Raw genomic sequence first — 71,823 nt, forward strand, 5'->3', positions numbered from 1 at the left:
TAAGGAGAAGAAAATAATTCTGAATCTACCGAGGTGTGGATTCCTGAGTCTTGCCCGATCGGGGGCTAACCGGGTATCACCTGGTGGTTCTGTATTTTTGAATGGGCATTCAAAGCGGTCGTAAGTTACCTTTTACTCCCTTGATGATTGATACCATTCGTGCTATGGAGGTATCACCTTTTCAGATTATGCCAATGGTTTGGAAGCTTGTCCACTCTATTGAAAATTTATGTGCTAAACATAATCTCGTAATTACTATTAACGATATCAAGGCGGTTTATCATATGAAAAATCCTGTTGATGGTCGTTTTAATTTGAGAATAAAATCGAAAATGTCTCCATTAATTACTAACCTTGATTCTGGAGATGATAAGAATTGGGCAAAGACTTTCCTGTTTGTCCGGACTGAGACTTTGGGATCGGGCTTTGATTACGAGATATCCTCCTTGGAGAGTGGTAGGTTCCTTGTACCTTTTTATTTTGCAATACATTATATGAAATTAATGGGTTCGATTCTTACCCGTGTAATTTTGGTGGTTTTTGTAGCTCCCGATTGGAGTTGTGATCCTCTGGATGAGGAGGCTATTTCCAGGATAGATGCTTTCCTTGCTATTCCTGAGGAGGAGAGAACCTGGCCAGCCAGTTTGGGTAGGGAGTTGTTGCCCCGGTATATGAAGACCAGGCTGACTGGGGTCAGAGTACCCAAAGGCAAGCCTAGTTCTACTGCTCTTTCCTGTACGTCTTCTGCTTGCTTTTAGGTTGGCTATTGTCTTCCTGTTGCTTTTTGGTTTGATATTTACGTACATTTTTTATATATCCAGTGTTTAGGTCTTCTGCTAGGCTGGCTAGCTTTTTTGCAAAGGATTTGAAGGCTGGGGTGGCTAGGATTGCTGAACAGTCCAAGAGCCAGGAAACTAGTGGGAGTGACAAGACTTTGGATATCCTGATTTCTGATGTCCACCTCCTCAAGATCCGCCCGGGATAGTGTCACCGGAGGTCGTCCGGGCTCAAAAAAGAAAGAGAGAGGATGATATTCGGAAGAGGAGGAAGGAGGGAAACAGACCTATCCCGGCTCGGCCACTCGGGAGTGTAAGGCAAGTGACTGCTAGGATTGATGACATGGATCTTTGCCCGGGCACGTATAAACGAGTTTTACGCTAAAATGAGCGGTCGGCTCTTGTCTGCTAATACTCTTGAGTCATCTACCGGGGTGGTCTCTATTCGACTTCTCTTGTAACAAAGGTCACTGAACTCGCCTCCCGTGGCTAAGGAGGTTAGTTGTACAGGAATATTTTTAATTTGTTGATGTGTTTTTTGTTTTGTCTCGTATTAGGTTGATTGATTTTGTATATGTGTAGGGATTGGATGCGGGTTGGCTCGCTTGTCGGCTCGGGGACGCCCGGAGACGGGGTTTCTAGTTTGGAGGAAAAACTGGATAAACTTAACCGTGACCTGCACACATCCAGGGGTAATGAAGTAGTGCTCCAATCTCGATTTGGCAACTAAAGGAGTCAACCAGGGCTGCTATAGTTTGTGAGGTGGCTGCGAAAAATGCTGAGAAGGCTGTCAGGTTGGAGTTGGAGGCTGAGAAGCAGGCAATGCAGGATCAGTTGAGAAAGAATGAGGAGCTTGCTGCTGAAAAGGAGTTAGTGGAGGCAAGGTTGGCTGATGTTGCTTAGTATTTCTTCGGGAAAGGTCGGGTTGATGCTATGAGGGATCCAGAATCTGACCGGGCTGATTGGAATCCGGACCGAGATGAGGCGGCTACGGACGCTCGCATCCGATTTGGCCAACATGGGTCAAGAAGAAGAAGTGGATTCTCCTCCTTCCAAGGCAAAGTCTGGTGATCAGGAGATGGCGGATGGTTGTGAGTCGGTTACTGGCTCAAAGATAGTTTAGTTTTTTCTTTTGGGTTTTGGTCTATCCAGGGGGAATGTCCCTGGAATGAATTTTTAGAGTTTTAAGGAATTTTTTGGCCCATCCAGGGGGAATGTCCCTGGAATGGATGGTTATTAGGTGGGACCAGTATTTTGGGTGAATAAATATTTGGTCTTTGTTTTGTTTCTTTTTGCGTTTTGATAAGGTACTGATGTTGGACATGTCTTGGATCTCGCGATTGTTCGATCGATCAGGCGATTATTTGACTCGATCAAAGCGATTATTCGACGATCGAGGCCATTTAATGTGTTATGGGTGGGGTTGTTGCACATGCGGAGAGGGCTTACGTCCTTTGCACATGCGGAGGGCTTATGACCCATCTATGTCATACAGATTTAGGAATAGATTTTCCAGGTTTGTATGTTGAGCTCAGTATTTAAAGGCCTGTTTTGCAACTGAATTTTGGATATCAGTTGGATATTTGGTGGGGGTGGCCCCCAATCTTTGAGATTTGTTTTAACTAAGATGCAATATGTAAAACAAGTGTTGAAGATTTCGCTAAGTGAATATGAGAATATAAATAAGTATTTGGACATATAAATTGAAGAAATCATATACGGCATTTATTCATGTAATTGCAAGTATCATACATGTAGGTTCCAGGCAAGAAGTATTTGAAGTAAAAAGTTATACCTGGATTGTGCGATATATTCTATATGTGAAATAGTTTTAAATGTGTAATATTCCAGGCTCTTGGGATCATTTCGCCGTCCAGGGTTTGTAGTCTATAAGCTCCCTGGCCAGCTATTGAATCAATCAGATAGGGGCCTTCCCAGGTTGGGGCCAATTTGCCAGCATTCTTTTCTTTTGTGTTTTGGAATACTTTCCTGAGAACGAGATCTCCTACCCTGAATACCCTGGCTTTGACAGTCTTGTTGTAGCTTCTCGCAACTCTTTGCTGGTATGCTGCTAATCTGATGCTTGCTGCATCTCTTAGCTCCTCTGTTAAGTCCAGGCTATCCTCCATTAGAGGTATATTGTTTGTTGTTGTGTTTAGGCTACATCTGGCTGATGGAATGTCCACCTTAGCCGGAATTACTGCTTCACATCCATAGACCAAGGAATAGGGGTTTGGCGTGGATGTTTTAGGCGTGGTTCTGTCGGCCCCGGAGGACCAGGGGGAGTTCTTCACCCATCCGCCCTTTTTTTTTCTTTCCGATTTTTCTTTATGCGGTGATCACCACTTTATTACTTGGATTACTGCCTGACCGTTGGCTTTTGGATATCCTGGTGTGGATGTTACCAGTTGATGTTCCATTGAGCACGGAAGGTCACATTCTTTTTCCCACAAATTGTATGCCATTGTCGCATACTATTTCGGAGGGGATGCCATATCTACATATGATGTTATGTTTGATGAATGCTATGACATCCTTCTCCTTGACTTGCCTGTATGATTCAGCTTCTATCCACTTGGAAAAGTAATCAGTCATTGCTAACATGAAAACTTTCTGTCCGGGTGCTTGAGGTAGTTTTCCTACTATATCCATCCCCCATTTCATAAATGGCCAGGTGCGGATATGGAGTGTAGTTCCTCGATGGTGATGGATATATGGTCCGTGGATCGACGGGCTTTGCATTTAGAGCTAAAATCTAGGCGATCGGCTCTCAAGGTGGGCCAATAATATCCTGTTACGAGTATCTTGCTCGCCAGGCTTCTTCCACCTTTGTGATTTCCACAAGTATCCTTCATGGATTTCGATAATATCTGCTCGACTTCCCGTGGTTCCAGGCATCCGAGGTATGGTCCGACTGCGATTTCTTAAAAAGCACGTTGTCAATAATAGTATATGAAGCGACTTTTATTTTCGGTGCTCGGCATCTTGCTTATTTAAGGGAAGGATTCCCTGTTGTAGCCAGTCATAGTAAGGTTTCGTCCAAGAATTAGCAATGTAGATTGGGAAACTTTCATCTTGTTTATTTATTGCGGGTTCTAATAAATGCACAATGGGTATTTTGTCAAAATCAAGGGGACTAAAGTTGGACCCTAGGCCGGCTAAGGCATCGGCCTGGGTATTTAAGTCCCTGGAAATTTGGTCAATATTAAAGTTTTTAAATTTTGATTTTAGCATTTGAACAACATCTAGATAAAGCATCATTTTGGGGTCTTTTGCAGTATATATACCATTTACCTGGTTGGAGATGAGAAGGGAATCAGTGCGTACCTTTAAATTTTGCACACCAAGATCAATACATACCTTTAATCCGGCTATCAGGGCTTCATATTCTGCCTCATTGTTGGTGGCCTCAAATGCACAGCTTATAGCCTGTACTATTTTATCCCCCTGTGGTGATTTTAGTACTACTCCTAGGCCTGTGCCCCTTGTGTTGGCTGCTCCATCGACAAATAGGGTCCATTCTAGGTCTGTTTGGTCGCTGGTTAGTTTATTTACTTCTTTTATTAGGTCAGGTTCTAGGGTTGGACTAAAATCAGCCACAAAATCTGCTAGTGCTTGTGACTTAATTGCTGTCCTTGGTTCAAACGTTATATTGTATGTGCTTAGCCGGGGGTGACCATTTGCACATTCGTCCGGACAATTCTGGTCTCCTAAGTACAGACTTAATAGGAAGATTTGTTCTAACTATTATAGGGTGACTTTCAAAATATGGTCTTAATTTTGTGCAACTCATTATTAAAGCTAAAACATATTTTTCTAGTAGGCCATACCGATCTCCGTATCAATGCAGACTTTTACTTACGTAATAGACAGTCTTGTTGTCCGTCTGCTTCTTTGACCAGGATTGCACCGACAAAGAAGTGGACTGATCAATTATCTTGTCGGGGTTCATCTTTGACTGGTTTTGCCAGCAAGGGTGGAGAGGATAGGTATATTTTCAGGTCTTCAAAGGCAGCCTGATGATCAGGGGTCCATTGAAAGTCCTTGTTCTTCCTTAGCAGGTTATAAAATGATTTGCATCTTTCTGATGATCTTGAAATGAATCTATTCAGGGCTGCTATTCTTCCAGTCAGCTTTTGTATGTCTTTGACTGTCTTTGGTGGTTCTAGTTCCAGGATAGCTTTAATCTGCTCAGGGCTGGCTTCTATTCCTCTTTTTGTCACCATGTAGCCCAAGAATTTGCCTGCTGAGACTACGAAGTGGCATTTTTGTGGGTTGAGCTTCATATTGAATTTTTCCAATATTTGAAAGGCTACTTCCAGGTCTTTGACGTGGTCTTCTGCCTTTTTTGATTTGACTACCATGTCATCTATATAGACTTCCATGGTGTCCCCTATCTGATCTTTGAACATCATGTTGACTAGCCTTTGGTAGGTTGCACCTGCATTTTTCAATCCAAAGGGCATAGCAGTATAACAGTATATACCTCTTTCGGTGATGAAAGCTGTGCTTTCCTGGTCTGCTGGATGCATTTTTATCTGATTAAATCCGCTGGAGGCATCCATGAATGTCAACATTTCGTGGCCTGCAGTGGCATCTACCATTGCATCGATGTGTGGCGGGGAAATGGATCTTTTGGGCGGCTTTGTTCAAGTCGGTGTAGTCTACACGGACTCTCCATTTGCCGTTTTTCTTCGGACGACTACTACGTTTGCAAGCCAGTCAGGGTACATTACTTCCCTGATCATTCCCATGTCTAGTAGCTTGTCAACCTCTTGGTTGATGATTTCATTCCTCTCTGCAGCGAATTTTCTTCTCTTTTGCTGTACAGGCTTAAAGGATTTGTCAATATTCAGCTTATGAGTAATAACATCAGCATCTATACCAGTCATATCAAAATGTGACCAAGCAAAGCAAGACATTTTAGTTTTAAGAAAGCTGACCAGATTTGGTCTGATTGAGTCGGGTGCATCTGACCCTACAAGTACTTTCCTGTCAGGGAATTCTGGGTCTAATATGACTTCTCCTGTTTCCATCTGTGTTTGTGCTATGTATTCTTCCCTGACAGGTGACTTTAATTGCTATGCAAGGGACTTACCTGACTTTGAGGGTTTCAAAGCCTGAGTGTAACATTCCTGAGCAGTCCTTTGTTCTCCTCTGATGGTGGTTATCCCCCATTCTGTTGGAATTTTCACGCATTGATGGTATGTTGATGGGATTGCCTTGACATTGTGGATCCATGGTCTGCCCAGGATTACATTATACGAGGATAAGCAATCCATTACTCCAAATCTCTCATATGAAGCCACGCCCTCCACATAGGTAGGCAAGCTGATTTCTCCCAAGGTGTTTTTTGTTTCCCCACTGAATCCAACCAGGACGCTGGATTTCTTTATGATCTTGCCTTCGTCTATCTTCATAGCTTTAAGGACGTCAAGCATCACCAGGTTGATTGAGCTTCCTCCGTCTATCGAGATTCTTGATACTTTGGTCATTGCCGATTTGCATTGTGATTACCAGTGTCATGGTGTAGACTGATATTCCTTGCGGTCCGAGTCATCAAAGGTAATAGCAGGCAATGACTCGGGCCTGGAAGGAGGTTGAAGTCTGGATTCCCTGGATATTCTCTTGGGCAGAGCTGGTCGGACCACGATTTCGATCCTCCATTTATGAATTTGACTTCATAGATGGGAGGAGAAGGAGGAGGATCTCTGCCGCTTCCGGGTCTCTCTTATTTTGTCCTTCATCTTTATTCTTTGGTCTTGGATTATATCTTTCAAGTAGCCTTTCTTTAGAAGATATGCCACTTGTTTCCCGAGCTTTGTATGCATTCTTCTCGTGGTGTGTCCGATGTCCTGATGGAAGTCACACCATCTTGTTGGATCTTTCCTGGGGTTGTCGGATTTCTTTGGCCATCTGACTGTATCTCCCAAGTTTTCCAGGCGTTTGATTAATCCTGCAGTATTAATAGAGAAGTTATATTCAGGAATAGTTGGGAGGCTAGAGAGGTTACCTTTATGTTCTTGTGCCATATTGACTTCAGATCGTTCAGGCCTGGAATAGGGTGCTGATCTGGGATTGCCTCCTTTCTGGTAGGAGCTTTTCCTGTTAGTATGTCCATAGCCCTGCTTTCCTCCGGATGAGTTCGTCCTGAAGTTGAGGTCTTCTTCTAATCTGACATGTTCTAAGGCGATGGATTGAACAGTGGCAAAGGTTGGACATGCTTTCTTGGTCAGATCTGCATAAATGTCACTGTCAAGCAGGACTCCTTGTCTGAATGCTTCTACTGCTGTCTCTTCATCGCATCTGGGAATGGCCACCTTTTCTTTGACAAATCTGGCCAGGAATTCCTTGAGAGATTCCTCAGGAAGTTGCTTTATCCTGAACAGTTCTTTGGGTCTCTTGGCCATATCTCTCGCTACTCGCGAATTGTTGATTGAAGGCATTGATCAATTCTGCAAAATTCTTGATACTCCCATTTGGGAGATTGATGAACCATTGTAATGCTGCTCCGGTTAGGGTTGTACCAAAGCCTTTGCACATGCATACTTGCCTGAGTTCACTGGGTATTGAGGCAGCCAACATTTTTTGTTTGAATATGGCAACATGATTTTGCGAATCAGAGGTTCCATCATAAGTTCTCATGGATGGGACAGTAAATTTCTTGGGTAGATCAATCTTTGCAATTTCATCTGCAAAGGGTGAATCCGCAAAGCTGTCAATTTCTACTTCACCACGAGTCTGTACTCCGGGTATATTTTCTATTTTGTTGTGGAGTTTTTGGATTTCCTGAAGCATAGCCATCATTATTGCGGCTTCAGTTTTGTTTGTCTCATCATTGGGAATGGTTGGAGTGCCGGATAATGTATCCTTCTCCGGGGTTCCAAAATTAGAGAAGTCTATGTTTTTGATGATGGATGAGAATGGGGTTCCTGGTTCGAATCGGTCTTGGAGCCCGAAGCCCGATTTTCCAATTTCTTCTTCGAGGCTAGACTCGATTCCTTCACCTATTGGTTTCTGCTCACTGAGCTTTCTCTTGGATTGTTTCCAATTCCTTGATTTTGGCCAGAGCAGCCGCTAATTGTTGTTCAGCGGTGAGTTCCACCATTTTTGTGTGTGAATATTAAATGAAAGATAATAAGGAGAATTTTATTGGTTGAAGAACTAGATGCCCCACGGTGGGCGCCAATTGTTTTAGAAGGATTTTCCTGAAAGGATCCGGCTTGGTTATATAGTGATCAGGGTATCTAGTTCTATAAGATTAGAATGGTATGAACAAATAACAAAGAAAGAAATAAGTATAAGGAATAACGTTTTTATTGTATTGATCAGCTGGGCACAATATTGTACGTATATTTGTATGTTCAAGAGTGAAAAAAGATAAAGTATAGATCAATTAATTAATCACCCCCTTTACAATTGTTAAATTCTACTATTTATAGTCCTACAAATGATCTCCCCAACGTTACAATGAGTAACGTTATAATGAGCGACTTCCTCCCTAATTGTAGGAGTCATTGCTTAAATAATAGGGCATGCTTCCTATTAGCTCGCTTGACCCGTTCTCAACTCAACCAATCCTTAGCTTTTTCTCTTCTTTCCGTCCAGATTCATAGATTAAATAGTTTTAGGTTTGGACTTGGTCTTCCTTGAGAATAGGGCACGGTTATTTGGCTTATACAATCGTATTTCTTGTCCATCTTCTTAATCCACTGTTTTAGTAATCCGCCAAGCTATGATATACTGACTAAAAGGTTTCTCTTCCAGGATTTAGTAGTCTTCTTGCCATAATATTCTTCAGCAGCTAGATAGTAGTTAGTCTTGTCCGGTCTTCGTCTCAATCAATCAGCTTTGTTGAGTCGGGCCAGGTTATGGTCAGACCAGGCTAAACTGGGCCTAACATTATCACAGACATTTTTCTCAATGTGCATGAAATCGAGGCAATGCCTGACCTCCAGGTCAGGCCAATATGGAAGTTTATCAAAAAATATGGATCTTTTCTTATACCCACGAGTAGACAATTTAGAGCCGCTCTTCTTCCCATAATCTATCTCAATATGCTTTACTTTCTGATAAACTTCATGCCCACTCAAAATTCTAGGAGGTTGACGAAGTTCTTGTCTTCCATTGAATGCTTTATGCATCTTGCGATAACAATGGTCATGATACAAGAACCTCCTATTTCCCATATACACAGACTTACGAGAAGACTTCGAGTATTCAGACTCGATATCCTCTCCACACAATGGACAAGCCTCTTTCCCATGAACTGTGTGCCCAGAAAGGTCGTCATAAGCCGGATAGTCAGATATTGTACACAATAACATCGCTCTCAAATTGAAAGTTTCGTTCTTATATGCATCAAATACTTCTATCCCACTATCCCACAACAATCGCAAATCATCTAGAAGAGTTTCCAAATATACATCTATATCATTTCCAGGTTGTTTAGGGCCGGAAATTAACAACGACAACATCAAATACTTTCTTTTCATGCACACATATGAAGGTAAGTTATAAATAGCCAAAACTACTGGCCAAGTACTATGTTGGCTACTCATGTTTCCGTGTGGGTTCATTCCATCAGTGGACAGCGCTAGACGTAAGTTTCTAGGTTCATTGCCGAACTCGGGATACTTAGCGTCGAACGATTTCCATTGCATACCATCTGCCGGGTGTCTTAGCTTTCCATCATTTATTCTTCCTGTTTCATGCCAAGTTAACATTTTTGAATCATCGGGATTCGCATAAATCCTTATGACTCTTGGTATCAATGGAAAATACCACAACACCTTAGCTGGGATCCCTTCCTTATCCTTATAACGCCACTCCAAACATTTAGGGCAATTGGTTAAGTTTTGATATAATTTCCGATACAATATGCAATCATTTGGACATGCATGTATTTTCTCATATTTCATACCCACTCCTCTTATTAGTTTTTTCGCCTCATATGTCTTAACAGGTAGAACATTACCATCAGGAAGCAACTCCTTTATCAAGGCTAAAAAACTAGTGAAACACGTGTCACTCACCCCATTTGCACCCTTTATATTATACAACTTCACCACAGCCGACATTTTTGTGAACTTACAACCAGGATACAGAGGTGCTTCAGACTCACACAACTTCTCATACATGTTGTTAAGGTCATCCCAATTACTAGTGTCATCACCTACATCTTCAAAAGCAATCGACTCATCATCATTCTCTTCATTATCTATAGACCCAACATTCAACTTCTCTACTTCCAACTCTTCCAACTCAAAAAACTCGGCAAACTCAGGATCATCAGTTAGCCTTTCGTGTACCTCAACATCATCTTCTTCAGAGTTATTCTCTTCCTCTTAATGATTCCCCATGAAAAATCCAACGTGTATAGGATCGACTAAATCTCCACTTTTCTAGGTGTATTTTAACGTCCGGAAAAGCCATATAGCTAATATTACCACATCTTTCACAAGGACATGCAATACTAGAAGAACCTTTCAAATTGTTCGAAACGAATTCATAAAATTCATCTAAACCATCCTTGTAGGTGCGGTCACTCATATTTGCATCAATCATCCAAGTTCGAGTCATTATTCTACATTCGTAATAATAGGCAACTAATTCAGAAAATACAATAATAGGCAAACAAATAAACGAAATTCAGGAAAGCAATTAAGCTAAATTATCAACAAATTAGATAATAACCCAAAAAATCTTATATCTATAAGCGTTGCTAAGAAACATATATATACCTGATTGATAAACACGATGAGGGAGAGAAGACGGTGACAACAGTGACGGAGATGAAGACAGAGAGACGATCAGGGAGGAATGGAGGATGATATAGTAGCAGTATTAGCTTGTGTTTGTGTTTTGTAGCGTATAGCAGAATAAAGCAATCTGTTGTTTTTAAGATTTTCATAACATTAATAACAACGGTTATTGAGTCTACAACCGTTGTTAAAAAGTATTAAAAACGGGTTCTAATATAACCGTTGTGATTACTTTTCACTAATTTTGCGCCAAATTATTAACAACGGTTAAAATGTATTACAGGTTCAACCGTTGTTATTAGTTTTTATATTAACAACGGTTTTTCAAGTATGACCCGTTGTTAAAACCAATAACAATGGTTAACAACACAGAACCGTTGTAATTAAGTTTGGTAAAATTCGCGGCATCAATTCTACAACGTGTTTTGATGATTTTCGTGAATAAGCGTTGTTAAAGGGCCGTTGTAGTTGCCTGTATTTGTAGTAGTGTAAGTAGACAACAACGTCTCGTGAATTTCACGGGCATCAAAACTAGTTAAGTTTCAAAACTTTTGTATTGTTGATTTTATATCAATAATATTATTGTATTTGGTACATATTTCTTAATCATCGTACCTATTTTATCGTAAATTGTAACCATTTTATTAATGCATTATTCTGTATGTTTTAATTATTCTATTGTTTTTTTTAACATTTTATAAATTAGCTTGTATTACGTCTCTCAATAAACTTATTAAGAGACCGTCTCTCTATATATTTACTGCTTAAGTTTTCAGGGGTATTTATTTAGTAATACTCAAATTTTGTATAGTAATAATGTGGTGAAAATATTATTATTTTGCCTTTAAATTTATGTACTTCTACTAACACTATTTCCTTCATCTCTATCATATTTAATTTAACTCAATATTATAATATTTTAATCCAAAATATTATTGTAAAATACTATATTTTGGCAAGTTATTAGCTTAAATCTTTAAATACAATCATATATTTTACTTTTATATGTTTTTTCCCCAATAAATACCTAATATCTGAGCTCGTCCACACCAAGGGCGTGCTTGGTAAACAGCATATTGAAATAGTCGATTAGGGTCGAATATACTATTTTACAATATGTTGTTCCACCAGCATATTCTATCATTAGATTGGAAAAAAAATATATTCACCCTTTTACCTCTTAAAAAATATTAACCCTACTTTCATTCATTCTAGAGTCCCTCATACATTCTCCTCTCTGAAAAAGGTACGTTCTTATTTTTTTCCTCTTATTTTCAATTCTTCTATGTACTGCATGCGACTTGGATCTATTATTTACATATGTTTTGCCTGGATGGGAAGGTTCGGCACATGACTCTTGTATATTTCTCGATGCAGTTGGTAATCCGAGTGTAAAATTTTCTTACCCACCACAAGGTAAATACTTTGATTTTATTAAAATTGTTTTTTTTCCACTCAAAACAATTTAAAGTTGATAATTATTAACATTTCAATTTCTTGTATTAGGCAAATATTATTTGGCTGATAAAGGTTATCCAGAAAGAGTAGGATACTTGACATCGTACCCAAAAGTAAAGTATCATGAAAATTTCCTTACCCACCACAAGGTAAATACTTTGATTTTATTAAAATTGTTTTTTTTTTCAGTCAAAACAATTTAAAGTTGATAATTATTAACATTTCAATTTCTTGTATTAGGCAAATATTATTTGGCTGATAAAGATTATCCAGAAAGAGTAGGGTACTTGACATCGTACCCAAAAGTAAAGTATCATGAAAATGAGTTTAGAGGAGCTTATTCGAGGGGTTCTAAGGAAATTTTTAACATGGCTTATTCTTCATTAAGATATTGTATTGAGAGGGCATTTGGAGTTTTCAAAGCGCGATGGAAAATCTTAGGAAAGATGCCTCAGTGCTCCCTACAAGATCAAAATAGGATTATTTGTGAAACTTTTTACATTACATAATTATATAAGAAGAAACACCATTAGAGATGAAACTTTTAGAATTATTGAGGAACACCCATATTTTATATCTCTAGGTGTATTGACGTGCCTAATCATTGCTCGCAACCTGCAGCTAGAGTTGAGCGAAAATTATCCGATCCGATTTTTTTTCCAAATCCGATCCGAATTCCGAAAAAAATAATCCAAATATATGGATACCATTTAAATTGGATATCCGATCCGTTTTTTTCCGAATAAACTGGATCGGATGTGGATTGTGATTTTGTAAAAACCGGATATCCGAATCCGATCAGAATTTTAAAAATTTATATAAAAAAAAAAAAAAAGGAAAACTTTATGTTTAGTTTATGCGGTTTTTAGACTAGTTTTGAAATTTCTAATAAAGACTTGTAATTTATGCAACTAAGACTTGTAATTTATGCGATCAAGACTTGTAATTTATAGAATCAAGACTTGTAATTTATGCGAGAAGACGTTACATTTTTTAGTGTTTTGAAAAATGCGAAATGGACTGAAATTGCCTTTAGTTTTAGTCTGCCAATAGCACAATACCATTGGCTTCGGTGAAACTTTTACTGTATATTTAAATCCGGATCGAATCCGGTTTCCAAAATCTGGATTTCTGAATTTTTGGATTCCAGATTTTCGGATATCCGAATTATTCGGATCGGATGTGGATCAATAAAAATGATAATTTTAAATTCGGATATCCGATCCGGTTTTGAAATCCGGATCGAATATCCAGTTTTGCTCAGCCCTACCTGCAGGCTGCAGCCGAGTCTTCGGGAACTAAAGAAATGTCAACTATTTGCGATAACATTACTTCTAACTTGATGGCTAGTAGAAGAAATCGACGTCATTAGTTATTAATTAAATTGTTTGTGTGATGTATGCTGGCAAATATTAGTCAGTAAATTATCCATGTTCTTTTTTGTCATTTTACAATGGATTGAGATAATCTACTAGTTTGAATATGCTAGTCAAATTAGTCAACAAATTCTACTAATTTTAATCTGTTTTTACAATCTGCTTCTACCAATATCAATCCGCTGTTTACCAAACAGGACCCAAAACATTTGACATTTTTGTTCTTTTGCCCAATAAACCGACGATTTCCATAAAGGAAAGGATTAGATTTGACAAAAACATGACTTAACCCTAATTATTCTTATTTCCTCCTTTAATCATAGAACCTTCAACAACCCTAAGAGCTTACTTTCTCCTTGTTACAGTATTAATCTAGCTCCTTCAACCAAATCCCTTTTCCTCCACTTTAACCACAAATAATCTCTGTTTTTTTAAAGGCTGAAATAAATGAAGTTGAAGTAAAAGTTAATTTTGTAAAATAATAAGCTGAACAGAACTGACTAAACAAAATTGAATAGAGTTGGACTAAGCTAAAATAAGTTAAAATTAAACAAAAAAAAACATGACAATTGACATAGTTGTACCATCTTTCTTTCAGTTACTGTTCCATTACCATCGTAACTTCTTAATCCAACCAATTTATCTCTCGTCATTCTTTCTAAATTCTAACACTTAGCCACCGTTTATTCATGCCTCTCTATTTTCTTCTCCACAATCCCATTCCTAAAAGAAAATTCTCCCCTCACACACACACATGATTCACTAAATTTCTTTTATACTGCCATTTTCAGTTTAATGATAGCTTAATTGTGGTAATAGGATACTGACATTATTGACTGGAAGGAGTTGTTAATGATTGCGGATATAGTGAATTGAGGGTGTAAGGAGGGAGGTTATAATTACAAGGTAGGATATAATTTTGTGATAGTAAGAAAGAGGAATCCTCGCAAGGGTGGAGTTTAGGGGTTAAAAACTTGGATGGAATTCCCAGGAGATCCAGGTTCAAGCCTCCTAAAGTGCAATTTTGTGGAGTATTTATGGCCTGAGTTCATGCCTAATAGACTTCGAGTCTGTCACTCTCAGGTGGCTTACTTGGTTTACGGAGTTTGCTATCTCGTATACCCGAGGGTTTGAGTTTGTCACTCTCAGGTGGCTTACCTGGTTTACGGAGTTTGCTATCTCGTATACCCGAGGGTTTACCTAGTGCGCACAAAAGATAGTGGTTGCGGGTTCCCTCGTCACCGAAAAAAAAAAAGAGGGATGATATTAAATACTCTATCCGTTCAGTCATTTGTTTGCCTGTTATATTTTTGGGTGTATCTGTTTACATTTGGTTACTGAAAATATTTTTTCTTAGTAATTTGATCATCCATTTATATTAATTAGTGTTCACTTGTTATTTATTAACAAGAACCACGGTTCTCTCTCTCTCAAAAAAAAACTCTCTCTAAAAAACTCTAGCCTCCATCAAATTAGACAAGGGGCTTCCATCGATTATCAATCGATCGATGGTAAGCCCCAAAATTGTTTCAAATTTTAATCAATAGTATGCATATCTATCTTCTTTTCAATAAAAGTCTCCCTTTTGGTGAGAATCGTTTTTCCGTCCCTTATTTCAGGGGTTTTCCATTTATTCGTGGGTTTAGTTTCTTCAGTAATATAGTCAAGAGTAGTTCGTTGGTGGTCTGCAGCGTGTTCTTTCAAAGGGTAAAAGTGATTTGTCAACGATCTTTGGAACCAGTCAGAGGTAAATTTTATCTCATAAATCAAACGAAGGATCCCCTCAAAAGCTACATGAAGATAGCGATAATAGGACGAGCCGAATTGTCAGATGCTGTTTTGAGATCCCTAGTTTTTAAGAAAAATATTTTTTTTTGGTTTCCATTAGATTTGTTTTCGATTATACTTATTCTTTGTAAGTGTCGTATGACGTTCTATTAATGAATTGTTCTTTTCTTTCAAAAAAAAAAAAAAAAAAAGACAAGAACCACGGTTAATCTTTTGGTCTCTTTTCTTTATCTTTATGCAAAATGAATTTAACAATTGATCGCAATTGATCGGGACTAAGGGGTAATATTAGGGAAATGATATTAAGGAAGTCAAAAAGGAAATAAATACTTATTACATGCATTAATTACATGGATTCATGTGTATTTTATTCTCTAATTTTTAAATTAATATCAAATTTAAAAGAGTATTAAATACTTAAGGGTTTTTTGATAAAAATAATCCAACCTATTGCTGACCTGCTCAAATTAATCCAAGCTAAACATAATCCCAAATTAATCTAACAATTTCCTTAATTTAACTTTTATTGACTTAATTAAAGGGCAACCTGTTTAACAGGTCACCCTTGAACTGAGTTCATTACAAATCACCAGTTTCTCTTTAATCTTTCATCTTCCTTCATACTCCACCATTCACTGTCTTCATCATCTACCCTTTTTCATCATCATCCGTCACTTTCCTTCATCATCCTTCAATTTTTCCATCGTCTTTCTCACTTATCTTCATCGCCATTGTTACAATGTCAATGAATAAGGTAAATTTCAATTTACAGATTTAATTTTTTCAATTCATATTGTATATTCTCTAGTATTAATTCGTCAATTAGTTTTGATTTGGAGTGAATTTGATTATATATATTTGCTATATTTGTTATTTTTGTTAATTAGAGACCGACAATTAAATTGTTATGCTTTCCTTCTTTTACCCTAATTATTTCATCATTTTTATTGAATAATTGTCATCTCATTTGTTTAGGGTAATATGTGGGAAAGTGTTACCTTGAAAATGTGGTATGGAGGGTCTTTTACCAGAAATGAATTAGGGTTTGTTTATACGGGTACATTATATAGGACTACTTCTGTTGAGTGTGATGAATTCTGTTGGTTTACTTTATTGGAGGAGTGTGAGAAATGTGGGTCATTCAAGAGAAATGTTGATGCCATCTTCTTCATGAATCCTGGTGTTGGGTTGGAAAGAGTGATAGATGACAGTGGTGCCCAGGTTATGTGTAACCTTGATGTGAAAGAGAGAGTAGTTGAGTGCTTTATTGTGTTTGCTGGTGATGTTGCACATTTAATGCATTTGATAAACTTTGGTGAGGGTAATGGGTCAACAATTGTCAAAAGCTCTAGGAAGTTGACTCCTAGAAGAAAAGCAGACAGTAGAAAACAAACCCAAAAGATTCTTCCCCAAAAGCAGGGACCACTACCAAGTGAACCAATTAATTATTCAATCAATACTACTACAAAAGAAAAGAAAAAAAATGCCTCTCACAGCACTACCACACAAACCCTAAAAGAATCATCTCCTAAAGCCACTGAACATGAGAGCCAAGTTACCACAGTTGACCAAATAACATCAAAAAAAGCTGTCCAAACAACCTCACCAAATAACCTCAATCACACCACTGTTGAATCATCTTATGATGTTAATGATATAAGAGTTGCAGATCTATTTGAGGAATATGAGGAACAGGCAGACTTGGCATGTTTGAATGCTAATGATGAAGAATGGGAGGATTTAAGTGAGGGAGAGGACCCTGGTTATAACCCTGATGATGAGTCTTTAAGTGATAATGAAGATAGTGAGGTAGAGTTAGTGGATGAGGCAGAAATTGAGACTGAGGATCTGAATGAAGAGAATTTTATTGAAGAACAATATGAGTTAGATGGGTTGTCAGGGGATGAGGAGACTAAAGCAGCAAGGCAGAAAGTGAGGGAATGAAATGCAAAAGCTCTTGAAACAGCAAAACAACTTCAACTACAAGCCTCTTCAACACAATTGCCTGGTCAAGAAACTGATTGCACTGTTGTTGAAGAAGTGAATGGAAATTTGAGTGATTATGACAGGAGTGGGGATGATATAGATACCCCTTGTGAGAGTGATGAGGACCTTATACCTGGTAAGAGGAGGAGATCTTCAGTCCCAGAAGTTAATGAAAAAACAGATTTCTCAAAGTTCAAATGGTCAGTAGGGATTAGATTTCCTACAAGAGAGGTTTTTAGGGATTGTGTGGCAAGGTATGCCATAACACAGGGTAGAAATCTGACATTTGTGGTCAGTGATAAGAATAGAGGTAGAAGACTTGGTGTGAGGTGTAAACAAGGCTGCCCATTCAAGTTATATGGTAGTTGGGACAATAAATTGGCTTGTTTTATGGTGAAGACTGTCAAAGCAGCACATAACTGTCAGAGGACCATGGAGAGCAATACACAGTTGAAGTCAAGCTGGGTTGCCAAGCAATTACTTGAAGTTTTCAAAGCAAGACCTCACTGGCCTGCTGCTGATATAATAGACACAGTTAGGAGGGCATATAAGGTCATAATTAAGAAAGACTTTGCATACAAGGTTAAGTACACTGCTCATAAGCTTTTGCATGGGTCTATGAGAGACCACTATAGCAAAGTTGGAAGTTATTTAAAGGCTCTTGAGCAAGAGTATCCTAGGAGTGTCTTCACTTTGAAAACAAACCCTAATGTCATAAGTTCAGTACCAGTTTTCCATAGACTATTTATCTGTTTTGAGGCACTGAAACAAGGTTGGGTTGAAGGATGTAGGAAGATTTTGTGTGTAGATGCTTGTTTCTTGAAGACATTTCTTGGGGGTCAGTTGATAAGTGCAGTGGGCAGGGATGGTAATGATCAGATGTTCCCATTAGCATGGGGGGTTGTGGAAGGGGAGAACAATGAGAGTTATGAGTGGTTCTTCAAAGAGTTGAAGAATGCAGTGGGAGAAGAAGATGGTGCTGGTTGGACCATCATTTCTGATGAACATCAGGTACTTAAATGCTCTTTATTAACTTATGCTTTATTAAGTTATTCTTTATTAAGTTATTCTTGTTTCTTGATTCTTAAATGCTCTTTATTAACTGTAGAGTATCATTACAATGGTGGCAAAAGAGTTTCCAAAGGCAGAACACAGGAGATATGCCAGACACATCTTTGCTAATTGGCACAAATCTTACAAGGGAGAGGAGATGAAGATGTTGTTTTGAAACTGTGCCAAAGCCTATAATCAGGCTGATTTTGATGAAGCAATAGCAGCATTGAGAGAAGTAGATCCAAGAGCAGCAGAATCATTCCTAGCATGTAATCCTACCCTTTTTTGCAGAGCCTTCATCAGCACAAGCACAACAAATGATGTGATTGTGAACAACATGGCTGAGACCTTCAACGCTTTTATCATTAATGCTAGATCAAAGCATTTGCTATACATGCTTGAGGATATTAGGACTATGTTGATGCAAAGATTGGTGAAGAAAAGAATGGAGATGGAGGCATCAACATCAATAATATGCCCTAATATTCAGGCAAAGCTAGAGAAAGAGAAAGAAAAGGCTGCATATTGCACACCTCTGTTGTCAAATGTAAATCAGTACCAGGTAAAGGATGGTCTAGATGAAGTAAAAGTAGACCTGGCAAAGAGAACCTGTACATGCAGGAAATGGGATGCCACTGGAATCCCTTGCTACCATGTTGTGGCTGTCATATTTGACATCCATGCATTGGCAGAGGATTATGTACACCCCATGTATAGGAGGGAAGCTTACCTTAGATCATACCACTACTCCATAGCTCCATGTCCTGGAGAAAGACACTGGCCAAAAGTTGAGCGACCTATGATCCCTCCACCTATCAAGATTGGACTGGCACCCGGAGGAAGAGAAGAAGAGATCCACATGAGGATCCAAAAAGGAGTGGAAAACTAACCAGACATGGGCTTGAGATGACATGTTCTATTTGCAAATCAAAAGCTCACAACAAGAGGAAATGTCCTCAAAAAGACCAAGTTCTTCCACCACCACCTAAAAGAGGAAGAGGCAGACCTAGGCTTACTAATGTGGGAAATAGAGAAGAACAAGCCTCAACCTCCCAGCTCCATCATGATGTAACGCACAACCCAAAGAGGGACGAAAAAGGGTGGACGGGTAATTAGAGGAGGTAGGGGTGCTGCAAGAGGGGATAACAGAGGAGGTGGAACAAGAGGTAGAAGAGGCAGAGGTGGTTGGAGAGGCAGTGGTGGAATGGTAAGGTTATTCTGAAGTTATTTTGTTTATGCTATTGTTATAGTGTACACCAATATTGATGCTACTGTTTCACTTGCAGGCACCTCAAGGCCTTGGTGTCCTTATTGATGATCATGGATATGCTTTCACAAATCTGCCAGGAAGTCAGAGGGGACCAAGAAGCATTTTGTCACCAGTTGGATCAACCAGTCACCCTTCCACCCAAGTTTCAACAAACCTACAGCCAACATAGGAGCCACTCTTGCTCTTGATGTTGTTATTTTGAAGCAGGAGCCATTTTGAAGTGCAATCAGAGTGTTTGAATGTTTAGTTTGAATGACTGTTGTTGTCGTTATGAATTGCAGGCACTTGCAGTATTTTATGGTTTATTTTGATTAACTTAGCTATGTCTTTCAATATTGTCAAACTTATAATGTTATGTAATGGCAAATTTGGATAAACAGTGACTGTTTTAAATGGTAATCTCATGGCAAATTTGGAACAAATGCTCAGTTTATTGCAATTTCTCATATAAATCAAGCACTTTCTACATAGCATTCTCCAATACTTCATTACATTTGCTGGGATTACATATGTTCTATCAACCAACACAAAGCAAAGAAAACCCAGGAACATATCAAACACCTCATAGCTAATTTCTCGCCACTACAATGTTTCCTTACTTCATGCCTTAATTCCATCAACTCTCCCTTCAATTTTTTATTCTTCATCTTCAGTGTACTGATTTTCTCTTCATACAAATTCTTGTCCATTGAATTCATTCGTATATCCATCTCCTCTTCAAATACAAAAAACACACAACCTTGCTACACAGACCAAATACAGAGAAATCACCATCAAAATTATTATGTGTTATTGTTGTGTATAAATCTAATAATCAAATCAGGAAAAAAAAAATTCAGAAACTTACAAGCCACAAAGAACACCCGTAAAACATTTTTCCAACATTAGCCCCATTATTCACGCGCTTCAAAACCGCTGGTAATTGGTGTTTGCATAACACCTCTTTTCTGACATTTGTGCTCCTTGAGTATGAAGAAGATGAAGAAGACATCAGATTAGATAATGATATTTGGTTGAAGAAATGAATTTGGGGAAAGAGTAAAAATAAAGAAGATGAAATTTTTTGAAGAAATTTTTTGGGGAAATCTGGGAAGCTATGAAGAGTATATAAAGTGAATTGGAGGAAGAAGAAGGTAACCTAGAACTAATGGCATAATACCGGTTACAACAGGTAAGTTAATGAGGGAGAGCAAAAAAAATTAAATTAAGGAAAACGTTGGATTAATTTGGGATTATGTTTAGGTTGGATTATTTTTATCAAAAAACCCAATACTTAAATACAACGTCTTATTTTTGTTGGTCAAAAGACTCAAAACCAAAGGAATGGCCTTGTTATTCAACAATAAAGGATCTTTTTTTTTGTTGTTCAAAGCCCAAAGACATAACGGACCAGTGATTTAGAAGTTTATTGAAAACACATAATTTGAATTGCATATACTAATCATACAATTAGGGTGGAATTCATCCAAACTAACCTTATTACTCCTTAATCAAATATAAAAACTCAATATGTTGTGGTAATTACAACCACAAATAACATTATACCTCCAGTGGTATAATAGCATCATACAACCAAGTTATATCTTATCGAGCTTATGTGTAATTTTGTTGAGCTTTCTTAAAGTTAATTTTTTTTATGTTTAAGTGAGTAGCTCAGAAATTTTAGGGTATAGCTCGACTTTTTTAAAACAAAACTCGAAAACTTTATTATATAGCTCGGGTTCTAGAGCATACAACTGGGTACAACTGGTTGTAGGATCTATTAACTGAATTACAACAACACAATAACAAAAACTCAAAACAAAAACACAAACTCTACAACAACAAAAACCGAACTAAACTTATAGAACCGAACTTGTTCTGGGTATACACTTAAGAATTAAAGCTTGTTAGTGTACCAAAACACACCAATATTCTTCTCAGCCTCATCATTTGTCACATAAACACATTCCTTGTATTCCCTCCACAAAGCCTTGTACCATGAAGTCCCATCAAATTGGTAATACTTCCCTAAAATCGGCTTAATCGCCTTTGTAGCCTCCTCGGCATGATAATGTGGTAACGTAGAGAACAAATGGTGCGTAACATGAGTGTCCGTGATGTGATGAAAAACCCGGTTCAGTACCCCATAATCTCGGTCAACAGTCGCCAATGCGCCTCTTAACCAATCCCACTCGGACGATTCATAATGAGGTAGTGAAGGGTGTGTATGGTGAAGCAATGTGATCACCACAATTAACCCATTCATTACAAGTAATGGGCCTCCATATACACAAATCAACCAAACAAGGCCTTTGGTGGCCCAAAGGCGGAACAGCCCATAAACCACGGCTATAACTCCGGCATCAGAAATGAAAATTTGTAGCCTCTCGTTATTCGAGTATATTGGTGCATATGGGTCATAATGGCTAGTAAATGTAGCATAATTCCTCCCACAAAAATTGAATAGTAAATACATATGTAACCCTAAGGTTAATGAGATAAAAAGTGTAATAACTCGTCCAATCGGGTTTTGGTAATATTTTGTGTACCAAGGAATGTGTTCTTTAGTATTAGGGACGAAAACTTCGTCTTTTTCTAACGAGTTATGGTTTGCATGGTGTCGTTTGTGACTTAATTTCCATGAAAAATAGGGTGTTAGGAGTAATGAATGAAGGATTAACCCGACTGTGTCATCAAGCCAGCGGTAGTTACTAAAGGCGTGGTGACCGCACTCGTGGGCTAGGACCCAAACTCCGGTCATGATACAACCTTGAGCTATTGCATAGATGGTCCAAGCAATGTAGGTTAAGGGTTTTGGTAGATGGTCTATGTATTTATTGGAAATATTATATAGGATGAATATAGCAATTAAATCGTAGATAACATAGGAAAAAGAGAGTAATATGGACCGATTGAAACAATGTGGTGGGATTGCTCTTTTTAATTGACCAAGTGTAAATGTTGGTTTTTGAGTTGGTGCTCTTGGTGGAATTGTTTTTGCACTTGCTTCCATTGTTTCCTCTTGCTAACTGAAATATAGAATGGAAAAAATGGTCAATGTCACAAAAAAATGTTAATTGGATATGATAATTAAGTACAAGAAATAAAGTGAATCGGTCATATTTTGTTCATTTTTACAAATAGAAAATACGGTTAGAGTTCAGATTATTTATTATTCACAACCGTGTTAAAGTTACACATTATTTTAAGAAAATGATCAACAATTGCTAGTTCTTATTCCTGTAGTTCATTTTCAGGTAGCTCAACTTTAAGAAGTGAATTTGAATAGACAAACGAATGACTAAGAATAATATTTCGTTTTTGATAAAACAAACGAAGTAAGCTGTATTTATTAATATTGTTCCGGGTGTAATTCCAGAGCAAGTATTGTTACCACCCGTGACTTGTAGAATGATGTCTTGAGTTGGATCTCTCGTCTCTATCGTTCCTCTCGACCTCTCCTGCAACAATGAACGAACTGAGGGCTTGGCTTTGTGCCAAGCGTACTCACTCCGACGCTCAAGTCAGTAAACTTAGAGGGATAAGTTGTTATTACTTGGCTAAGGATGTATTATAGGGAGATAAGGAAGATATTACCAGATGAATAGTGATTCTTAGGTTAATTTATGGATCCCTTCCTCAATGAAGGTTGAGGAGTATTTATAGACTTTCACCTTTTGTCACGTAGTGGCCAAGTGGCCAAGTGGCTAGCAGGTGGAAAGACCGTTCTACCCTCGGCCGATGGACCCATGGCAGGCCGGCCGAGGGTCTTGGATATGAGTACGCGGATATGTATCCCGGCTGGCTAGTTACCAGGCCGAGACCCCAGGTGTCAGGCCGATGGATTGCATCGGCTAGACTGTCTAAGTCGTTGACTTTGCTGTGGATATCCTTGACATTGCTCAATATGTTGACTTGGTCAGCGGTGCAGAATATGCCCCATCAATTTGCCCCCAGCGTAGACTATGCCGTGGTATGGGCTCCGATGTATGCTGAGCGTATATTCTGCGAAAGTAATTTCTGAAACTTTTTCTCAGACGGCTTCTTCTATCTCGGCCTGGTTCTTCTTAGGCCGTACCATATCCCCCTCCACATGGATGTGTAAAGGGCATCCGATGTGGAAAAGGAAGTGACGCCGGCCGAGACCAGGGGTTGGGAGTGCTTAGGTTGCTTTTGATTGCCCCCGTGCCGGTCTTTGCCTAGCTTGGTTGATCATGTGGCCGGCGGAGAGCAGATACCTAGGAATTTGTTGAGGAAGATGAATGGGCGAAGAGAGGTGAAGGGGCGTGTTGAAAACGCTTGATCACTGTTGCATTGATTGACGTTTGACTGTTGCGACGATTGACTTTCCATGGTTGCATGTCTGACACGTGTCTGTTAGCTGATTGGCTGGCACTTCATGGGCTGTTCTCTGATTGGTCCTTCTTCATGGGCTTTTCCCTATAAATAGGGCAGTTATTCCGTGAAATTGGCCACCAATTTCGTTCTCCAAAATTTTCTTCTCTCTAAACTTTCAAAGGCTTCTTTGTCTTCTAATTTTCAGAGTCGTTACTCCGGCGAGTGTTTTTCTTCAAGGTAAACAAACAAATTTTCTCACTTCTTATTTTGTTACGTAATCCTTGCTATCATGTCTTCTCGACGACGCGGGACTAGCACTTCTCGCCGGGATTCCCCGTCGCGTCTTGATGGGGAGGGGATACTAGATGCCATCCCGATAAGGTTTGGGGGTCCTAGGTCTCCTTCTCCCGTAGTTGATCCACCGATTGTGGAGGAATGGGAGGATGAGGATGATGATGCTGATGATGATGAGAGGACTCCCTCTGGTGGTGAGAGGACTCCTTCTGTTGTTGAGAGGCCGTCTATCCCGGATCATGGCGAGGCCTGCACGACTGGTCTTGACCGTGCCTGGACTAATAAATTCGCCAGCTGTTCCGGTGGGACTCTTTTCGAAGGCCATTTCTCCTTCGGTGATGGGTACAAGATCGTTATCCCTGAGGAGGGTCAGGCGGTCTGTTGCCCTCCCCCGGTCACATCGGCGTGTATATCGGGCACCGGAGTATGGGCTCCGGTTTCCTTTGAATGAATACGTCATGGCTATCATCAAAGCTATGAACGTCGCTGTGGCCCAACCGCATCCGTTGGCCATGAGGACGATAGTCGGCTTTGTGTGGCTCTCTCTTTTTAGGGGAGATCCCAACAGTTAACTTATTCCGCCGCCTTCATCATCTACGGCCGTCAATCGCCGGTAAAGTGGGGTGGTACAGCGTGCAGACGGAGCCAGGCTTCGTCTCCGTGTCCAAGCTTACTTCTTGTAAGGACTGGCAACGGCGGTGGGTGTACGTCCAAGTGCCGGAGGATTACCCATTGCCTCGGTCCTTCTAGAGCCCTGTTTACTTGCGGTGTGAGAACCGGGAAGAATATGAGAAATGTATTTCCCGGGGTAAGGTTAAGATGGACGCTTCGATGATCCCTCTTACTGCGGAGGAGAAACGGGCGATGCAGCTGTTTGATGCTGAGAAGGGATGGCTGCCCCCGACTCAGATTATCCTTCAGGATGAGCTGTTTTGCCGCGTCGGCCTCATACCGGCCCTCAATCAGGGTGAGTGGGGTCGGTGTGAGGCCCATCTTTGCCCGTTGTATTCCCGTTTTAGAGCTTTGTTTTGCTTCCTTTATGTAACTCTTGTTTGATTTCTTGCAGACCGGTTTGACCAGGATCTGTCCGAGAGGACCTTAAAGAGGTTAGGGCTTGATAAGGACGGGAAGGTTGTTCAACGGCATCCTACGGCTGCCAAGCTTGATCGCAGACTGGCTCCCAACGAGCTGATGGACAAGCAGCTGAAGGCTTTGGATCCGGAGACGGCCCAGGCAAGGGTTCTCGGAGGCGTGCCGAAGAGAACGAAGAAGGCAGCGTCCAAAATGGCGGAGGCGTTAGTGCCAACCCCCTCTTCGACTCCAGTGGCCCAGAAGGATCATTTGGAGGTCATCGATATCACTGATGGGGTGGTGACCGTTGCTAAGGTCTCTTCTCCTCTGAGGAAGAGAAAAGTGCCACCCTCTGCTTCCACCGTTGCCGGGGAGAAGACTGCCCCAACCGGCCCTCCGACTAAGAGGGTCCAGACTGGTACGGACCTAACTTGCGGTTCAGACTTAGCTGGTTCGTTGGACATTCCCGATGACCGACTTTCTGATGTGTCGATGCATGTTGACGTGGATGCTCTGTGTAAATTTTTTGTAGATCCGCCGTCGGCAGCTGCCGTTCTCACTGAGCGGCAGCCCGAGAAGCAGCCTGAGAAGACGGGTGATAGAAATGTCACCGTTGACTCCTCAGTTCAGAAGATTTCTTCCGACGAGCTCGTGGCGGAGGGTGAGAGAATATATAAGAGGCTGGCGAAGTGGACCCGTCTAGCCGGCTCCCACATCATGGAGCAGGAAAAGGCCGTGGCCCAAACGGCGCCGCTGATCGCAAAGCTTAAGCTTGATCTCTCCGCTGCAAGGGGGGAAGCCGGGAAGGCTAAGCTGGACCACTTTGCTGCCAAGAGGCGTGTGGAGGAAGCTGAGAAGCTGCTGGTGGCCGAGAGGGCCAAAGTTGAGGATGCTGATGCCGCCACTGCCAAGATGATGGAGGAGCGGGACAGGTATAAGGGCGCTTATGACGCCGTGGTTGCCAAGAGGGAAGAGTGGAAGGATCTGTTCCATAACCAGGCGGAGGCGCTCAGGGACACGCAGGCCTCCCTTGCTCAAAAGGAGAAGGATATTGAAATGCTTCAAGATGATCTCCTCCCTAAAATGTGCGCCCAATTCCGGGACCAGGCCGAGGAGGCGACCAGGGAGGCAATCAAAAAGCTCATCCCCGACGGCTCCTTCCCGTGGGATAAATTTGACCAGCTTCTGGATGAGATGGCGATCTTTGCGGAAGCGTGCCGCGCGAGAAGGCGGAGGCGCGAAGGCGGCTCAGATAGCTGAGGCCAAGGCGGCCTACGATGCAAAGGTGAAGGAGGGTGAGAGGCTAAAGGTACTTGAAAATGTCGAGCCCTCTTCTGAGCCGGCCACCGAAGATGCTGCTGCTACTGATGGAGGGCAGCAAAAGGCATAGGGAGACGAGCGGTCGTCACCAGACTCACCCGGCATCTCGGATAGCTTTAGCTGTTCGGGGGCCAACTATTGAGCCTTTCCTCCCTGCCATTTTTAGCGCTTCAAATGATATGTTTGTAATCTTTTGCTTTTCTTTCCCGTGTTTTGTTAGTAAAACTCTTGGTAGGTTGTGTTTAGACTTATCCCTATGGGGACGGCCGTCGTCTGTACTCTCTTTGTAATTGTTTTCAATAAAGTTCGTCTTATTGGCCTTTGGCTTGGCCGGGGCTTTGATCACAATCCCTCACTTGTCTTTTTGCGTTATTAATTGAGTGCCTTCGTTTTTACCTTCGGTATGACCGAGGCAGTTTGAATGCATGTCCCAACTGTGTTTAACGTCTTTAGCGTGTCGACCGGCGTGTTCCCGTCACTCTCGGCTTTGGCCGAGGTAATCGGGGTTGCGGCTCGACAGCGTTCGTAACTGTGTAGGCATATTGATCGCTAGATTTGCGTCTCAACTGCACTGAGTATACGTTTCTTCTAGCGTATCGACCGACGTATCCCCGTCGCTCTCGGCTTTGACCGAGGTAATCGGGGTTGCGGCTCGACAGCGTTCGTAACTGTGTAGGCATATTGATCGCTAGATTTGCGTCTCAACTGCACTGAGTATACGTTTCTTCTAGCGTATCGACCGATGTATCCCCGTCGCTCTCGGCTTTGACCGAGGTAATCGGGGTTGCGGCTCGACAGCGTTAAGAATCGTGTGGCATACGATCGCTAGATTTGTGTCTCAATTGCACCTGCACCGAGTATACGTTTCTTCTAGCGTATCGACCGACGTATCCCCGTCGCTCTCGGCTTTGACCGAGGTAATCGGGGTTGCGGCTCGACGCGTTAGAATCGTGTAGGCATATTGATCGCTAGATTTGCGTCTCAACCGCACCGATTATACGTTTCTTCTAGCGTATCGACCGACGTATTCCCGTCGCTCTCGGCTTTGACCGAGGTAATCGGGGTTGCGGCTCGACGAGCGTTAAATCAGAATCGTGTAGGCATATTGATCGCTAGATTTGCGTCTCAACTACACTGAGTGTACGTTTATTCTTGCGTCTCAACCACGGAGGGGATAAACACTGACGGAAAATTTGGATGTTTCTTCACTAGATATAAACACGCGCCGGGGTGCCGACAATGGTTTTGGACACCTCCTCCGCTTATACAAAGTATTTTCTTAGGTTGTCAGTGTTCCAGTGGCTCATCAAAGGCACGCCCCCCATGTCTGTCAGCCGGTATGTACCCGCCTCATCTCTTCAACTACTTTGTAGGGTCCCTCCCGCCAGGCCGTTAATTTACCATGAATATTTCCTTTGTTGGTGGCGGCCGACTTTCTTAGGACTAGATCTCCTATTTTTAAGTCCCTTTTGTGGACTCTTCGGTTGTAGGCTCTTTTCATCCGGTTTTGGTATACTGCCAAGTTGAGGCGTGCCGTATCTCGGCTTTCTTCGACCAGGTCTAGGAGGCTCTCGGCCTTCTTCCTCGTTTTCAATCGGGTTAAAGGCGGCCGTTCAATGTTGGCACCGTCGCTTCAATTGGCGGATCGCTTCGAACCGTAGACTAAGTGGAAGGGGTGTACCCGTTGCTTCTTTCTCCGTGGTCCGAAGGGACCACAGGACACCGGGTAGTTCATCGGCCCACCTTCCCTTAAGGTCTTCCACTGTCTTTTTCAAACCGTTGAGGATTGTTTTGTTGGTCGCCTCACTTTGCCCGTTGCTCTGTGGGTGACAGACGGAGGAGTATGCAAACTTGATGCCAAGCTCTTCTAACCGCTTCATTATCGGTCACTCCAAAACTCTCGGCCGTGGTCAAATACCATAACTTGGGGTAATCCGAAACGAGTTATAACATTTTCCCAGATTACCTTTCTGACGGCCGCTGTGGTTTTCGCCGGTACTGCTACAGCTTCAACCCATTTGGTGAAGTAGTCAACGGCGACGATCAAGAACTTCCTTCCTCCGGAGGCCGTTGGAAATGGTCCTAGCATATCCATCCCCCACTGTGCGAAAGGGAGGGGATTAAGCACCGGTTGTAGGTCCCGGGAAGGAGCGTGTATCACCGGAGCATGCATTTGACAGTTCGTGCACTTCTTGGTTTTAGCCTTGGAATCCGCAAACATGGTGGGCCAGAAGTAGCCGGCTCGGAGAGCTTTGTGGGCCAGCGTTCTTGCCCCCATGTGATGACCACAGATGCCTTCGTGAATTTCTGTCAAAATTAGCTCTGCGTCGGCTGGGCCGACGCATTTCAAAAGTGGTCTTATTACGGACCTTCTGTATAATTCTCCTTCAAACAACAAGTACCTGGCGGCGATTCTCTTTATCTTGGCCGAGAGATTGCGGTCCTCCGGCAACTCATTTGCAAGTTTGTATTTCATTATGGGAGTCATCCACGTTGTCACGGCCTCGATGTTGCCTACCGTGCAGAGTGCGTCAGTGATGCTTTTAGCGGTCCTGATATCCACTAGCACGGTTCGGCTGATATTCTTGATGGTTGAACTGGCAAGTTTTGAGAGAGCGTCGGCCCGGTTGTTCTCAGATCTGGGAACGCATTGGATTTGGAAAGATTTCAACTTCGCTATGTCGGCTTTTACCCTTTCTAGGTACCTTACCATTCCGTCGTCCCGAGCCTCAAACTCCCCTCCGATTTGGTTAGTAACCAACAAAGTGAGTCCGTCTTCAACACAATGTGTTCTCGCTCCAGCAGCCCTAGCTAGCTCGACTCCGGTTATCACCGCCTCGTATTCGGATTCGTTGTTCGAGGCCGAGAAGGTGAATTTCAAGGCATACTCAAACTCGTCCCCGTTTGGGCTGATGATAAGGATGCCGGCTCCTGAGCTGTTCGTCGTGGAGGAGCCGTCGGTGTAAACCTCCCATACACCTGGTTTGGCTCTTCTTGATATGTGCATTCGGCCAAGAAATCTGCAAGTGCTTGCCCTTTTATCGAAGGCCTTGGTTTGTACTTGAATGCCGAAGGCGAGAGTTCCACCGCCCATTTGATGAGTCTACCGGATTGTTCGAATTTTTCCAAAGCTTTCTCCAATGGCTGATCGGTTAGGACCGTCACGGGGTGTGCGTCGAAGTAGGGTTTTAACTTCCTCGCGGCAACGACGACGGCGAAAGCTGCTTTTTCAATTAGTGGGTAATTTCTCTCGGCGGGCAACAAACGTATGGGTGACAAAGTAGATTGGGTGTTGCTTGTTTGTCCTCTTCCCGATGATCACAAAGATCGACCGTGGCCGAGGTGATCGCTATATATAGGTATAGCGTCTCCCCAAAGACCGCCCGACAGAGTTGGGAGAGTCTCGAAGATGAGCTTTCGCCGCTTGAAAGCCGTGCTCTGTTCCTCCCCCACCAAGTCTTTATTCCCCTTCAACACTTTAAAGAATGGGGTGCTTTTGTCGGCTGACCGAGAGATGAAGCGGGCGAGAGCTGCCATTCTCCCGGTCAGCATCATAACCTCTTTTCGATTCCTTGGTTCCGGCAGGTCTAGGATTGCTCGGACTTTGTCTGGATTGGCATCTATGCCTCTGGCACTGACAAGTACACCTAGGAATTTACCTGCCCGGACACCGAAGTTGCATTTCATTGGGTTGAGCTTCATCTTGTATTTCCTTATTGAACAAAATGTCTCGTGTAAATCGGCCAAGTGCTCGTTGTCAGACTTGCTTTTTACAATAGCATCGTCGACGTAAGCCTCAATGTTCCGTCCTTTTTGATTTTGGAACACTTTGTCCACCAGCCTTGTGTACGTTGCTCCGGCGTTCTTCAAACCAAACGGCATCATTTTGTACATGTATGTGCCGTTAGCAGTGATAAATGCGCATTTAGGCATGTCTTCCTCGGCCATGAATACCGGTGATACCCCGAGAAGGCGTCCAAAGCAGACTCAAAGATGGTGTAGCTCCGCCGTAACGTCAATTAGACTATCTATTCGAGGCAAGGGATAACAATCTTTGGGGCATGCTTTATTAAGGTTGGTAAAGTCTACACACATTCTCCATGCCCCCGATGACTTCCTCACCATTACAACATTGGCTAACCACTCAGGATAAGTACAAGGCATGATGAAGCCCGCCGCTAGTAATTTATCTACTTCGGTTTTGATGGCCTCATCCTTCTCGGCTGAGGAGTTCCTCATTCTCTGCTTGACTGGGCGAGCGGTGGGGAATACGTTCAGCTTGTGAACAATCACCTCCCGGCTCACGCCTGGCATCTCGGCCGCTGAGTAGGCGAAAACATCTTTATTCTTCCTCAGCAGGTCCAGGAGGTCGGCTCTGAATTTTGGTTCCAGGTTGACACCGACAGTTACGGTGCGGCCCGGATAAATCTCTACCTCCTCGGTCTCTGCTCCTTCGACCATGCCGATGGTCCGGTCGCTTCCGGATCTGGGGGTGTACTGTATCTGGAAGGATTTTAATTTTGAAGCGCCAGCCCTCACCCTCTCTAGATACTTTATCGTCCCGTAGTCCCGAGCCTCGTACTCTCCTCTGATCTGGTTGGTTACTAAGAGTGAATCTGTTTTCACCATGACACGCTCCGCCCCGGCGGCTTTAGCTAGCTCAACTCCGGTTATCACCGCCTCGTACTTGGATTCATTGTTTGGGGCCAATGAGGTAAGCTTCAAGGCGTGCTCAAACACGTCTCCGTTTGGGCTGATAATAACGATGCCGGCCTTGGAGCTATTCGTCGTGGAAGGGCCGTTAGTGTAAACCTCCCATACGCCAGGATCCTCCTCGTTCTTCGAGACGAGTTTATGCGCTTCCCCCCGGTCCGAGACATACATTAATGTTAGGGCCCGGATGGACATCACAGCGTCGGCTTTGCTCAAAGTGACCCGGCCTATGAGGACGTTGTGGGCAGACGAGCCGTCAATAACCACGAACTCGGACATAACATTCTTGGCCGCACTTCCCTCGCCGAACATTACTGGCAGCTTGATTGATCCCAGGGGTACCAGGCCGGCCCCGGAAAAACTGTACAACGGTTTGGTGTAGGGGCTCAAGTCTTCAACCTTCAGACCGAGGCTGAGGAAACATTCTCTGTACATAATGTTTGTGTAGGCGCCCGTGTCAATCAGGCATCTCTTCACCAAGTGGTTGGCTACGTCCAGGTGGACCACAAGTGGGTCGCTGTGAGGAGCGATGACTCCCTCGTAGTCTTTCTTCCCAATGGTCATATCGGGGATGTTGGAAGCGGGGGTTGCTGTGTTGAGCACAAAGTTGATGGCCTGATATAGTTCATTCAGGTGTCGTTTGTGCCCATGAGCGGACCCACCGTTCTCGTTGTCCCTGATGACGACATTGACTACTCCTACTCGTTCAGAAACGGATTTCTTATTTGACCTGTCGGCATCTGTTTTTTGGCCTCCGGCTACGTATTTGCCGAGACTTCCCGTTCGGATTAGATCTTCAATGGCATTTTTCAAATGCCGGCAGTCGTTTGTTAAGTGGCCGGTGTGGCCGTGGTACTCACAGTACTGGCTCGTGTCACCGTCACTCCTCGCCCTAGGGGGCCTTTCCCACTTTTGACCTTCGTTTTTGCTCAGGGCGAAGACCTCGGCGGCAGATACGACCAGAGGGGTGTGATTATTGTACTGCTTCCGGTAGTATGGTGCCGAACTCCCCCCGGCGCCCGCCGAATTCTGTTTCCTGGCAGGCTGGCCAGACCGTGACCTATTATTGTCACGGCGTTCTTCATCCGGGTTGTCCTCCCGGCGGCTCTTCTTTTCTGAGGGTTTGGCCTTGCTAGGGCCTAACCAGGTTTTGTGATAGTCCTCCACTTTAATGGCTTGATCAGCCAATTTTCTGGCGGCGTCAAAGGTCAGGCCGCCGCATTTGATGAGCTCGTTTTTTAGGTCTCCCCTTGGGAGGCCTTTCATCAGCGCGAAGGCTGCCAGTTCGCTGTTCAGCTCACGAATTTGCTGAACCTTGGCGTCGAACCTCTTCACATAACTTCGGAGAGACTCGCCTCCCTCCTGCCTGATAGTCAGGAGGTCCGATGTCTCCACGGCCCTCCTCTTGTTGCAGGAATACTGGGCTAGGAATGCGTCTTTTAGGTCGGCGTAACAGTATACCGACCCGTCGGGTAGCCCCTTGTACCAACTCTGTGCCATCCCATGCAGTGTCGTTGGGAAGATTCGGCACCAAACCTCATCGGGTTGCTCCCATACGGACATGTGAGACTCGTAAGCCTCGACGTGGTCGGTTGGGTCGCCTTCTCCTTTGTATGCTATAGGTGGTAACTTCAGCTTAGTTGGCACCGGGGTATCTAGGACGTAGGCGCTGAGGGGCTGTCTAACCACATGTCGGACGACACGCGGCGATCGGCTCCTCGCATTCCTAGTCCGGCTTCTCCCCTCGTAGCGAGAAGGACTTCTCCTCCGACTCTGGTGAGTCGGGCTTCTTCTCCAACTCTGACGAGTTGGGCTTCTTTTGCTCCTCCGGGGCGTGCCTCGTTCGTGCCGCGGCGACGCCTCTCTTCTCACGAGTGCGAGAAGGACTTAGGTCTACCACGGCCACTTTGGGCTCCCCCTGGTGTCTTGACAGGTCGGCTTCTCCTAATGCTCCGTTCAAGTTTCTTGGGGTCACATTTTGGGCCCTGGTCTCTGGACGGTTTCCGCCGCTCTTGTCGGCATGACGGTGTGAGCCGGCGTACTCCCAAGGTCCAGGAGCATCTTCGGTTTCTTTGCGTCAACCACATGCCCCATGATGGTGACCTGGTCGGCGGCAGCGGAGTGTCTGGTATTATTGGCATCCCGTACTCCGGTTGGATCACTTGACCGGCGGAGGGTTGCACAACTCCAAATTTGTGGACGGTATCATCTTGGTAGAATTCGATTTCGTCAGTCACGAATGCCTCTTGTTGTTTCGACATCTTCTTGGCTTTTGGGGTGGGTTTTTTGTGTGTGTGTGTTTTTTGTTTGGGAATGAATGTGACTAGCTTCTAGTGTCTTTCCCCACAGACGGCGCCAATTGTTCCGGGTGTAATTCCAGAGCAAGTATTGTTACCACCCGTGGCTTGTAGAATGATGTCTTGAGTTGGATCTCTCGTCTCTATCGTTCCTCTCGACCTCTCCTGCAACAATGAACGAACTGAGGGCTTGGCTTTGTGCCAAGCGTACTCACTCCGACGCTCAAGTCAGTAAACTTAGAGGGATAAGTTGTTATTACTTGGCTAAGGATGTATTATAGGGAGATAAGGAAGATATTACCAGATGAATAGTGATTCTTAGGTTAATTTATGGATCCCTTCCTCAATGAAGGTTGAGGAGTATTTATAGACTTTCACCTTTTGTCACGTAGTGGCCAAGTGGCTAGTAGGTGGAAAGACCGTTCTACCCTCGGCCGATGGACCCATGGCAGGCCGGCCGGCCGAGGGTCTTGGATATGAGTACGCGGATATGTATCCCGGCTGGCTAGTTACCAGGCCGATACCCCAGGTGTCAGGCCGATGGATTGCATAGGCTAGACTGTCTAAGTCGTTGACTTTGCTGTGGATATCCTTGACCTTGCTCAATATGTTGACTTGATCAGCGGTGCAGAATATGCCCCATCAAATATAATGGAATGTCATACTATGTTTGCAATGAAAACAAACTAAAAGCAGTTATAATTGTCGGTATTATCTAACATTTGATTATTTTATCAAGCGCTAATATAAGAACTTACATTTATTTAAAATATAAGGTTGCTAATTTTCATTATTTTCGGGAAATAATAGTTTCAATTAAAGAGAATTCAACATATAGTCGGTAGAAACAACATGAGCAATAATTTCAAGACACATTCTACTTACACATGAGTAGCATAATCCGCAAAAAACTATTACAAATACATTGTAAAATTAATCTAGGACATTGTAAAATTTCACAAACTATTATCGTGTATACAGTCAAAGTTATACTTCCTTCATTCCATTCATTTCTATACATTTGCTTTATACACGTGTATTCATGCTCGTTTTCTTTTGTTCATATCTTTAGTTACATATTAATAAAAATTATAAAAATTTGATATTCACAATGTAGTCGGGAAGACAATTCAAACATGATCTCACATGACTATTTTTTATGTTATATATCGGAAGATATATCGATGATTCTCCCCACATATGAATAGTGTCCAAAAAGCAAATGTATATAAATGAATGGAATGGAGGAAGTAAAATATTGAAAGACGAAAGTTATAACATTATACCTTAGGGATATTGATTATTGTAGATTGAAGAAGCAACAACTCCAAAAAAAAATTAGTAGCTATAGACTTGTGCTTGACTCTATGATGTTATGCTCCACTTATTTTCATGGTCTTGAAGAAAATGGGAAGATCCACTTTTATACTAGTGTTTGTGCTCAACAAATTAGGCATTATCGTTTACTTTGTTTCAATTCAACGGTACACTATTGATTTCTTGTGGGTGAGACCGGTGTGTGCGGGGTCATCTTAGTACTACTTGTCATAGTCATCGGCCCGCACTTGTGGACCTACCAATTTAATATTATTATGCATAATAACATAATCTTTCCAAATGAGTAATATTCTCTTTGTTTCACAGTTAGTAAAATATTCCTCCGTTTTAATCATTTGTTGTCTATTAATCACAACTGTAAATGGGTTCTTTCTTTCTCTTTGGTCATCATGTCAAAAGAAAAGACAAATAAATAACCGAGAAAGAGGGAGTAACGAATAAGATGATAATGTTAACTATGAAAATACGAAATGTACGTCCTATTCTAATTTATAAGTGGTGTTATGTCTATCCGATAATCGAGTGTGAGTTAGAACTTAGAAACACGAGAGTTTTATCTTATATTTGATACCATAGAGTAAATGTTGACATTAATTGAAGGCAAAAGAAAAATATACTCCGTATAAAGTAAGTACAAATGTTTTGTTATTTTGATTATTTATTTACCTTTATTGTTTATTGTTTTATGGTTGAAACGTTTATTCCCTATTAAAAAAGTATACCATTTTTATATGCTTATCTTCTTTTTTTTAAAGGTCAATATGGTAGGATGATCAATGATGATATTTTGATACAAGCATATGACAAAATTGTAAATGGTCAAGGATTGAATTCCAACCATCCTTTGTTAAGTTGTTAACTATTTTTTCAATCGCAATTATTTTTTAACTAGGTTAGACCCCGTGCATTAAATGCACGACTTATAAAGTTTTTTTTATTTCTACTAAATTAGATATATAATAATGATATTTTATTATCAATTGAATTGCATACAAATCATACAATTAGGGTAGAACTGATGCAAATTACAACACCACACATACAAGTCAAAACAAAAACACAAACTCTACAACAACAAAAACCGAACTGAACTTATATAACCGGACTTGTTGTGGGTATACACTTAAGAATTAAAGCTTGTTAGTGTACCAAAACACACCATTATTCTTCTCAACCTCATCATTTGTCACATAAACACATTCCTTGTATTCCCTCCACAAAGCCTTGTACCATGGAGTCCCATCAAATTGGTAATACTTCCCTAAAATCGGCTTAATCGCCTTTGTAGCCTCCTCGGCATGATAATGTGGTAAGGTAGAGAACAAATGGTGCGTAACATGAGTGTCCGTGATGTGATGAAAAACCCGGTTCAGTACCCCATAATCTCGGTCAACAGTCGCCAATGCGCCTTTTAACCAATCCCACTCGGACGATTCATAATGAGGTAGTGAAAGGTGTGTATGGTGAAGCAATGTGATCACCACAATGAACCCATTCATTACAAGTAATGGGCCTCCATATACACAAATCAACCAAACAAGGCCTTTGACGGCCCATAGACGGAAAAGCCCATAAACCATGGCTAAAACTCCGGCGTCAGAAATGAATATTTGTAGCCTCTCGTTATTCGAGTATATTGGTGCATATGGGTCATAATGGCTAGTAAATGTAGCATAATTTCTCCCACAAAAATTGAATAGTAAATACATATGTAACCCTAAGGTTAATGAGATAAAAAGTGTAATAACTCGTCCAAACGGGTTTTGGTAATATTTTGTGTACCAAGGAATGTGTTCTTTAGTATTAGGGACGAAAACCTCGTCTTTTTCTAACGAGTTATGGTTTGCATGGTGTCGTTTGTGACTTAATTTCCATGAGAAATAGGGTGTTAGGAGTAATGAATGAAGGATTAATCCGACCGTGTCATCAAGCCAGCGGTGGTTACTAAAAGCCTGGTGACCACACTCGTGAGCTAGGATCCAAACTCCGGTCATGATACAACCTTGAGCTATTGCATAGATGGTCCAAGCAATGTAGGTTAAGGGTTTTGGTAGATGGTCTATGTATTTATTGGAAATATTATATAGGATGAATATAGCAATTAAATCATAGATAACATAGGAAAAAGAGAGTAATATGGACCGATTGAAACAATGTGGTGGGATTGCTCTTTTTAATTGACCAAGTGTAAAAGTTGGTTTTTGTGATGGTGCTCTTGGTGGAATTGTTTTTGCACTTGCTCCCATTGTTTCTTTTTTTGCTAACTGAAATATAGAATGGGAAAATGGTCAATTTCACAAAATAAAGTTAATTGGATATGATAATTAAGTACAAGAAATAAAGTGAATCGGTCATATTTTGTTCTTTTTTACAAATAGAAAATACGGTTAGAGTAGTTCAGATTATTTATTATTCACAACCGTGTTAAAATTACACATTATTTTAAGAAAATGATCAACAATTGTTAGTTCTTATTCCTGTAGTTCATTTCAGGCAGCTCAACTTTAAGAAGTGAATTTGAATAGACAAACGAATGAATAAGAATAATATTTCATTTTTGATAGAACAAACGAAGTAAGCTGTATTTATTAATATAATGGAATGTCATACTATGTTTGCAATGTAAATAAACTAAAAGCAGTTATAATTATCGGTATTATCTAACATTTGATTATTTTATCAAGCGCTAATATAAGAACTTACATTTATTTGAAATATAAGGTTGCTAATTTTATTTTATTTTTAGGGATATTATAGTTTCAATTAAAGAGAATTCAACATAAAGTCGATAGAAACAACATCAGCAATAATTTCAAGACACATTATACTCACACATGAGTGAGATACAAAAATGGTGCTCATATTTGATAGCATGGTATAGAATACTTTTAACACGGTATACAAATACATTGTAAAATTAATCTAAGACATTGTAAAATTTCAAAAACTATTACCGTATATACAGTCAAACATTAAAAGATGAAAGTTATAACATTATACCTTAGGGATATTGATTATTGTAAATTGAAGCAAGAACTCCAAAAAAATTAGTAGCTATGGACTTGTGCTTGACTATGATGTTATGCTCCACTTATTTTCATGGTCTTGAAGAAAATGGGAAGATCCACTTTTATACTAGTGTTTGTGCTCAACAAATTAGGCATTATCGTTTACTTTGTTTCAATTCAACGGTACACTATTGATTTCTTGCGGGTGAGACCGGTGTGTGCGGGGTCATCTTAGTACTACTTGTCATAGTCATCGGCCCGCACTTGTGGACCTACCAATTTAATATTATGCATAATAACATAAATCTTTTCCAAATGAGTAATATTCTCTTTGTTTCATAGTTAGTACTCCCTCCGGCTTGCTGTTTTCTTCCCATTTCATTATAATACTCCTCACATATATTAGAGAAACGAGAAGAAAAATAAAAGCCAGAGGGAGTAAAATATTCCTCCGTTTTAATCATTTGTCGTCTATTAATCAAAAGTATAAATGGCTTCTTTCTCTTTGGCCATCGTGTCAGAAGAAAAGACAAATAAATAACCGGGAAAGAGGGAGTAACGAATAAGATGATAATCTTAACTATGAAAATACGAAATGTACGTCCCATTCTAATTTATAAGTGGTGTTATGTCTATCCTATAATCGAGTGTGAGTTAGAACTTAGAAACACGAGAGTTTTATCTTATATTTGATACCATAGAGTAAATGTTGACATTAATAGGCAAAAGAAAAATATACCCCGTATAAAGTAAGTAAAAATGTTTTGTTATTTTTGATTATTTATTTACCTTTATTGTTTATTGTTTCATGGTTAAAACGTTTATTCCCTATTAAAAAAGTATACCATTTTTATATGTTTATCTTCTTTTCTTTAAAGGTCAATATGGGAGGATGATCAATGATGATATTGATACAAGCATATGACAAAATTGTAAATGGTCAAGGATTGAATTCCAACCATCCTTTGTTAAGTTGATAACTATTTTTTCCATTGCGGTTATTTTTTTTTTTTTTATTATTATTATTTATGAGTGGTATTTTAATAAGATTAACGTATACGAGTAACTGAAACTTAGAGAATTAAGTGGTTATGAATTACTTATATCTTATACTCCTTCTAATAGACACGGATCAGACCTATATATGTGATTACATTCTCATTTTAAGTATCGATTTACAATTCAAATTATTTATCCCAAGTCTCCAATCAAACTAGTTTTAAGCCCGTGCAATAATTGCACGGGATTAAATATATTCGTTTTACGGGGTGAGCGTGTAACTTTAATTTATACAAAAATATATTCACCCAAAATTGTAAAACTACGATTACTAACTTTTATAGAAATAAAGAGCTTTTACACGATTATACATTTTCATAATATTTACTCATATATATCAAGAACTGTTGGACATAGAAATGAGTGACTCGGAAGTAAAAAAGCCGACATATAAAAAAATCTGGGTATTAAAATCTTGATTTGCCAATACTAAATTTGGTTCATCAGCCCAACAATTTAGTGTGGATGACCCGTCCATGTTAATGAGCTACAAACCCTCCTGTGTCGATACTCCATAGTGTTTCACTCATTCACTCACATTCTCTCATCTTTCAACTTCTCATATGCGCAACTTTCTTCCTCACTACCTTACCACTTACTCCGTATATATTTACTCTCCCCATTCTGAATTACTTTACAGAAAACATTAATCCATCCTTACGGGAACAACATCGACATGTTATATGATGTGATAAAATTTAAGAATTCCATCCATTTTAGGAGGGTTGATAAAATTATCTATCTTTTTTTATTTTATTTTTTTTCGTAGCATTTTCTCATGAGATTTTGTACTCCATTTTATAGCAATTTATATTTGCAATTGATAATTCATTTTTAAAATATTAATAATAAATTATTTGCGTTTCTCATTTCTGTAGTTATTTAGATTTGTCACGTGCATTTTATTAAAATTATTCATTCAAGCTATTTGAATCTTGTTTTTTTTTTCAACCTTATTTTTTCATGTATTATGAATGTGATGATTTGATTTTGGAAAAATAGAAAATTTATCTTATTAATTTAGGAATTAATCGGTTTATTAATTTGGTTGTAAAATCTGATTTAACCACTTATACGTTACATCAAGTATCGAATTCTTATTATATGATGTGATTATTAACATAAAATTATTTCATCATCAAATCAGAGTTGATCACATTTATTTGGAGTAAAAAAAATTGAATTTTTTGGGTTTTTTTCCATAAATATATATATTAAAATCCGGGCCTATGTTAATTTTATGTATAAGGATGTATGACAATATGAATTTGCTTGTGTACATTTTAATTTTATCTGTCAAGGTATTCAAGAAGTCAATTTTTTTGGAATTTTAATTTATTATTATTAATTTGTCGTCGTTTAATATAAGATTTTTTATGCAAATTTCTACTTTTTTATATTTTATTATTTTTACTGTAAGATTGAATGTAACTAATTTTTTTTTATCATAAGCTTTTTTTACATATGAATATATGAATGTATATAAAGTTTATGTAATCTAATCTAAAATGTAAAATGGAAAGCAATTAAACCTCTCAATCCCACGTTCTAATTAACTTCCAATTGTCAATTTTTTTTCCCTCAAAATAAGGAACCAATAGGAAGGCAAGAAAAAACACATCTTTTATACTATGTAGATACTCAATTAAATGTTTCAAATTGTTTTTTCGGGTTCAAACTTCAATCTACTCGTATTTGTTTTGCTTAGAAAGTTGGAAGGAACATTTATGTTGCCTTTCAAGTGGGAAGAAATTTTAATTACGCCCTTCATTCTACCCACCTTCTTACAAAATTAGTAAAATACTGTCAAGGTTGTACAATAGTTGGAAGGAAAATTTATAGTGCCCACCTACAAATCTACAATATACATTTGTAGATAACTAGTTTTAAACCCGTGCAAGATTGCACGGGTATGTTTTTGGGCCGGTATTAATGTTTTTGGATGTATTTTTTTTTTTTTTTTTTTTTTTTTTTTTTTTTTGCATTTCTGTTGTACTTATCTAGTTGGTCTAAATCAGCGATCTACATAATTAATGCTTAAACTTGTTACAAATACGTGTTCACATGCAATGATTTAAGAGGAAATAACAAATGATATTTTTTTTAAAAAAAATATATCGTACTATCTAGTTTTTAAAAATTATGCATGTAATTTATTCGCATTATATGTAATTCAATCCTGTAATTAAATGTAATTCCTTCTCGTAATTATGTAATTTTTTTTTTTATTATTATTATTATTTTAAATTATGTAATTCATTTATTTGTAATTAGTTTCATTTATTCCGATTTGTAATTCATTCCGCTTATATGCCATTAATTTCATTTATTCGGAATATATAAAATTATTTCATAGTATTTATTCTAAGACGGAATTTGTCGCATGTTTGTATAGCCGGATTTCTGAAGATATAAATACACTGCACACTAACGGGTCCCACCATAACATGTATTTCCAAAAAAAAAACTAAATTAATGACGTGGCACGAGTGCACGACCTGGATTGAGTATTGTCTTCTGAATTAATAAAGATAAGATTAGTGATATATATAATTTTTAAACGGTTTTCCTAACGTGTACAACAGAACAACAATATTACAATTAGTTGTAATATTTGAGCTTAAATATATTACAATTAGTTGTAATATTTGAGCTTATGTTTAAAAATTACTTCCTCCAATTTCCTATGTTGTTCTCTTTTCTTTTTTTTTTTTGCTCAAGAATTAAGAGAATCAATTTGAACCACGTGATATACATAACCCCACATATAATTGATTTTTGACCACACAAACTTGTTCCAAAAAGAAAAAAGGGAATATCAATGAAATTGGATGGAAAGGGAAAAAGAATAACATAGAAAATTGAAGGGAGTATAATTTTTTGAGCTAACATTTACATAAATGAGTTCATAAACTTTATAATAAACCTTAGAAATTGTACATTTAAGCTCAAATATTACAACTAATTGTAATATACCCCGTACTTCTACCAACAGACCAACAATGTTAAGTTAATACTCGGAAATACTTCCTCCGTTTCGGTCAATTGTTGTCCTTTGTTTTGGCATAAAACCCAAGGAAAGAGGAGGATGCCGATTACTAAATGACAAGTGGACCAAATTGAGTGTGAATGATCAAATTGCTCATCAAATTCATTTTTAAAATAGAAAGGATAACAATTGACTGAGATACCAAAATGAAATAGGACAACAAATAACCGGAAGTCCGGACAAAGGGTACGGAGTAATTTACTAAATTTCTCTCTCGTTTTTAAGTTATACACCGTTTAGTCTGAATTCGAATTAGTTTGGACCACAAGGGTAATATTGCCCTCTCGCAAGGAATTAAACACTGCTCCGTGCGATTCTCAAAACTCGAACACAAAACCTCTTATTGAATTATAATAGTCCCTTACGAGCTTATCTAAGTGCTCATGTATGCTTTATTTCTCAACACGATTGTTTGAAGTTTTTACGAGTGGTCATTAAGAATATGGGTGATCGGCCTCTCCCAATTAAGATAAGATAAATGTGACAATTTTATGATAAAATGATGAATGAGACTGAACCCGTATCTGAAAAATGAAAATCCTCGAAAAAGATGTAGGACAAGAGACATACACATATCCCTCGTTTGATATTATTTATCATAATAGAATTGCATTACACTTACATTAAAATTATGATAAAATTAACTAAAAACTAATTTAACCCATTAAACATAAAAAATTACCATAACTCATGTTATTGTGAAGATTGCAACAACACAACGCCTAAACAAGATTTCAAACTCTACATTAATCATCATATTGTGTATACTTAATTATTATGACCTAATTTAAAGCTTGTTAGTGTACCAAAACACACCATTATTCTTTCCAACAACATCATTTGTCACATAAACACATTCCTTGTATTCCCTCCACAATGCCTTGTACCATGGAGTCGAGTCGAATTGGTAATACTTTCCCAAAATCGGCTTAATCGCCTTTGTGGCCTCTTCGGCATGATAATGAGGTAAGGTAGAGAATAAATGATGAGTAATGTGAGTATCGGTAATATGATGGAAAACCCGGTTCAGTACTCCATAATCTCGGTCCATTGTCGCCAATGCGCCTCGTAACCAATCCCATTCGGATGATTCATAGTGAGGTAGTGAAGGGTGTGTGTGATGAAGCAGAGTAATTATAACAATAAAACCATTCATTACTAGTAATGGGCCTCCATATACACATAGGACCCACAAAAGCCCTTTAGCGGCCCAAAGGTGAAGGAGACCGTAGCCCACGGCTATAACTCCGATATCCGATAGGTATATTTGGAGCCTTTCATGGTTCAAGTAGATTGGGGCATTCGGGTCATAATGGCTCGTAAATCGAGCATATTTTCTACCACAAAAATTGAAGAGAAAATACATGTGTAAACCAAGGGCTAATGAGATTGAAAGGGTAATAACCCGTCCAATCGGGTTTTGATAATATTTTGTGTACCAAGGAATGTGGTCTATAGTGTTAGGGACGAAAACCTCGTCTTTTTCTAACGAGTTATGGTTTGCGTGGTGTCGTTTGTGACTTAATTTCCATGAGAAATAGGGTGTTAGGAGTAATGAGTGGAGGATTAACCCGACTGTGTCATCAAGCCATCGGTGGTTACTAAACGCGTGGTGACCACATTCGTGGGCTAGGACCCAAAGACCGGTCATGATACAACCTTGGGCCATTGCGTAAATGGCCCAAGCAATGTAGGATACGGGTTTTGGTAAAAGGTCGATGTATTTATTGGTAATATTGTAAATAAGAAAAATCGCAATTAAATCATAGAAAACATAAGAAAACGAACGTATTAATGAACGATTGAAGCAATGTGGTGGGATTGCTCTTTTGATTTGGCTAAGTGTAAATGGTGGTTTTTCAGTTGGTGCTCTTGGTTTAATCATCTCTTCACTTGCACCCATCTTTCTTTCAAATCTAGCTGAAATAGAAAGGAAATCGAGTAATTAATTTAACAAATCGATAATATTTATTTCCTTTGAAAAACTAATGCTACATTAGTGTAATTTCAGGTAGAGGGGTTACAAATTTGCGACGTAGTATAATATAATAGCGATTCTTCTTTCAAATCAAGCTGAAATAGGGAGGAAATTCTTCTGATTCTTTCTTTAATTAGATTTTTAATACGTGTCCTTAGAATTTAGGGCACATATTAGAAAAATCGATATATAATAATAATAATAATAATAATAATAATAATAATAATAATAATAATACTTGAGTCTTTGGTAAAGAGTTAGGGACTAGGGAGTACTAGCCATGTGCCATATAATGCTTAATATCACAAATTAATTATCAAGGGGGGACAATAATAAAGTTGTACCAACAATGTAATCTAGTTTCCAAATATCATTGATTTTTGTAATGATAACCTAGTACTATTATTTGAATAATCTTTTGTCATTAATTCATGAAATTAAACAACAAATTTAACGTTTGGTATTGTTAAAAAGATACGGACTACTCCATATATAATATATTGATGGATTCAGATCTCGTTATAATAACACAACGTAAAATGATATGATAGTTAACATTTTAGCTATGACACTCTACCTATAAATATAGATGTTTTTCTGATGTAATATAAACGAACACTATAAATAAATAATCGATATTTTTTTTTCCTGGATCACGATTCTAATAAATTCATTCATTAATAGGACGTAACATAAGATCTTCATTCGAAAGGACAACCCAACCTTCGATACAACATCGATTAAGAAAACGAAAAAAAAAACAACTCGAATCACATGAATATAAAACAACAATGCAAATATAATTTGATGATTTTAATTTTTTTTTTTTTAAATCGATGTAAACAATGATAAAAATGAATTGAGATCTGAAAAAATGCAATGTGGGAGAATACCTGAATGAAAATGAAAGACGAGATGTAGAACACCAAAATTTGTGCACTACTTTGTTATTTTGTTGGACGTTGGAGGAAGAGTAGTGTCGTCCTTTTATAGTATTCAACTTTAGATATTATGTCTATTAATGGGTCCCTAATTTTTACGTGATTAATGCTTTTATTTTACCCAAAATTTTGCTTAAGACGGTTTTATCAGTAGTGACATAGATGAGAAAAAAATATGCCTAAAAACTAACAAAATATTTATTTCATTTATACAAGTGAGAGTTTTATTTAATCTGTTTTAATATTAAGACGGATAAATTCGTCTTAAGAGAGACCTGTTGTTTATTTTATTATTTTTGAGTCTTAGATCTTAATAAAAAAAATTGTTGTGGTGGTCTGACCGTTGTGGTCACGGTTGACGGCACTTGGTAGCACTTGTGGACCTACAAAATAAGAGTATATACTTGATGCCACAACCTCCTCGCCATGCATAAGAAGTTCTATTTTTATTTTGGTTGTTTATTATGAAGGGTCAATACAATACAACGACATGTTAGAAGGTAGGGCCGTAGGGGTGAAGGTGATAATCAGGTCAGTCAAGTTGTGTTTGGGTCGGATTATTTTAAGTTCGGGTTATTTCGGCTAAGTTTATCTTATTAGGTCGAGTTGAGTTCGGGTCGGTCATTAATTCATAATCAAGGGTCGGGTTTGGATCGGGTCTAGTTACTTTATCATATTACTTCAATTTTTAATGTTAATTTTAGTATTTGTCTATTTTTTTTGTTTAGTTATTTATTATTAAGACAAAAACATCAATCTAAAGAGTAAATCACTTCATTTGATCAATACTCCGTATTAAGTAGCTTAATAGTTTCCAGGTCATCGATCTATTCCGGACAATATCATGATGAGTTCATTTGGGTAAAGTTCGGATCACTGTTCGTATCAGGTGTGGGGTCGTAAACGTGTCGGACTGATTTTAGGTTGTTATAATTCTCCTTTTTTTTTTCTCCTCAACGACTATAGACTTTTGTTTCCTTTTTTTTACGTTGTGCGGACTATCAACAAAGTGCTCAGAATTCAATGGCACTTGGAATGAAGAGCTAAAGACTTTCAGAAAAAACAAAAACAAAAAGGAAAAGAAGTCGTTGTTCAAAGATAATCAAGTGTTTAACAAATCGTAAATTCCACAATTGACTTGGAAAGAAAATACTCGTAATTTTTCATTTTTCATTTTTCATTTTTCATGTGCATTCATTTCATAAGTGACAAAGATGCGTACCAAACAACTCATATCATCAAAGTTTCATGACAAAAAATACGTACAGAACTTGATAACAAAATCGGTTTGATGTCAATTTTGCCTATCGAAGTATTGTTTTTTAGACTACATGCATTTCATGCTTCTAAATCCACAATAGTAGCATTTCAATTGCAAAATTTTCGCTTGTTACCTTGTGCTTTCGAAATTAATTTCGTGTCGATTCTATTCAAGTCAGTTTCTAATATGATATAAATATATTTATAGTTTATTAGGTCCGCTCACTTGAATGCTAATTAGATTTAAAGAGTGGTTAGTATACAAGCTCCCCCGTACCATATGCTGAAATTCCACTTATTATTAGTCACCCTGGCTCTGATACCATATTAAAAAGACCATCTCAACCAAATTCCTTAAGTGATGGTTGCGGTCCAATTAATATTTAATATCCTAATACCCCTCTCACTCAAATGCCCTTTGGGCTTGAAGAGTGGTTAGTGCCTTACATACCATGTTAAGATGCACCGTATCAACCTAAACCTTAAGGTGATGGTTGAAACTCACTAATATATTTATATCCTATTAGTTCATTTTGTTCAGCTATCTACTCAGGCTAACTCCTAGATCATGTTCTTTTGGACTTAAAGTCATTTCGTTTAAATTCAGTTCAGTTCATAACAGGTTAGTTTTATACCTTTTTTTTTTCTACAAGTTCACCTTCTATAAGTTGAATTCAGCTTTTATAAAATCAGTTCACAAAATTTCAGCTCCTTTAAGTTCAGTTCAACTCTTATAAGTTAGGTTCAAAAAAGTTTAGCTCCAATTAATTCAATTCACCAAACTTTAGCTCAATAAGTTCACTTCAGATATATTATTAAGTCCAAATGAAAAGGGTCTTAGTTCACTTCATTCAATTCAGTTCAGTTTCAATTTCATGCATTTCATTTCAATTCAGTCCTTTCAGTCGAAAAGACCATAAACTTTCTATAAAAGTATGAAACTATATATATACTACAGTCCTATAATATCAATCAAAGTTTTGTTATTTAGGGTTAGGGTTTAAGGGTTGACAGAGGATACTAATGTTTGAACCTTGGTCATTTAAATTAGAGCGTGTAACTCTTAACCACTAGCAGTGGCGGAGGGACGTACTGACAAGGAGTGTTCTAGGACACCACAAACGTTGGTAAAAATTGCTGTAAGTTGTGCAAATTGAATCAAAGGAAACCATAAAAGTGACAGTTGAACACCACTTTAAGAAGAACATTGCCACTTGTCAGTATTTGAGTAGATTTACATTTAGAAAAATAACGGTAACACTATTACCCAATTACAAAGGGACTGTCTGACGGATAACTTTTTGGTCATCTTTCTTCTGATAGTCGTGTATAAGCCGTTCTATATTAAATGGATCTAATACTACTACAGATACAGGCTATAACAACGGTTAAAAACCGTTGTTATATAAAAAAGCGGACGTTGTTAAAGCATCCGTTGTTAAAGGTTTTAAGAACGGTTGGTTTTTCTAAGTAACCCGTTGTGAAAACTATTAACAACGGTTTAAAGTGGAAAAAACCGTTGTGGAAAGTGTGACTAAATTTTGGTGGAAAACTTATAACAACGGTTACACTAGAAAAAACCGTTGTTATAACTAAAGACAACGGTTTTTTTTTTTAAAACCTTTGTTGTTGATTTTAAAAAATAAATAAATAAATTATATATTACTAGATGCATGCATTATTACTGCAATTCTGATGCATAATATGCATTATTACTGTCAAATCCCTGCATATGAAAGGACACAATAATATATGGAATGAGAAGGGTTATAAGATTTGGCACAACTTCCTAAACATATATTAATTAAAAAACAACTCAAACGACACATTACTAAGTATAAATTCATGCATTATCTCAATAACCATTCCGTTGTATCACTATCTCCACGTCCTAAACTCCAAACCCTAAATCTTTAAAACAAACTCCAAACTTCCTTCAACAATGAATGATAGCATCTGTAATACATGCATTATGACCGAGTACAACAAGAGTTTCATCCGCCGGTTGCTGGACATCGAGAGCAGGTTCAGGAGCTACCTTGAGGAAGCTCGGATCGCACTCAAGGACGCCAAAAAAAATGGCTTGACAGAGCAGCAGATAATGCAGCTATATGACGATATAACAACTGCGGAACGAAACTTCCAAATAGCAAAGGAGGAGAGGATGGATATCATAGAAGAGAATAAGACTCTCTATGCATATCTAAGAATTGCATTTTTAGCAATGTAATTCATTTTTTATGTATTTATATATTAATTAATTAAGTTTATTATGCATTCCTCTCCATCATCTTCTTCTTTGTTTTATTTTATTTAATTTGTTTTACAAGCTAACAAACACAGAAAAACAACAGTGACAAAACTAATTAAGCGAATAATACTTAAAGAAAGAACAATAATGATCGATAAAAACACATGCAAATAAAATAATTAGAGAAAGAAAATAATGACGTAGATGACAAAACCTAAAACCATGCATATAAAGCGATACATATTTACCTGATAATTAGAGAAAGTAATAGATGATGACAACAACAGTGACGAAGATGATAAAGCGACGATGATAAAGAGATTAAGAGAGAAAGAGACGATGAGAAAGTGTGTGTTTGTGTTTGTGTATGTTTGTGTTTGTATTTGTGTTAGGTTTGTGTTTGTGGCTGTAGCTGATCTGTGTTTGTGTGGTTTATATTATGGAAAGTATTGACAACGGTTTTTACACATAAACCCGTTGTCATTAAAGAATATATTAACAACGGGTCCTTAGAAAACCGTTGTTAAAAATTATTAACAACGGGTTTATATATAACCGTTGTAATTACTTTTCACTAACTTTCTGCCAAATTATTAACAACGGTTATATTGTATTACAGAGTAAACTGTTGTTATTAGTTTTTATATTAACAACGGTTGTACAAGTTTGACCCGTTGTTAAAACCTATAACAACGGTTATCAAAACATAACCGTTGTAATTAAGTTTAGTAAAATTCGCGCCATCCATTCTACAACGTCTTATGGTGATTTTCGTGAATAAGCGTTGTTAAAGGGGCGTTGTAGTTGCCTGAATTTGTAGTAGTGTAAACGTAATTTTATTAGTAGGTAAATGTGATTATTAGAAGATCCTATAATAAATTTTTGTAAATCAGTCTTACATGAATAAGGGTGTTCTTCACGACTCAAGAGTCCATAATTTTGTACCCTATGACATAACAGCTCTTACTTTGATCTGATATAGAAAGCTAAAATATCATCGCTTCATTTATTTTAATTATAATTACATTTGTTTCAGAGGGTTTAATTTGCCTACTTTGACCTAAATCTAGTTTAATTTATCATCGCTTCATTTATATACTTTTATGATTAACCAGTCGGTTGTAAGCTTTCGTGACGAGTGAGAGTGATGTATATCTATGAATAAATGTAACAATCGTTTATTTGGGAGAATAGTATTAAAAAATGTTCCGGGTGTAATTCCGAAGCAGCTATTTGTTACCACTCGTGGCTTGTAGAATGACGTCTTTGATTGAATCCTCCTTTCGGTCTCTCCTGAAACAATGAACAAACTGAGGGCTCGGCTTTGTACCGAGCGAACTCACTCCGACGCTCAAGTCAGTAAACTTAAAGGGATTAAGTTGTGTGTTACTTGGCGAAGTATATATTGTAGAGAGATAAGGAAGATATTACCAGATTATGAGGTGTTTAGGTTATATTTTGGGATCCTTTCCTCAATGAGGGTTGAGGAGTATTTATAGACTTTCACCTTTTGTCACGTAGTGGCCAAGTGGCCAAGTGGCTAGCAGGTGGAAAGACTGATCTACCCTCGGCCGAGGGACCCATGGAAGGCCGGCGGGCCCTGTTGACTCCATGCCGAGGGGTCTTGGATATGAGTACGCGGATGTGTGTCCCGGCCGCTAGTTGCTGGCCGAGACCCAGTGATCGGCCGACAGCGCGTCGGTTAGGCGGTCTAACATGTTGACTTGTCGTCTTTTGATCCTTGACCTTGCTCAATGTGTTGACTCGGTCAGCGGGTGCAGAATATGCCCCATCAATTTGCCCCCAGCATAGTCTATGCCGTGGTATGGACCTTCGATGAGTGTTGAGCGTATTCTGCGCAAGTTGAAATTTCTTCCCCGGCTTCTTCTTCCTCGGCTTGCTTCTGTTCAGGCCGTACCATATCCCCCCTCCACATGGGTGTGTAATGGACATCAAATATGGAAAATAAGGTGTCGCTGGCCGGCGGGTCCAAGGTTGAGAGTGTCGGATGTTTTGATTGCCCCCGGCCGGTGCTGCCAAGCTTGGTTGATCAGCTGGCCGTTTGGCAAGTAGATAACAAGGAGCGTGTTGAAGAAGATACGTCGATTGGCATTCCGCTAAGTAGCGTGTCAAAGAAGATTGGTAACTGTTGTGACGATTGACATTCTGTGGCTGCATGCTTGACACGTGTCTCGGTGTTGATTGGTTGACGCTTCATGGGCTTTGCCCTGATTGGTCGGATTGAGTGGGCTTTGCCCTATAAATAGGAGAGTTAGCCCCTGAATTTGGCCTTCCAAATTCATTTTCTCAAAAAATTTTCTTCTTCTCGCTTAGTTTTCTTTGACGAAACTTCTCTCTAGTCTTCGAAGCGTTACTCGGCGTAACACTCTTCCCAAGGTAAACAAACAAATTTTCCAACTTTTAATTGTTTAAGTTTTTGTTGTGAACATGTCTTCTGGTGATGTCGGACCTAGTAATCCTGCGCCGGGGGGTTCCCCGTCGCGCCTTGATGAAGAGGAGGCACTGGCCGCCGTCCCGATAAGGTCAAGGGGCCCTAGGTCTCCTTCTCCTGAAGTTAACGATCAGTATTTGGAGGATTTCTCGGATGATGATGATGGTGATGATGACGGTGATGATGAGGAAATGAATCATTCCGATGAGGAGAGGCCGCATCTCCTGGATCACGACGACGTCTGTAAGATTGGCCCTGATCGTGCTTGGACCAACAAGTTCGCCAGTTGTTCTGGTCCTGACTTTTTCGAACATCACTTCTCCTTCGGCGGGGAGTATAAGATTGTTATTCCTAGAGAGGGTCAGGCCATCTGTTGCCCTCCCCCGGGTTGTATCGGCGTATACATGAGACACCTGGAGTATGGGCTCCGGTTTCCTCTCAATACATACGTTGCTGCCATAATTAAAGCAATGAACGTCGCTGTGGCGCAGCTGCATCCGTTGGCCATCAGGACGATTGTTGGCTTTGTGTGGCTGTGCCAATTTAAGGGGGAGGCCCCAACGGTGAACCTATTCCGCCGGCTTCATCACCTTCGACTGAATGTCCAAGGTGGCAGGGGGTGGTATAGCATACAGACCGAGCCAGGTTATATCACCGTCCCCAAGCTTACTTCCTGCAAGGGCTGGAAGTCACGGTGGGTGTATGTTGAGGTTCCAGGGGATTATCCGCTGCCTCGGTCCTTCCAGCACCAAGTCAATTTGCGGTGCGAGAGCAAAGGGGAGCGTGAGAAACACTACAACAAATAAGGTAATTGGCGACCATATAAGGCGACTGAGAACAGTCGCCATTAAGAATAAAGCGACTAAGGCCCGTCGCCCGCACTTCGTAGCTAGGTTTGGTCGCTTTTGGCGACAGGCCTTAGTCGCCAATTTTGGCGATGAATTTTTAAAGCGGGCGACCAAATTGTCGCCAAAATTGGCGATGTCATTAGTCGCCTTTTTAGCGATCATCATTAGTCGCCTTTTTACAATCCACGTCATCTCCATATATTCGAATTGGCGACGATTTTGGTCGCCATTTTGGCGATCGTTTTTTTCGCCATTTTGGCGACTGATTTCCGTCGCCAAATGCACTGTTTCCCGTCGCCAATGACCCTAAAATTAATTCATGATCAGAAACTTAGCGACGGTTTCCCGTCGCCAATTGCCCAGTATCCGTCGCCAAATTTACATTTTTTTAGCCTAAAAATCGTTTTTGACCTAGCCAAATACGTAAAAACCTGCAAATAAACCAACACTTCCAGCAGAGAACACATGGGAAGCCAACACAACCAAACTTGATAAAGAAAATCATGTTCCATACACACAACTACGAGTTCTACGAGTTTTGGTCATCTAACATTATCCGGGAATAACATGTTCTCTAAAAAACTACATAACAGGGAAACTTGCTCCCGCTCCACTACCACCTCCAAAATTAGGATCTCTAGGATCCTTTGGTTGCGGCGCCACCCGTGTTGCAATTGGCGAAGAAGGAGTTCATCCGTTCCATTTCCTCCTTCATCCTCCGAATTTCATAATCTCTCTCGGCATCCCGCCTCTCCCTCTCGGCATCCTGCCTCTCCCTGGCGGCTAATTGAGCTTGGAGCACACTCACGACACTTGGGGTATAAGGTTGTTGTTGGGAGGAAATTGACCCTCTTCTTCTTGTAGGAGGGTAGAAAATCTCCTTTGCCGACCCGGCTCCATACACATCTCCTCTTTGGAACCCCTCAACAAGATCAAACCATAGCTCATTGTCATCAATTTCCGGGTTGTTCTTCCTACGGACAAGGAATTGTTCCTAAAAAATTGATAAAACATTAATGGTTAGAGGTTACTTATCTAAAAATTGATAAAACATATACTTTAAAAAGCTAAGAAATTTTTTTTTTTGACACTTACATATAACTGTTGATCTTTTTCCTTCGCGAAGATCAACTTGCCCTTGCTTGTCTTCTTTGCGTGAGTGTCAACAAAGAGATCAACAATCGTGGGTACCTTACCCTTATTCTTCTTGGTCTTCCGGAAAAAAAAACAAGGAAATTGTTACTCAAACATGATAATTAATGAGACTAATTAAATTAGAAGACTATTAAATTAAAAGCTAAGACAAATAACTTACATCTAACACCACACGATCATGAAAAGATTGAGACCCTTCATAATGAGTAGGCTCAACTTCCGCGTCCTTATCTCCTCCTTTCCTGTTGATCTTGTTCCGGCCGATGCTTCCTTGAACTCGGGACTGTTCCGGTTTGGTATATTCCTCATATGACGAACCTGTAATCAATAAAATAACAATTATTAATTAATATATTTTCAAAATATGTAATTAATTTTAACTAATTACGGGTATTAAAAGAAACTAAATACCTTTCATGAAAGATGGCGCCTTCTTCCTCTTAGACACCTTATACATGTTGTCCCTTAGCCTCTTCTTGCCAATGTCATTATACCTTTGCCAAACTAGGCGCTCAAGGTCGGTTGGCCAATAGAACACACGCTACAAAAAGTAAACACATAGATGAGAAACAAATTAATAATAAGGTAAAAAGAATAAATAAATTATATTTAATAATATATATTTTATAAATAGATACCCGGAAGTTGTTGAACCACATCTCCTTATCTTCATCACTAGCGTTACTCCAACAAGTAACGCCGTGTGTCATGTTCTCTTGGGTGCTATTAGTCACACCACGAACAACTGTTTGACTTCTAAACCTGAAATCAAACATGTTAAAAACATAATTATATAGGAATAAAAAATAATGTATAATTAACATATGTCTAAAAAAAGTCATTTATTACTAAATAAAAAAATTACAAAATAGAATGAATAAAAAATTACCATAGACCATTCGGATCAAGGATCATCCTGCCGTCAGTATGTCGGGGTACACCAACCTCCTCCTCCTCCTCCTCACTCACCTCCGTAGTAGAACGGTCAACGTCCTCCTCCCGCTCTCCTGAGCTACTACCTCCCTCACTATAGCCTCCGCGCTGCCTACCTCCTCCACGAGCCATGTGTACTACAATTGATTAAAAAGTGTTAGCAAATATTACAGGATAATTATTATAAGATACAAAAAAAAAAACCTAATAAACAGGTATAAAAGAAAAAAATAAAACGCTAATAATTGTTTCCAAATTTTGATATGTATACTTTCAATACCTTCTCTTACTCATCATCATCATCATCCTCATCTTCTTCTTCTTCTTCTTCTTCTTCTTCTTCTTCTTCTTCTTCTTCTTCTTCTTCTTCTTCTTCTTCTTCTTCTTCTTCTTCTTCTTCTTCTTCTTCTTCTTCTTCTTCTTCTTCTTCTTCTTCTTCTTCTTCTTCTTCTTCTTCTTCTTCCTCCTCCTCTTCTTCTTCTTCCCCCTCTTCTATCTCATCCCTCTCCTTATCATTCTCTTCTTCTTCCTCTTCTAACTCCTCCTCCGCTTCTATCTCATTTGCATAAATAATTTCATCATGATCAACTGGGGACAAAACTGTTTCTGATACAACCTCTTCTTGGAAAAAAAATGTATCAACTTCTGATCGTGCCTTTGTTTTAAAAACGGCCCACCATTGCTTTTATTGTCTATCATTACTTGTGCTCGGAAGAGATGCAAAATAAACTTGATGAGCTTGTTGTGCAAGTATAAATGGGTCATATTGAGAGTAGGTTCGAGTATGATTCACTTCCACGAGTTTGTAACGATCATGGACTCTCGTTCCAGCTACGGAATTATCGCTCCATTGAATCTTGAATAAGACGGTTTTATAACTCCGATCCCGGCCATTGTAGCACAACTCAAAGATATCCTCTAATATGCCATAATATTCATTGCCATCAAGAGAAGAAATAGTAACGCCGTAGTTGCATTTAGCCTTACTTTTGCCATAGTCAAATGTTTGAAACTTAAACCCATTAATTGAATATCGATTCCACGTCACAACCTTTCGAGAAGGACCCAAAGCCAAGCTTCTTATCACATCATCTTGAATATTTAGCTTACATACATGCTTCCGAAACCAGGCTGGAAATTGATCCTCATGCTTATGCCAAACATCCTCTCTGTTCACATTAGGGTGTTCTTTAATGAAATCTGTCACAAATTGAGCTTCATATGGCTCCAAAACCTCACAATTAGATAGCACATAAAGGTGGGCACGGTTATACTCCTTGTCATCCAGAAATCTTGTTCCCCCAACTGATGAACACCCTATTTCATCCTGCATTTGGAAACACTTGGGTATACTTGTGTCTAGTTCATCCGCTTCATCAATATTCAAGTATTTTGCTTTGGTCTCAATATGTTTTTCAAAATAAAGAGAGCAAAAATTGGCAATCTCTTCCGTTAGGTAGGCATTGCATATAGAACCTTCCACACGAGCTTTATTACCAATTTTTTTCTTCACATGATTAAGAAACCTTTCGAAAGGATACATCCACCTATATTGGACGGGTCCACCAACTTTAGCTTCATATGGCAAATGGATAGGTAGATGCTCCATCGAATTGAAAAAAGAAGGCGGAAATATCATCTCAAGTTTGCACAAAATTTCTGGTATTTGGTCTTCTAAACGACTCATGTCCTCAACTGATATCGTGGAGGAACATAAATCTCTAAAAAATTGACTTATTTCTGTAACTGCATTCCAAACTGTAGTCGGGAGTAAATTTTTAAAAGCCACGGGTAATAAGCGCTCCATGAAAACATGACAATCATGACTTTTCAACCCTTTCAACTTCAGTTCCTTCAAATCAACACAACGGCTCAAATCGGATGCATATCCATCGAAACTTCTCAAGTTTCCTATCCAATCGCACAATACCTTTCTTTGAGCTTTGTCAAGAGTAAATATGGCTTTTGGTTTAGCCCCATCCTTACGAATATGAAATTTAGGACGATCACAAAATTTCTTCAATTCTATTCTTGAATTAATATCATCACGTGTCTTTCCTTTTACATCCATAATCGTATGAATAAGTAACTCAAAGAAGTTCTTCTCTATGTGCATCACATCCAAATTGTGTCTGATCAACATTGTTTTCCAAAGAGGGAAGCTCCCAAAAAATACTTCTTTTAAACCAACCATTTTTTTTCTTTTTCAACTCTTTAAACTCTTCTTCAGTCCCTTCGACAGTTGTTGGCAAATCACGTACAACCTCCCATATCTCATCCCCTTGGAGTCGAACCGGAGCATTGTCACGCACCTCCTTACCTTTTAAGAAAGATTTATTGTTCTCTCTATGAATATGTCCATCCGGTAAGAAGCATCTATGACAATCAAATCAACTAATTTTTTTGGAATTAGGAAGATAAAATGCTTTACTCCTATCCATGCAATAAGGACATGCCTTTCGCCCAGCGGTTGCCCATCCTGATAGCATACCATATGCGGGAAAATCATTTATAGTCCATAACAATGAAGCTCTTAGTTGGAAATTTTGCTTCTTCGACACATCAAATGTTTCTACACCAACTTCCCACAAATACTTCAGTTCCTCCACCAACGGTTGTAAATAAACATCCAGATGGTTTTTTGGGTTATCAGGACCGGGAATAAGTAAAGAGAGGAAAATAAATTGTCTTTTCAGACAAAGCCAAGGAGGTAAGTTGTACGGCGTGGTAATTACGGGCCAACACGAGTAGTTTCTACCAAACTGGCCAAAAGGGTCAAACCCATCCGTACACAAGCCAAGTCTCACATTGCGAGGTTCCTCGGCAAAATCGGGATATAACCTATCAAAACGCTTCCACTCCTCCCTGTCACTCGGATGACACATCTTTCCTGGTGTACGAGGATTTTCTTTGTGCCATCTCATTTGGTTGGCAAGATTTTTCGTGGCATACATTCTTTGAAGTCTAGGAGCTAATGGAAAATAAATTAATGTGTTTTCTGATATTGGTTTCTTTCTCTTTCCACTCCTTTTATTACCCTTCTTCCCCTTCAAAACAATATTTCCTTCACTTGTCTCATATCTATCCCTTTGACATTTCTTACATTTGTCAAGCAAAGCATCATCTTTCCAAAAAAGCATACATCCTTTAGGACATGCATCAATCTTTTCTTGTGGAAGTTGAAGACCTTTGACCACTTTCTTGGTATTATAGAAATTTCGGGTCATAACATTATTATCGGGTATAACATCCTCAACCAACGTAGCAATACTATCAACGGCTTTAAATGGCATATTATACTCACATTTTAAAGAAACTATCCTGGATGCAACTTGTAACAATGTCATTCTACTCCCCTCATATAAGGTTTTTCGGAAGTACTTAGCATGTCCAAAAAGGCTTTTGCTCTTGGGTTTGGTTGTTCTTCATCAATCATTGGTACACGGTCGTCATTAATGAAATCATTAGACTGAAAGGCATCAAGTACCATTTCTCTATATGGGTTCTCATTTTGTTGGATTTGAGGCTCTTCGGGATAATATTTTTCTCCATGGGAGATCCAATTGTAGTAGTTTGGAAAAAAACCATTTGTAACAAGATGCTCTTCTACTTCAATGTCAAATAAATATTTTAAGTTTTTACATTTAGTACAAGGACACCTAAGTTTATGTTGTTCCAAATCATATGAATCTTGACATCTAGCAAATTCAATAAATCCACGAACTCCCTTTACAAATCTAGCGATTGGACGTTTCTTCTTATCTACTCTTTCTTCGTACATCCAAATACGTTCGATCTCTTCATTTTAATCTATAAGCAATATATAGCAAACTAACCATTTTAAATAATAATATTTAATTTCAACAAAAAAAGCAATGGTTATCTCATCCTCCATTTTATGCTAATTTCAAGATTTCAATTGGGTCCTTATCACTCCAACCTAAACCCATCAATGTACGTTTCAAGTCACTAGCAAAACACATTTGTGAATTATTAATGAGAAAAAAATTCGGCAATTCCCCTTAGTTCTCCAAATACACAATGTGGAAAAGATACATATTCCACATATGTATTCAGAGAACATTGGAGAAAATTGCAACCAAATTCTTTTCTCATTAATAAAATCACAACTATGTGTTTACTACCTAAGTGACTTGAAACGTATAAAGACAAATCCCCCAAAATGGGGACTATTCAAGAATTGCTCCTAATGAGTAATTCTTGAACGGGTACTAGGTCATTATATATTAAACAAGTTGTCAAAATTATAAGGCAAATTTATACAATCCCCTAATCAAATGACATTACTAATTTAACAAATTTATACATCATGCTCATTCTAACTTAATTTGGTTAATTATAAGGCAAATTTATACAATCCTAACATTATACTACCTTCATAAAACTATACTACCTTCAACAATACTACTTCAATATTACTAAAACTAAGTTACTACCTTCAATAATACTAATATTATCAAGATAACCTTCAATTACATCCCCTAATCAAATCACATTACTAATTTAACAAAAACCCCAATTTCTAACCCTAATTCAAATTAATTAACAAAAATGCTAATTAAATTACAACTACATACATTAATAAGCATCACTAATGTATAAATTACAACTAGATACTAAATAAGCATCACAACTTAAACAAAATATGAAGGATTGAAGTAATTAAATCGATTTGAGTCGAAAACAAACCTTTATTAAAAACAAAGGGTCGGTAGTGATGTGGTGATGTAGTGTGCGGATGGCGGCGGCGAGTGGTGGCGTCCGGTGGTCGTTGTAGTTGGTGGTGGCGTCGGGTCGTCGGGTTTCTTGACGATTTTTTTTTTAAGTTGATGGTAGAATGAATGAAGGGGACGGGGTGAAGAAACTGGCAAAAAAAAAAATATACAGAGGATTAGCGACCGTTTTTGGTCGCCAATTTGGCGACGGAAATGGTCGCCAAATTTGGCGATCATTTTTTGGTCGCCAAATTGATAATATTCTGTCGCCCTTGGATTTCATACGGATTTTTGGATAAAAAGGTATAGTCGCCAAATTGGCGACGGGTAGTGGTCGCCCGAGTTTTTTTTTTCTGTCGCCAAATTGGCGACTGTAGCATGTCTGTCGCCTTTGTGTTGTTTTCTTGTAGTGAAATATGTCTCCCGGCAGAAGCTTAAGATGGACGTCTTGAAGGTCCCTCTTAATGCGGACGAACGGCGGGCAATGAAGCTGTTTGAGACTGATAAGGATGGGTCGCCGAAGGGATGGATACCCCCGACGCAGTTCATTCTTCAAGATGAGCCGCTCTGCCACGTCGGCCTCATACCGGCCCTCGAACAGGGTGAGTGGGGTCGGTGTGAGGCCCATCTCTGCTTTTGATGTTTCTGTTTTTTAACTTTGTTTGATTTCTTTTGTTTAACTCTTGCTTCGTTTTTTTACAGACCGTTTTGGCCCGGATCTGTCTGAGGAAATTCTCAAGAAGATGGGACTTGACAAACACAAGAACGTTGGTGAGATGCATCCGAAGGCCGATACACGTGATCGCAGACCGGCGCCAAACGACCTCATGGACCAGCAGTTGAAGGCCCTAGATACGACGGCGGCCCAGGCGAAGGTTGCCGGTAACATTCCACGCCGGAAGCGAAAAGCAATGTCTTCGGTGGCGACGGCGTCAACTTCTGTTCCACCTCCAATCCCCGCAGTCCAAAAGGAGACTGTGGAGATCGTCGATATTACCGAGGAGGAGGTCACCTTGGCAGTGGAGTCTCCTCTCTTACGCAAGAGAAAAGAGACTGCTGTTGTCGCTGCTGCTGCTACTGTTGCTACTGCTACCGAGGCCGGCAAAGAAATGGGTCCTCCGGCCAAGAAGGCCAAGCCTGGTACAGATCTATCCTGTGGCTCAGACTTAGCCGGTTCATTAGGCGTTCCCGACGATGACGAGCTCTCTCTGTATGTCCATGAATGTTGACGTGGATGCTTTGATTGAATTTTTGTAGATCAACCGCCGTCGTCTCACCTGGTCCCCATCGAACGCGTCTTTGAGAAGCGACCTGCGCAGACGGGTGGCAAAGATGCCACCGTCGTTTCCTTCTTCCCGAAGCCTACCCCCGCCCAGATTAGGTCGGAGGGCCTAGGTTTGTCCAGGATGTTGGCGAAGTGGGCTGATGTGGCCGGTGCTCATATTATGGAGCAGGAAAAGGTCATGGTTGAAGTTGCCCCACAGCTTGAGCGGCTCAGGCTTGAGGTCGCTGCTGCGAAGAAGGAAGCTGAGAGGGCCAAGGCTGAGGCGGAAAAGGCGGTCCTTGCTGAGCGAAAACTCAGGGAGGATGCTGAAAAGGCAGTCCTTGCTGAGAGAGCCAAGACTGAGGCTGCGGGGGCTGAAGCCACTAAGCTGCTGGAGGAGCGTGACAAGCTTCAGGCCGTCGTCGACTTCACTGGTAAGAAAAGGGACGAATGGAAGTCCATGTTTAAGGCCCAGGGGAAGGTGCTTCGGAATATGAAGGCTATCATCGCCCAGAGGGAGTTGGACATTGAGAAGCTCCAAAGCATCATTCTTCCTAACATGTGCGCCCAATACCGGGACCTGGCCGAAGAAGCCGCCAGGGAAGTGATAGGGGAGCTCTTTCTTGATGGCTCCTTTCCGTGGCAAAAATTTGACGAGCTGTTTGATGATAAGCTCGATGCTAAGGCGAAGGCCGCGGAGGAGAAGGCTGCAGAGGAGACAAGGGTGAAGAAGGAGGAGGAGGAGGCCGCGGAGAAGGCGGCCCATGCTGAAAAGGCGAAAGCGGCCAAGGAGGAGGCTGAGAGGGCTAGGGCAGCTGAAGCTGCTGAGGCTGAAGCTGCCGAGACAGTTTCTGGGTCGCCTACCAAAGATGATGCTGCTGACGTCGCCGATGGCGGGCAGCAACAGGCATAGGGAGACGGCGGTCGTCACCAGGTTCACCCGGCATCTCGGATAGTTTCAGTTGTTCGGGGGCCAATTATTAAGCCTTTCCTCCCTGCCATCTTTTGGCGCTTCAAATGATATGTCTGTAACCTTTTGTTCTTCTTTTCCTTGTTTTTTGTAAAACTTTGGTAGGTTGTGTTTTGGCTTATCCCTATGGGGACGGCCGTCGTCTGTATTCTCCTTACTTGTAATCATTTTCAATAAAGCTTGTTTATTGGCCCTCGGCTTGGCCGGGGCTTTGATCACAATCCTTCACTTGTCTTCTTACGTTATTAATTGAGTGCTTTTTTTCGTTTTTACCTTCGGCCTGGCCGAGGCAGTTAGAATGCGTATCTCAACTGTGTTTAACGTTTTTTAAACATGTTGGCATGTTGGTCGCTTCCTCTTTCACTCTCGGTCTGGCCGAGGCGTCCGATTTGCGCTTCCCAACCGCCGCTGTGAACATGTTAGCGTATCGACCGTTGTGTCCCCTGCCAGGCCTTCGGTTGGCCGAGGCGGCTAGAGGTTACGGCTCGACAGCGTTCGTATCTGTAGACATATTGATCGCTTCCTCTGCCAGGCCTTCGGTTGGCCGAGGCGGCTAGAATTGCGTCTCAACTGTACTTATACGTTCTTAAGGCATGTTGGTCGCTTTCGCGAGTATCAACTGCGCTGGTAGTCACTGCCGTGGCGTCTACTTCTTGGGGTGACTGCCCGGCTTGGGCCGTGGCGTCTACCTCGATATGACTACGGAGGGGATAAACACTTTGATGGAAAACTTGGATGATTCTTCATTAGATATAAACACGCGTTGGGGTGCCAACAATTGTTTTGGACACCTCCGCCGCTATACAAAGTATTTCCTAAGATTGTCAGTGTTCCAATGGCTCATCAAAGGCACACCCTCCATGTCTGTCAGCCGGTATGTACCCGGCCTCATTTCTTCAACCACTTTGTAGGGACCCTCCCAGTTGGCCGTCAATTTACCATGAATGTTTCCTTTGTTGGTGGCGGCCGACTTTCTTAGGACTAGATCCCCTACTTTTAAGTCCCTTTTGCGGACTCTTCGGTTGTAGGCTCTTCTCATTCGGTTTTGGTATCTTTGCCAAGTTGAGGCGTCTTTGTATCTCGGCTTTCTTCGACCAGGTCTAGGGAGGTTCTCGGACCTTCCTCATTTTCAACCGGGTTAAAGGTGGCCGTTCGAATGTCGGCACCGTTGCTTCAATTGGCGGGGACCGCCGGACCCGTAGACTAAGTGGAATGGACTGTACCCCGTTGCTTCTTTCTCCGTGGTTCGAAGGGACCACAGGACGCCGGGTAGTTCATCGGCCCATCTTCCCTTTAGGTCTTCAACTTTCTTCTTCAAACCGTTGAGGATTGTTTTATTGGCGCCTCCTTTGTCCGTTGCTCTGTGGGTGGCAGACGGAGGAGTATGCAAATTTGATACCAAGTTCTTCCAACCAGTTCATTATTGTGTCACTCCAAAACTCTCGGCCGTGGTCAAATACCATGACTTGGGGTAACCCAAAACGAGTTATGACATTTTCCCAGATTACCTTTCTTACGGCCGTCGTCGTCTTCGCAGGTACCGCTACAGCTTCAATCCATTTGGTGAAGTAGTCAATGGCGACAATTAAGTACTTTCTTCCTCCGGATGCCGTTGGAAATGGCCCTAGTAGATCCATCCCCCACTGTGCAAAAGGAAGGGGACTAAGTACCGGCTGCAGGTCTCGGGAAGGTGCATGTATCACCGGAGCATGCATTTGACAGTTGTTGCACTTTTTGGTTTTGGCTCTGGAATCCTCGAGCATGGTGGGCCAGAAGTAGCCGGCTCGGAGAGCTTTGTGGGCTAGTGTTCTTGCCCCTATGTGATGACCACAGATGCCTTCGTGAATTTCTGTCAGTATTAGCTCCGCGTCGGCTGGGCCGACACATTTCAAGAGTGGCCTTATCACGGACCTCCTGTATAATTCTCCTTCAAACACCAAGTACCTTGCTGCGATCCTCTTTATCTTCTGCGAGAGACTGCGATCCTTCGGTAACTCACTTGTCAGTTTATACTTCATTATCGGAGTCATCCACGTCGTCTCGGCCTCGATGTCGCCCACCATGCAGAGTGTGTCAGTGATGCTTTTAGCATTCCTGATATCCACTAGCACGGTTTGGCTGACATTCTTGATGGTTGAACTGGCAAGCTTTGAGAGAGCGTCGGCCCAGTTGTTCTCAGACCTGGGGATGCATTGTATCTGAAAAGATTTCAATTTTGAAGTATCAGCTTTTACCCTTTCCAGGTATCTTACCATCCCGTCGTCTCGAGTCTCGTACTCTCCTCTGATTTGATTAGCCACTAAAAGTGAATCTGTTTTCAAAATGATGTGTTCCGCCCCGGCAGCTCTAGCTAACTCGACTCCAATTATCACCGCCTCGTATTCGGATTCGTTGTTTGAGGCTGAGAAGGTAAATTTCAAGGCGTAATCAAACTCGTCCTCGTTTGGGCTGATGATAAGGATGCCGGCTGTTCGCCGTGGAGGACCCGTCGGTGTATACTTCCCATACTCCGGGGTTTGACTCTTCTTGATATGTGCACTTGGCCAGGAAGTCTGCAAGTGTCTGTCCCTTTATCGAGGGCCTCGGCTTGTATTGAATGCCGAAGCCGGATAGCTCTACCGCCCATTTGATGAGCCTGCCGGATTGCTCAAATTTTTCCAATGCTTTCTCCAATGGTTGGTCGGTTAAGACCGTCACGGGATGTGCGTCGAAGTAAGGTTTCAGTTTCCTTGCGGCAACGACGACAGCAAAGGCTGCTTTTTCAATCAGTGGGTAATTTCTTTCGGCGGGCAACAATGTATGGCTGACAAAGTAGATTGGGTGTTGCTGTTTGTCTTCTTCTCTGATGATCACGGCACTGACCGTGGCTGTAATACTCCGTATTTATGAGTCTTTGGGTACTCTATCGAGTAGGCCTTACTCTGTCGAGTAAGGGTGAGTTGCGTTTTAAAATAGTTTCTGACCTGTTGGGTACTCGATCGAGTAACTAGGATACTCGATCGAGTAAGGGGGCACTCGATCGAGTACCTTAGCTACTCGATCGAGTAGCCAGTTTACGGGGAGTTATTTCTCGGGTTTTGTTAATTATGCGATTAAGATATATAACATTTTCTGTCATCATTCTAAACACTTTTGCAAAACCTAATTTACTGTCAAAGAGAGAAAGCAAGTACGTTCATCATCTTAATCGCATTGTTAGCAAATCCCGGAGTTTGGAAGGTCGGTTTTCATCGTTTGTTATACCGTTGAGATCCTTGCGTCAAGGGTAAGATCTATGTACCCTTTTTGTTGTCTTTCCTTTAAATTGGTTAAACCCTAATATAGGGATTTGGGGGTTTTTGAGTAGTTTGTGATTTGGTAGCATTTGTATGTTGAATGATAGGAGGAGGTTTCGTAGAAGAAGCTTTTTGATACAGCTGTAGAGACCGTCTGATAGTTGTGCTTTCCAGGTAGGATTTCCTACTCAGTATTAGTCCCATAATGGGATATTGGTTGATGTGTTGAGATTGATTGTTGATGTAGTAATTGTATTGTGACGGTTGTGATTGCGATTGTGTTTGTGATTGTTGTCTGTGGTTTTCGAGGCGTGTCCTCGGCTGAGTGGAGTCACTTGCGGGAGTGGCTTCACGCCCTAGTTTCGCCCTTCGTGGAACCCGCCACGGAAGGGGATGTGCACATTAATGAGCAGGGTTATCGCTCGGTATGATGAGCGGGGATTTGGTGGGTACGGCTGTAACACCCCGTATTTTATTAAGTTGGATAAAATTCTTTTAATTGCTATTTTGAATTTAATTACATCATTTAACGATTTATATATATATGCTTAGCTAATTAATTAATTTCATCATAATTCGATACGTTAATTTTAATAATCATTAATAAGTTTATTTAAAGTTAGTTCGAGTTTATTGAAGTTAGTTCGGGTTTATTTATTTAATAATTTTCGTTTCTTTACGAGTCCTTATGAAAGTTGTTTTAAGTGAACCCGAGATGGATTTTGGGAACAAAACCGTCCAATTAGCTATTTTGAGCTTATTTCACTAAAATAGCAATTTTTATTAATATCCGTTAGTTTGGTAAAAATCGCTAATAATTCCGATTCAAGCTGATATCGTATTATTTCCGTTAACTAGCTGAGTTTATTTTATTTTCACTCATTAAATTTATTTATTATTAATTTCGTTTTATTACTGAAACTTTTACTAAAACCGATTTTTTTAACTCGAGACGGTTTTAAAACGAGCGAAATTACTTAACGATGAAGAAACGTACGTATAATTAGTAGCTAGCAAGCTAGCTGGTGTCTCATTATTATTATTATTATTTTATTGTTGTTGTTGTACCCCCGTCCCTACCCCTTCTTTTTCCCTTCCTTTTTGCGTGATTCACCAGCAACAACAATCAACATCCACCAAAATCATCAACACCTCTATTAAACCCGACATTCAAACTCAGATCCCGTCTTCATTTCTCAACCAAACTCCATTATTTTTGTACCATTAGCTTCCTCGTCCTTTCCTCGTTCTTTTAAGGTAAGAAATCTTCTATTTTGTAGAAGTTCGAAAATACCGTCTTAAATGACAACTCGATTTCTTGTCTTAATTAACTCGTTTTTCCTCCTTTTTAGTTGAAGACTGAAGAAAGGCTCGTGCTTTGGACGTTTTTACTCGGGAATTCGAGAGTTAAAGGTAACGGTGATAGGATACTCGAATTATTTATAATACTAGCTATTATATTTCCTATTGTTAAGTTAATTAGTTGTGAGACGGGTTAAAAATAGCTGCTTTGGTTAGCACGAGAGTTTGGGATATTAGCGAAGGATGACCTGGTTGTGAGACAATTTGTATGTGAATGATTTTGCTTATGAAATTTGCGCGATGTTAATTATGGTCGAGAGGAATATGGGTAATGGGTAATACACACATAAATTATGTAGGGATTAGGCAGATTGTTTGAGATTGGATTGATTATTATTATTATTATTATTATATAAATAAATTTAATATTTAATACTAGTTTTCATATTTCGTACATCTTGTTTGGATTATGGGATGTTGATGAGTTGTGGCTACGTACAAGTCTTTTGGGAACGATCCAATTCTTGAGGCAGTTGATAATTAAGGACGTTTATCACGTGTAATTGTGGAATTTGACAAGGAATTTGGTATACATGTATGCATTGATAGTGTAACAGGGTGTCGGGGACTTATATTCTTATGCATTAACTGTAAAGAGCGAGCGATTAGAATTAGGTGATTGCTACATGTTCAATTATCTATCCCCTGGTTTTCTTTTAGATTTAGGCATAATATATTACTTCACTTTGAGCTATCAGAATCCAATTTTGGTGGCAGGAGCATTGGTTATAATAGTATTGTGTTTTTATTATCGTATCCTTTGTTCTTGGCTAGTGGGTGAGTAGCTTGGAGTATTATATTATGAGACGGAGTAATGAGTAGGACGGAGTAATGAGAGAGATGGGGTAGAGAGTTGAGATTGAATTAATTTTTGGGACGAGAGTGACTTTTATAAGGTTGGCCTAGCAGCGGCCTGGCCGTGTGCTCTTAGCCTGGCCGTGGCCTTGTTGTAGCCTAGCAGCCTAGCCGGGCATGCCCTAGCCGTGGCCTGGCCGTGGCCTAGGCGTGCTGCTGGCCGTGGCCTAAGCGTGCTTTGGCACTGCCGTGGCCTAGGCGATGGCTTTGGCTAAGTCGCGAGTTTGGGCCGTATCTATAAATTGTTTTGACGCTAGTTTGGTTTATTTAAAATATAATTAAATTAATTTACGTCTCATATTTTATATAAAGATAATTCGTTAATATCGTCCTTTCACATAATTATTTTAGGTGGCTCATATGGGGTTGAAGATGAAGAGTAATTTTGGGGTTTTAGAAGCTTTCTCAAGTTTTTACTTGTCTCTTTGCTAGCGTAAGGTAACTATTCCGAGTTACTCGACGAATTAATGTCACATTAGTAGTTAATGTGTGCCTGTTGTTTGTTAAGTGTTTAGGTGATTGATAATGTGTTACTTTCGTTTTTCACATGATAGAAATTAGAAATAGCATGAGAATAATATTGCGATAAAATTTGTAATTTGGGCCAAAGCAGGCGAAGACTCTGAGCTGGGCCAGATTGACCGAACGAGTTTGGTCAAACTAGGTTTAAACCGGTCAGCCTCAATTTGACCGATGACCCGTCGCGGGACTCGGGTCGAGGGTTTGTCTTTGAGGTGAGATTGGTTGTTATTGGAAATTTTATGTTATATCTTGATATTTGTAATTATCATTTCACATGTTGGTTGTTGGATGAATTGGCTGCCTTATACTTCAGTCTTATTGCCTCTTTGCCATTTTAGCTTGTTCTCATGAATTATGAAATTAACGGTTAGCTGGAATTTGGATTATTATTATTGATATTGAGGATATTGTTGGATTGTCTGCTGAATAGACATTTATATAGCCTTTCACATGATAGAATGTTAGCATTTATGTTGATAAGTTGGACTCTTTGTCCTCTTATGGTTAAGTGGGTGTCTTACTTGTCTTGTGTGGTGTGGGCTAAAGTATTCAAGCTGGGACTAGGTCCTAGGTGAGTACTTCGGCCTTCATCATAGATAGGTCTTTATAGTCTTTGACGAGTATATGTTCACTGCTTGATAGCCTTTGTGTTCCTGACTAGTGGATGTTTATCCAAGTTGGGGCATGACCTCAGTTACTTATTTTGATAGTAAGTGGTCAGCTTAAGTACTAGCCAACCCTTCGGTGGTGTCCTTAGGGTACTCACTTCACTTTGTTTTAAAAAAAAGTTGTGGGTCTTGGGTGCGGTGGTGTGTATCCGCATGTCTAGGTCTGCGCAGATTTTAGGCTAGGGTTGTGTTGTGTCTTGGCCATGTTTTATTAATATTAACCGCTGAGCCAAGACACCGGTTCGATTACCTTCCCTACCTCGTGGTATAGACTCGAGTTACAGAGTGACTATTGACGGTGCTAAGAACTTATGCCTGTCTTTGATATATTGCCCTTTCTTGTATGGTGATTCTATGAATCATAGAAGGTGAGATGCAAGCCGGCTATGGTTGATAGAGTTTGGATTCCTGGATGTTATGTGATTCACATGATAGTGTAGTATGAGTCGGTCTAGTATTCACTGGATAGGACTATGTGTTGTTATATTGTTGTTCACATGATAAGCACGATTGTCTAGCATCTATATGCTAAGGCTATGTGTTAATTCATATTCATATTCTTATGTTTACATGTTATATTAATTATGACATTTCGTGGCTGGGAGAACTCAGAGTTACTCCCCACTGACTGTGGCTTTCGTATTTGTATAAAATGCGAATGACAGGTAGGTGATGCATATATGGGGTACATGGACGAGCTAGCGAGCAAAGTAACCTTGGGACCTAGACTGGTTTTATTTTATTGTGACCCTTAAACCCTTTTTATGTCACATACATTTTAGGGACATATGTCTCCCTCTTTACATTTGGTTGTATAATTTGCTATTCGCGACTTTAGCGATGGTTAGGTTATGAAACTTCTAGTTAGACCTTGTATGTTTGACACCTTCCAATTTGGATATCTTTATAACAGGTTCAGGTTTAAAAAAAAAAAATTACAGGTTTTTACCCAAATGAACCTATTACAAACATATCCATGCAGTTTTATTCTAGAATTACGTGTTTACTTTTCCGCAATATTTGAGGGTGTTAAAGTTGGTATCAGAGCATATTTGCTCCCGACGCACGTTTGTGCACCCCAATATAAATAACTTGACCTTAAAATAATAAACTTGAGAGATGGGTAAGATGGGTAGACTTAGGACCTTATGTTGTAGTCTCTTTGTGTTTGCTCTTTGTTAGGTACTAACCTGTTTGTTGATTGTCATTTAATAATTGTTGCGTTCTTGAATCGATGACCGTGAGCTTATCTAAAGCTAATGGAGTTATTACCCTTATGATAAAAAAATTTGAACTAAAGGTTTTGAAAATATTTTAATGTTTTTCACTGGTTTTAACGCCAATTAGTGTTAAAACTTGTTATTGGAGACGTCTGATAATTAGTTTTATCATTTGTTGGTGTAAAAATGTACTTTTATGTCTTTGAATTGGAATATTGATGTTCTTGAGTGATCGCCAAGAGTATCTCCGTTCCATTGAAAGGACACTTATATTTTACGAAGATCAAGATTTAGTGCCTATTGCTGAGGATTGAAAATTTGTTCAACCTTTGAAGAGTGCTTCTACTTCTTTGAAGATGTTTCTCGTTCTTTTTGTATCTCGCCTTATTCTTAATCTCTTGGTGCCTATCCTTCTTCTAAACTCTCTATTCTTCTTCCTAGGAAGTTACATTTGTATCCTCCCAACTTGTCCTTTCACCCTTGCTAATCCTCCCTTAACGCCTTTTAGATAGTACTCTTTCTTTTGAGGAATGTTGACCTTGGTTGGAAAACTTGACTCTTGAGGAGATTGTTTGTGTTTGACCCTTTCCTGGTTTTGAGAGGATTTGATGATGGAAAGACTTAGGTAAGGTGATGAGACATACTTAGTGATTCTTATACCTAGTTCCTTGATAAAGTGAGTATAATTGATTGGTGGATTATTTGTGTTAGGAATGAGTTGCCTATGTAATTAAAAGTTATAGAACTTGGCTTTGTTGTTTATGTTTGGGGATTTGAAAGCTTAGTAGGTTGAGCGTCGTCACCCTAGGAGTAAACATGAGATAAGTTTAGAATATGAATTTGGAAGAAAACCCATTTTTAGATGTTAACAATCCCGTATAGATTGGGAATGTGATTTGGTCGTTTTGTCATGAAGGTACAATACCCTAATAGGCGTTTCCTTGTTTTCTAATTTCCCTTTCTCCTTGATCATGAGCGTTACCGTTCATACCTCCTTTCCTCGCTTCATCTTGCTCCTCCTTTAAGTTTGACATTCGTATCTTGTGAAACTCTATCTTTGACATCCTTGTAATTTTGACTTCAATTTTTACCCTATGAAAGTCATTATAGCTCTCTTGTGGCTTAAGTTTGAGCTCTCTTAACATACTTTGTTTTTATGCTATCTAAGTTACTTTCCTTTTTGTACAACTTCTAAACTTTCAAGCTACCGGTTTCGATTCATTCTTAAAAGTTTATGTCACTTCTGCAAACCTAACCTATTTTTGAAGACTTGAAAATGAAAATTTGATTTAGTTCCCTATTCCTTCCTTGAATATAAACTCATTTATCGTAATTTTAATTACTAGACCCGAAATTTCTTTAAATTTTATCCAATTTCTATTAACCTTGATCTATTTATGACTTCTTTGTCAAAGTTTAATATTATATTTCCGGAATTTAACTCCCCTTTTAGTTTAAAGGTGAAACCTTTATTTCTACTTTGGCTTTTTGCAAAAGAACATTTGAGAAGATTACCTTTCTCTTATTTTGATTTTAACGTTGATCGGATGTTAGAACTAGTTATTGGAAACGTTTGATAACTTGTTCTACGATTGTCGGCGAATAGTTTTTGTTTTAAATTTGTCTTCGACTTGGAAAGTTAGCGTTCTTGTGTGCACGACAAGAGCAATTCCGTTCCATGAATGAGACTTATATTTTTGAAAACTCTTCATTAATGTTTTTGAAGGTATTTTGATTTTTGATTTATACAAATGATTTGCCTTTTGACCTTATCTTTGATTTGGAATGTGATGTTCTTGAATACGTAACGAGAACACTTTCGTTCCCTTGATGAGAATCGGTTCATTTAAAAATTTTATTTAAAACTTTTGAAAGAATTTTGATTCTTACGATAAATAACCTTTAAAATGTTTTGGTTACCGATTCCAATTTCAGTTTTATTTTCATAACCTTCCATTTATACTTTCAAGTTTCGAGGACGAAACTTTTTAAAAGATGGGGTGATTGTAACACCCCGTATTTTATTAAGTTGGATAAAATTCTTTTAATTGCTATTTTGAATTTAATTACATCATTTAACGATTTATATATATATGCTTAGCTAATTAATTAATTTCATCATAATTCGATACGTTAATTTTAATAATCATTAATAAGTTTATTTAAAGTTAGTTCGAGTTTATTGAAGTTAGTTCGGGTTTATTTATTTAATAATTTCCGTTTCTTTACGAGTCCTTATGAAAGTTGTTTTAAGTGAACCCGAGATGGATTTTGGGAACAAAACCGTCCAATTAGCTATTTTGAGCTTATTTCACTAAAATAGCAATTTTTATTAATATCCGTTAGTTTGGTAAAAATCGCTAATAATTCCGATTCAAGCTGATATCGTATTATTTCCGTTAACTAGCTGAGTTTATTTTATTTTCACTCATTAAATTTATTTATTATTAATTTCGTTTTATTACTGAAACTTTTACTAAAACCGATTTTATTAACTCGAGACGGTTTTAAAACGAGCAAAATTACTTAACGATGAAGAAACGTACGTATAATTAGTAGCTAGCAAGCTAGCTGGTGTCTCATTATTATTATTATTATTTTATTGTTGTTGTTGTACCCCCGTCCCTACCCCTTCTTTTTCCCTTCCTTTTTGCGTGATTCACCAGCAACAACAATCAACATCCACCAAAATCATCAACACCTCTATTAAACCCGACATTCAAACTCAGATCCCGTCTTCATTTCTCAACCAAACTCCATTATTTTTGTACCATTAGCTTCCTCGTCCTTTCCTCGTTCTTTTAAGGTAAGAAATCTTCTATTTTGTAGAAGTTCGAAAATACCGTCTTAAATGACAACTCGATTTCTTTTAAGGTAAGAAATATTCTATTTTGTAGAAGTGTGTCCTTAGGGTACTCACTTCACTTTGTTTTAAAAAAAAGTTGTGGGTCTTGGGTGCGGTGGTGTGTATCCGCATGTCTAGGTCTGCGCAGATTTTAGGCTAGGGTTGTGTTGTGTCTTGGCCATGTTTTATTAATATTAACCGCTGAGCCAAGACACCGGTTCGATTACCTTCCCTACCTCGTGGTATAGACTCGAGTTACAGAGTGACTATTGACGGTGCTAAGAACTTATGCCTGTCTTTGATATATTGCCCTTTCTTGTATGGTGATTCTATGAATCATAGAAGGTG

At 39.7% G+C, this 71,823-nt stretch overlaps 4 protein-coding genes and 2 long non-coding RNA genes across 8 annotated transcripts; 2 read left to right on the forward strand and 4 right to left on the reverse strand.

Moving 5' to 3' along the window:
* Positions 1–17,107: 17,107 nt before the first annotated feature.
* LOC141633242 (uncharacterized) lies at positions 17,108–19,782 on the forward strand. The gene is made up of 6 exons (XM_074445696.1): positions 17,108–17,190; positions 17,232–18,159; positions 18,257–18,292; positions 18,401–19,078; positions 19,488–19,613; positions 19,753–19,782. Exons 1-6 carry the CDS (start codon positions 17,108–17,110, stop codon positions 19,780–19,782), a joined length of 1,881 nt encoding a protein of 626 aa, XP_074301797.1.
* A 1,096-nt stretch (positions 19,783–20,878) lies between these two features.
* LOC141642194 (delta(12)-fatty-acid desaturase FAD2-like) lies at positions 20,879–37,908 on the reverse strand. 2 transcript variants are annotated; one of them, XM_074450910.1, is made up of 2 exons: positions 37,825–37,908; positions 20,879–22,482 (listed from the first exon to the last, which is right to left on the reverse strand). In XM_074450910.1, the coding sequence occupies exon 2, from the start codon at positions 22,464–22,466 to the stop codon at positions 21,351–21,353; it is 1,116 nt and encodes a 371-aa protein (XP_074307011.1). In that variant the 5' UTR covers positions 22,467–22,482; positions 37,825–37,908; the 3' UTR covers positions 20,879–21,350. The 2 variants fall into 2 exon arrangements, with proteins under 2 accessions (XP_074307011.1, XP_074307012.1); XM_074450911.1 differs by lacking the exon at positions 37,825–37,908 and adding an exon at positions 34,773–34,885.
* Positions 35,780–37,913, reverse strand: LOC141642193 (delta(12)-fatty-acid desaturase FAD2-like). Of its 2 annotated transcripts, XM_074450909.1 has the most exons (3): positions 37,825–37,913; positions 35,946–37,088; positions 35,780–35,915 (listed from the first exon to the last, which is right to left on the reverse strand). In XM_074450909.1, the coding sequence occupies exon 2, from the start codon at positions 37,068–37,070 to the stop codon at positions 35,955–35,957; it is 1,116 nt and encodes a 371-aa protein (XP_074307010.1). In that variant the 5' UTR covers positions 37,071–37,088; positions 37,825–37,913; the 3' UTR covers positions 35,780–35,915; positions 35,946–35,954. The 2 variants fall into 2 exon arrangements, with proteins under 2 accessions (XP_074307010.1, XP_074307009.1); XM_074450908.1 differs by having other exon boundaries at positions 35,780–37,088.
* A 4,580-nt stretch (positions 37,914–42,493) lies between these two features.
* Positions 42,494–44,924, reverse strand: LOC141642195 (delta(12)-fatty-acid desaturase FAD2-like). The gene is made up of 2 exons (XM_074450912.1): positions 44,812–44,924; positions 42,494–43,860 (listed from the first exon to the last, which is right to left on the reverse strand). The coding sequence occupies exon 2, from the start codon at positions 43,841–43,843 to the stop codon at positions 42,728–42,730; it is 1,116 nt and encodes a 371-aa protein (XP_074307013.1). The 5' UTR covers positions 43,844–43,860; positions 44,812–44,924; the 3' UTR covers positions 42,494–42,727.
* Positions 44,925–52,406: 7,482 nt separating this feature from the next.
* On the reverse strand, positions 52,407–53,069 carry LOC141628133 (uncharacterized). The gene is made up of 3 exons (XR_012537098.1): positions 52,986–53,069; positions 52,766–52,882; positions 52,407–52,664 (listed from the first exon to the last, which is right to left on the reverse strand). It is a non-coding gene; the product is annotated as an uncharacterized LOC141628133 (long non-coding RNA).
* Positions 53,070–65,074: 12,005 nt separating this feature from the next.
* On the forward strand, positions 65,075–68,267 carry LOC141628137 (uncharacterized). Its single transcript, XR_012537099.1, has 4 exons — positions 65,075–65,260; positions 65,356–65,416; positions 66,572–66,658; positions 68,076–68,267. It is a non-coding gene; the product is annotated as an uncharacterized LOC141628137 (long non-coding RNA).
* Positions 68,268–71,823: the final 3,556 nt, after the last annotated feature.

The sequence above is a fragment of the Silene latifolia genome, chromosome 2 (assembly GCF_048544455.1).
Source record: "Silene latifolia isolate original U9 population chromosome 2, ASM4854445v1, whole genome shotgun sequence".
Lineage (NCBI taxonomy): Eukaryota > Viridiplantae > Streptophyta > Magnoliopsida > Caryophyllales > Caryophyllaceae > Silene > Silene latifolia.

Excerpts from the sequence above, each read along its gene's own strand:
- LOC141642194 (XM_074450910.1), bottom strand. The coding sequence starts at position 22,466 with ATGGAAGCAAGTGCAAAAACAATTCCACCAAGAGCACCAACTCAAAAA.
- LOC141642195 (XM_074450912.1), bottom strand. The coding sequence starts at position 43,843 with ATGGGTGCAAGTGAAGAGATGATTAAACCAAGAGCACCAACTGAAAAA.
- LOC141642193 (XM_074450909.1), bottom strand. The coding sequence starts at position 37,070 with ATGGGAGCAAGTGCAAAAACAATTCCACCAAGAGCACCATCACAAAAA.
- LOC141633242 (XM_074445696.1), top strand. The coding sequence starts at position 17,108 with ATGCAAAAGCTCTTGAAACAGCAAAACAACTTCAACTACAAGCCTCTT. Across the intron at positions 17,191-17,231 it reads GTCAAGAAACTGATTGCACT|GAGTGGGGATGATATAGATA; the intron begins GTTGTTGAAGAA and ends TGATTATGACAG. Across the intron at positions 18,293-18,400 it reads TGGCAAAAGAGTTTCCAAAG|GCTGATTTTGATGAAGCAAT; the intron begins GCAGAACACAGG and ends GCCTATAATCAG.